At 41.5% G+C, this 72,089-nt stretch overlaps 2 protein-coding genes across 11 annotated transcripts; one reads left to right on the plus strand and one right to left on the minus strand.

Annotated features, from left to right (window-relative positions):
• Positions 1-705: 705 nt before the first annotated feature.
• Positions 706-34,097, minus strand: LOC101953438 (solute carrier organic anion transporter family member 1A2). 10 transcript variants are annotated; one of them, XM_065568090.1, is made up of 16 exons: positions 33,987-34,097; positions 26,648-26,763; positions 25,220-25,361; positions 17,222-17,354; positions 15,606-15,715; positions 13,843-13,989; positions 12,461-12,559; positions 11,773-12,006; positions 9,269-9,433; positions 8,961-9,156; positions 7,760-7,925; positions 6,655-6,839; positions 6,041-6,105; positions 5,302-5,419; positions 4,277-4,329; positions 706-1,182 (listed from the first exon to the last, which is right to left on the minus strand). In XM_065568090.1, exons 2-16 carry the CDS (start codon positions 26,705-26,707, stop codon positions 1,163-1,165), a joined length of 1,893 nt encoding a protein of 630 aa, XP_065424162.1. In that variant the 5' UTR covers positions 26,708-26,763; positions 33,987-34,097; the 3' UTR covers positions 706-1,162. The 10 variants fall into 10 exon arrangements, with proteins under 10 accessions (XP_065424162.1, XP_065424165.1, XP_065424178.1 ...); XM_065568093.1 differs by having other exon boundaries at positions 34,012-34,090; XM_065568106.1 differs by having other exon boundaries at positions 26,648-26,760; positions 33,987-34,062.
• Positions 34,098-53,415: 19,318 nt separating this feature from the next.
• IAPP (islet amyloid polypeptide) lies at positions 53,416-59,650 on the plus strand. Its single transcript, XM_005296592.3, has 4 exons — positions 53,416-53,535; positions 53,939-54,035; positions 54,174-54,308; positions 56,993-59,650. The coding sequence occupies exons 2-4, from the start codon at positions 53,956-53,958 to the stop codon at positions 57,180-57,182; spliced, it is 405 nt and encodes a 134-aa protein (XP_005296649.1). The 5' UTR covers positions 53,416-53,535; positions 53,939-53,955; the 3' UTR covers positions 57,183-59,650.
• Positions 59,651-72,089: the final 12,439 nt, after the last annotated feature.

The following is a 72,089-nucleotide window of genomic DNA, read 5'->3' on the forward strand; positions in this document are numbered from 1 at the left end:
TATATTGCAATTTCACTATATCTATTGCCATTCATTACTTCTTAAATTGTAGTGCTACCTGAAGGGTAGATTCCTAAATAATGTCAAAGGTGCCTGACGTGTGTGGCTAGGCATCCTTTTTTAGCATTTTTATAGATCTAAATCAATAATAATAATAAATCATGATTTAATCGCATTTCTTCCATAATAGCATTTTGCAGACAACGCTCTTCCCACAGTAGCATTTAGGGGCCAGCTGAGAACCACAATAACACCTACACAGGATTTATTAGGGATCCAAGTGTCCTCTTCTTCTCTGCCCATCCTAGGCTGGAAAAGGACTCCTGGCCCTAGGGTGACCAGACAGCAAATGTGAAAAATCGGGACGGGAGTGGGGGGGTAATAGGAGCTTATATAAGAAAAAGACTGAAAAATCAGGACTGTCCCTATAAAATCGGGACATCTGGTCACCCTACCTGGCCCTTCCACCCCGCAGCATCAAAGGAAGAGGCTCCTTGTCCTTTCTGGGTTCATAAAGGGTTCAGGAGCAGCAGCAGCTACTCTTGTCTTTCTGGGAAAGCCCATCAGATGGTGGCAGCCCAGGCATAGAGCCTATACACATGTATACTTCTCAGGCTGTTGCTTCAAAACACTAGCTTGAAAAATACCTGCCAAAATAGGTATTTCAACATGAAATGAAACAATTAAAAGAATACACAGAAACTGTTTATGGGCCAGAGATTGTAAATATATTTTATATTCAAAAAGTACATATAAACTGGTGGTGCCCTTTACATACACTTTCACAGGCTCTAACAAACATGCGCACACACACACACACAAACACATGACTAAGCTGAGCTTTTCCCTCACTTTTAATATTTTGGCTTACATTCATTAAAAATGGATAATTTTTTAATAGGATGTCATGCTGTCCATGCAAGTTCTCTCCATTTTAAGCTCCAGTGATAACACACATGGCAAGTCAAGCGTTAGACATGGGAGGGGGAAAAAAAGATGCCATTTACAAATCACTTTGTCCAAAGGAGATGCCAAATGGAGATGCAAGAAATCTTTAAGTCTCTCTCTCCTTCCTCCCTGCCCCTCCATATTTTAAGACATTGCTGGGGAGCTTGCTCACTAGAGTTCGAACCTCTGACAGCTGGTTAGTGGCAGCTCCAGTTCAGATCGTCACTAGAGCATCTTCCATATGGGAGACATAAAATAATTAATAAAAATTAGTGACTTCTATCATTTACCATGGCAGATACAAATTGGAAAAACATGGGAAAATTTGCTATTTCACAGCCATCAATACAATTGGCAAAGGAAGGCTATTTTGCCCTTTTATTACGTATAATTCAGGCTACCTCTACACTACAGTGCCTGAGTTGGCATATTTATGCAGGCATAGCCCCCTGGCGTAGACACAGCCTATGCTAACAGAAGGAGTTTTTCTGCAGGTGTAGGAACACCACCTCCCCAACAATGTTCTCTATGCCAACAAAAGCACACTTCTGTCACCAGGGCTGCATCAATGCTGGGGTTTTTGTTAGCATTAGCTGTGTTGATCAGGGGTCTGATTTTTCACACACCCCTGACTGACATAGCTATGCCAATATAGGGTAGACCAAGCCTCACAAGTGTCGTTTTTTATTTCCTCCTTAGGTGTGCCCATTTGTCACATCACACACAAATGCTGAGAACTTTTCATCTTCAAGGCTCTGTACAAACAACTTTAACTAATCCTCATGTGATGATTTGGGGTGATGTGTCTATGTCCAATTTATGAATTTTGGTTGATTTTTATGAAATTGCTATATTACTGAATGTGCTTCCCAAAGGGGCTGTTCTGGCCAGAGTGGGGTTGGCAATGACCTCCCAGAATCTATAAAATGCCTAAAAAAAGCTGGTGTCTACAGTAGCCACTGATTTCCCGTCATATGTTTTTACTAAAAGTGAGGGTGTGAAAAGCAAATATCTGGTGCCTTTAAAATAACCAGAGAGTTCAGGGTAGGTGAGGTCCCTTAGATGGGTGGGCAGACTTCCTAGGAGAAGGAAAACCCATCCATGTTTTGAAACCTGCTATTGGGTAAAGGCAACACTAGTACCTCCTGTTAATGGTCCACCAGGTCTAAGGCAACAAGGTGAGAAGAGAATGAGCAAGTACTTAGTCTAAATGGAGAAAGGCCCTCAGCCAACTCACTACAGTCTCTGGCACAAGATGACTAGGTTGGTGCAAGCGGTTTTCTTCTTTTTGTGGCAAGTTATCAAAGGGCTGTAATAGATACTAGTTATAATGAGGAGTGAGGCTGGCCAGTATGCTTCTCCACGAGGGACTACTGCTATTGGTGGGAGTGTGTTTCATGTCTAAACCAGAAGTTTACCCGCCTTAAGTCTGGCAGTCACTGGCCAATAGGATTTCTGGCACCCAGCATCTGAACTGACCTCTAAAGAGTCAGGGGAGTAGCAGTCAGAGCAAAGAGTCAGACAAAAAGCAGTGACCTGCGCAGGCAATGAAGCCCAATATCATAAAAGACAGCAACTTCACTGGTTTGGACACATGCAGAGGATGAATGGAGGGGACCTAGTGAAGATAGCAGGGGAGGAAAGGGAGGTAGGAAAGAGACCCCAAGGAAAGCTGAGCAAGTGTTGGGTGGATTTCATCAAAGAAGATGGTAAACAGCTGGACCTTAGTGCCACTTCAGACAGATGTAGATGGCTGATACTTGCATGATAACTCAACCCTGGTTGATGGGATAAGGGGATGAAGCAGCAGCAGCTATATCATTGAATACTTTAGTGGATGTTAAGTCAGCCATATGCTATCAGGGTTGGTGTCACATCCCTTCCAGACCAGGGACAATGGAGAGTCAATAACATGCATACTTCACATTCAAATGAGAGCACCTTAAAACAATGTGATGGCTGAAGTCTAAGAGATCCAATTGAACATGACTTGTCTACAGGGACTGGGGAGAGGAGCAGTAGAATTTCCCTAGAGGGAGAACAAAGACACTGAGGTGTTGGTACAGCCTTTTAAAAATACAGAGAGACTTGAAGAGAGAAACAAAGGGACAGGCTTTAGGAGGGAGAGGGGACCTGTTGACTGTGGGACCAGCCAAAGCTGAAGAAAACGGACTGCAGAGATCAGAGAGACTCTATGATTTGAAGGGAAAGTCATGAACTGGAGGATTATGGCCCAGCAGAGGAGACCCCCCTGGACCCTGAAGGACACCGACTCACATCCCAAAGAAATCTCAAGAGTGGTGAGGAAATAAGACAGGAATTCATGTGGAAGTGTGTCTTATTTTCCTAAATCTATGTATCTTTTGTGCTGTCTAAAAAAAAAAGTCAGTGTGTTAGAAATGCTTCTGTAATCTCTGTCTATTTGCACTGTGTCTCTGAAGAGGTAAACTGTAAACTGCCTGCAAGGTTGGAGCTCTGGGAAAGGTGTGCTTAAGCTACTCAGGGAGCTGGCACTAGTCTCAAGACCTAAGCAGTTGGCTGCAAAGTCCCAGTTCTCAGAAATAAGTGCTAAATGTAGGATCTGTACTCTGAGTGTCTACCTAGAGACCCAAAGCCAGAGGCATTGCCTGGATTCTGCTTGGACTCAGCAAGCCAGAAGTACACAGGTCCAGTGCTGGCATCCAAAAACAGCAAGCTGTGAGTGTCCAGCAAGGGGAATTTGACCATGGCTGACACACCTCACAACAGGATAAATAAGTATTACCTGCATCTTGGGAAACCGAGGCACGGGGAGTTAAATGACTTGCCTAAGATCACAAAGTGAGGTTATGACAGAACTGGATGTAGAATTCAAGGATGAAATCCTGGCCCTATTGAACTCCATGGCAAAAGTCCCACTGACTTCAATGGAGCCAGGATTTCACCTCAGCTGATTCCCGGTACTATCGTCAGATCACAAGCCTCTGACATTTCCTATGTTATTATAATATTGAGAGTTTCAGTGCTTTTATACCATTCACACACTTTTTTCCTGTCTACTGTGTTCTATATGATATTTTAAAGAAGGGAACTGAGAACTAGCTATGTGTAATTATATTAGTTTCAGTCCAAGTGTTCACTAATTTCAGTCATCAATCATTAGTAAAGATATGTTCAAGTTTACACTATGAGGCTGTCTCATGATGTGCCCTGCAAAAGTCTGAGCTTGAATGCTTCTCTGTTCAGTCATTTTGCTCTTCTATGGCCTCCATTGCCATTGGTGACCTCTTTAAGGTCTTCCCGTCAGAAGATTTAAGTTGTTTCTTTAAAATAAGGAGAATTAACACACATGGGATGTAGGACACTCCACGTAATATCGCTGGCAGTCCCAGGTAGAACCATCTGGAATAAAAGATGTGATTTATTAAAAACACATCTGCTTGCAGCATTAGAGCATAGCTTTTTGTTCTTGTCACTGTAAAATCTCGCTGCTCTGAAAGTATGCTAATGGCTTGAGCTGTGATTCTTTTGTATCTCAATGTACACTGGATCAGTACATGGATGAGGTAACGCTTAGGTTATTTAGGAGGTGGCATTCTTACTTCTGAGCCTATATTTAACCAATATTCTAACAGAGGTCTAGTGGATAGTGGTCTGCTGAAGGGCCATTTTTTCAATGAGACATAAATGAGGAGCTGAATACGTGTGGTCTTTAAAGCTCTCACAGCATTTCTTCTAGGACTACAGAGGGCTATAGCCATAGTATCCTAGACAAATTCCAACTTGGAAAACTACATTCTCTCTACCTCAACTACTCCTGCGATTCCATTTGGAGACCATGTCCTTCACTTCCTAGTCAAAGATGTTATGCAATGCTGTTGTCAGCTGTTAGACAGCTTCCACTTTTCCCAACAGCAGCAGCTGCATTTCAGAGGTAGAAGCCCCGTGGGGTAGGGCCTGTCTTTTTGTTAGATGTTTGTACAGCGTCTAACATAATGGAGTCCTAGTCCATCACTAGGGCCCATTGGCACTATGGTAATACAAATAATTAAATAAATAAACACAATAATAATAATTAATAATAATGCTTGTACCATAATAAAGCATTTTAGGATTCTTTGTGATGAAAGGGGTTATATTCAGGCATGATGCAATAACAAGAAACTTTTGTTCAGAAGCTGTTATGGAAACAGAATACTTGGCAAAGGTAACTTTAACAGGGAAATAGTTTGATAATGAAGAATATGTTTATGGCCAAATCTATAATCCAATTTTGTGGTTTGTCAACTAGAGGAAGATCAATAGAACAGATACTATAGTGATGAACACAGTATAGAGGACTAGATATAGATAGGTGTGCAAAAGAAACTGTACCTGTATGTGACAATGTCATACATCCTACATGCTCCTTCACCACCACAACTCAGAGTTCCCCATTTCAAACATGTTGAGTCTATCAAAGCTCCAAAATAAATGGGAGATGGAATTCCAGCTAGAAGGGAGAGAAAGGTGTGACTGTGAGGATAGGTAAGACATTTTTGTAAGAAGCACACTTTTCTGCTGATTAATGGAATAAATATAGGATCATCACAGTTCCTTTCTTTTCCTGCATCAACCCCCTTCTCTATAGTTCATACAAGCTTCTCTCTTTCCTTAGCCTCCTTCTCTTATTCCCACCTAAGTAGTTTCTTCCTTGATGCCTGTTTAGCACTTTATACACACTGCAGTTTAAAAACATACATACTGTAGTTGCCATTCAAAGTCAACATTTGCCCACACTCATCAAACAGAAATATTTAAGATATCTTGGGAGAGATTTTCTCTTCCCGCTGAACTATACTCAGTGAACATTTGGCAGGAGGAAAATGGCACAAGGTGGCTTTAAGATGGAGGCTGGTCAAGTCCCTGTCATAAATTAGCCCAGACTGAAAGTTGCTCTAATTTGCACCCAGATTCCTCTGGCTCTAAAGCAAAGCTCATGTTTGCCTGGCCATGCCCCCTGTACCAGCAGTTCAGAGATGTTTTTTTCAGATAAGTGGTGATGCATATTGTGAATACAACCTCTGCATTTGTCCTTGTTTGCACTCACAGCATGGTTTAAAACATTTCTTACCAAATACTCTTGAAGCAAGTGTATGGATACCCATACCAAACGACTTTTCTTCAGGCTTTAGAGACCTAAGCGAGAATTGCATTGTATATTAAACAACGTTGGCAATATAAATGTGAAACAAAGTTCCCATTGGTTTGTCAATCTAATTCTGCATCAATCCAACTACCTTGGCCATTAATTACAGGGGTCCATTATCTTGATTAAGTGGCTCTCATGAAAGAGGAGGTCTTTTCGAGATCCTTGACCAAGACTTTTGAATGGCTGCCCTCGCATTACCATCTACTGTTTTGCAATGAGCCCATTGCAAGATGGGACCAGACTCTGGGAGTTAAATCAGGGCTGTGTTTATATGCATGCTGAGCAGATGTAATCAGTAAATTCATAGTTATTATGCACCTTGCTAAGGTGTCTCAGTAAATTGGCTCAATGAGCTCCCATTAATCTGGGCAAAAGCAAAAGCAAAATCACCTTCCAAAGATGAGAAGGCTTATCCTGAAATAGAAGCCCTAACAATCAGCATAAGAAGACAGAGAACCTCCACCAACTCATAGGGACGCATGACCTTAGTATAAAATTTCTAGTAATGTGCTTACCATAAGGGCGTTCTACTGTACCTTATTAAAACCATATATCCAGGCATGGCTCCTAAGGAATAAATTAAGCTGCAGACTATGCATAATATTAAAAAGTAATGAAGCATCATGTCACAGTTTGCTTCTTTGTCACACTGGCCCAGAACCGCAGAGACATTTCCAGATGAAAATCCAGAAGCTGCAACACAGGTACAATTTTCAAATACCTGTCAAAAGATGGTTTTAATCATTTAGGCCCAGACTACAATACCCTTACACTGAGTAGTATCTTACACCATGTGAGGTGCCAATGAAGTCAATTCACAGAGCAAGAGAATAATGAACATGAGTAAGGCATCAAAATCTGTCCCTCTGTGTGATCTCGGAGTTATTTAAAATGTTTTTATTGGTTCTCAGACTTTCTAAACTCTTCTTTGGTCTGTTTTTTATTTTGTTTTATGCAGTTTTCATTCTCAGTCACGTTCCACCTAGCATACAAGAATTTATAACTAAATCCTTATGGAAAATTCTTACCGTATTAAGATGACAACCTCTCCACAGGGTTTTTGTTTGTATTTTAGCCATCCTATTAGAGATCATTATAGCCCGGCTTTAGAATTCTATTATTGTTGTGAGATTTCTAGTGCTTCCCAGTGTTTAAAAAGGTGTAGGGGCGGGGGGGGGGGGGTGCAAGAACCCCACCCTCCCCCCCATTTAAAATTGCACTTGGTTGCTGAGCGGGGCACTTTAAGCACTATCTTACCAAAGCTGCTGCTTCCAGATTATGATAGATCCCCAACTTTTTTAGACCACTTTAAACACTGGCACTTCCAGGTTTTAGGCAAGTGGAAAATACCACAGGCATAACTTCTCTAATGTATTTTGGTATTTCCACTTCTGTCTATTCCATAAAAGGGAAGAGGCTTGTTCAATCTTCTGTTTTCTTTAAACTTAATTGAACTTCTTCAAGCTTCAAATTCTCAGATTCAGTTTGAATTTGGGGCAAAGGGTCAGGTCAGTCCTTGGTGTATTCAAACCTCTTTGCTCATCTCTAATTATCACTCTATAAAATCCTAGCCAAATGTATATGTATAGATCCACTGCACTGGGCTATCTAGATTTCATCATTTGAGCTGGTATGCCTTACTGTATATTTTCTTGTTCCATCTGAAGCTGTACAACCAGCAAGACAAGGTGAAACATATGTTATTCCATTCGCCCCACAGACAGGGTCCCACATTTTAACCGAGCAATCACAATCACTGTTGCAGTCAGCAAGTAAGGTTGTTTCCATGTATGAGACCTGTTCTATTCTGAAATATATTTAAAAGGTGAACAAACAATTCAAGAGTTAAAAAACAACCATCACTACCACCACCTAAAACAACCCCCAGTAGAAGCTTCTTATCATTGACTACATAAACCCTCTCAGTAGGTCAGGAGCTTTTCCAGGACTCATCCCTGCATTTCTTACATAAAACATTCATTGGGTTTAGTCTTTCTTCTGTGTAATGTTTTTGGCTCGAGACATTGTACAGTCCACAGAGTTATACTATGACTGCTGTACAACATGACTTTCATAGCCTGTGGTGCTTATATCGTCCATTCATGTGTGTGTGTGTGTGTGTGTGTATGTAAGTATAGGTTTGTATACACACAGGCACACACCTACAGATTAGTGGTAACCTTCAAATCAAGAAACTGCAGATAAAACATTCCATGTTATCTACATGAAAATAATATTTAAATAACAAGCTCCTGTAAGACCCTCCATGTTATTGCAATTGCACATGTGAATGGTCAGCCAGACACATAACTGGCCACTTACATCAGCAAATATCTGACTTGAATATACAATTGTATTAGTCACACGTGCAAGTGAGACATGCAATTGTATGTGCATTTTTGTTTATATATTGTTGCATGGAAGCTTTAGAAAACTGGAGGCAAGCGGGCTATTTTAAATGTTCAGAACACATGAACACAGTTCACAGCACTACAGCACTTTCACCTCTTCCACTACACTCTCACTTTTGTTTGAGACCTAGGGTAGGTCATCTTCCAAGGACAGTACTCAGTGGACTTAACCCACCGTGTTATCTAACTTCTCAACACTATGGTTTTAGATAAAGGGTGGGAGGATGAGCAGAGGAGGGAAAAGGAAACTCACTGCCTTTGCCTTCTTGGACATTGATGATTTGGATAAATTAGAACCTGAATCTGAAGTGTTCCTGGTTTTGTTTTTGCAAAACCAAACTGTGGACTCCTTGGCCCATTTCTAACTAGAAAATTTGTTTTATTACAAGGGGATGATGGATCATTTCAGTATTGAGATTTAAAGAACATACCCTTCATAGGAGACTGTTAGACCAGCAACTGGAGAATTTTCACAGACCGTGAAATAAGCAGCAAAGTAGATTAGGTATTCAATTAAAGAGATCCAAAAGGCTATGTTGGCAGCTTGAATGGTACTTATCTTAAATTTCTTCATTAGAAAGCCTCCAAGAAAATATCCAATGCATATAACTGGTAAATTGTAAACAGCTATGAAGACACAAGCAAATAAAGCTTTTCTTGTTGTGCAAATATTTATCATATAAAGCCCTCAGCAGAGTCACCAGCTGGTAGGCAAAAACGAGATATAATGGGAGTGTACCTATTAAAAAGATGGCCTGTGATGCAGATTTCCCATACTGTTGTTCCAAATATTTTGGCATGAAGGTTATCATACCAATGTAAGCACTGAACTGCATCACAGTTATGCATATAAACAACATATAAACTGGGTTGTGAAACAGACTCCTGAGGAATGGGATGAAATCTGGAATGAAAGAATGTAACACGTTATTTTGAAGCTTTACAAGATGACATTGGTCATTGTGGCTGAGGAAGGAGGGAAGCAGAGGTGGCCCTAAATTGGATCCAGTTCAATCCTGGGTTTGGTCAGAGGCCACAGACCTATTGTAACTAATACCATCTGGAATGGTCCCCTGGAGGGTCTTTTGTTAGCCCAGGATGTCCCTCTCCTACCCCAACACCACCCCAATCCCAATGCAAGGAACTGCCTGTAAAGCACAACTGAGTGCTTATCTTTTTTTTTTCTTTTCTTTTTTTTCCCATGATGTGTAAGCCCTTCTGGTTGCTAATAAACCATGTGGGTAGCATTAACTCGTTCCGGGTTTGGTTTCCTGCCCTCATCTTTTAAACAAAAACCTTCATTGACTCTCTTCTTGTTTGAGTCTTCCCCTCTCCTCCATTTCCAATACAGGATCTTTTATTGTCCTCGTTCCTTTCATGGAGACATTCTTGGTTCCGTGCATTTTTCTTTCACAGTGGAATTCATATGCATTTCATTTTTAATTATGACTTCTTTAAGCATGCCCCACATATATTAAATACACATGGATATTAATGCTTCTTCCCACCGCACCATGCTAACTAGATCTCATCATTCTTTCAGATTTTGCATTCCTGAAGTGCTGCACTGCTGGTCTCATAATGGTTACCTAGGATCTAACCACTGGCTCCTCCACCACACTTCTAAGGACTTGATCCTGAGTTTTCATTCAGTCAAACCTCCCATTGACGTTAGTGGGACTGGGTTACGTAAAGCCTGCAGAATCACAACCCAAACCATAAAAAATAATAATTCCACTAGCAAGTGTGCTGATCTACTGTCAAGAAACTTTGCAAAACAAACTGAAACTTTTATAACACAATGACCACAATTTATCGAAAATGGGCACCGCTTTTCATTGAAATGTATCCTTCGAGAGAGGGAGGACTAGTATCTCAGTAAATGAGGGTTAATATATCAGTCTCACAATATTGTTTAGTTTATAATAAAAAAAATCAAATGGCTCTAATGGCTGAAATGCTATGAGCAGGCTGCCTTGTTTATAGATGCCACATGGTCTAGGATCAAAACATTCTGGGGAAGGGATGGGAGTGTTAAGTTGAACTACACAAAGTGGATTTTTCACTTGAAACCAAGACACTTTTAAATTAGGGATTTTCAGGGTCAGTGGACTTCCACATAAATATAATAAAAAGTGCTGCTCCTATGAATGATAATAGAAAGAAAAGTGCTCTCAAATAACACTACAGGACTAGAAATTCTGAGCTATGGAATGGGCACCTTTCTTTGTCAAAAGATTACTTCATGGAAGGAAAACTGCCTGTTGATTTTTTGGACTACATAAATGAAAAGAAATGACCTTGTATTTAACAAAGTGAAGATTCAATATAGGTTTTGAAAAGTAACTAATGATTTTGGGTACAATGAATGTGAAGTGGCACCCATCTTGAGACACCTTCAAGGGATAAGATTTTCAAAGGGCATGTGCTCAGCCCTTTCTAAAAATTAGGGCCTGTTAAAATGTCTCTATTGGGACATCCACTACCACTAGCCGCTTCTGACAATCTTCTCCTATATTGAATTTTATTTATTTATGTTCCTAAAGGGCCAATATGAAGAGCTGGAAGACACACAGAAATTAAAAGAAAAAACAAGGTATAGCACATATAGAAAACCTGGAAATTTGCAAATATAAAGCTTGTTACCTATATCCATGCAACAGTAAAAAAAAATTAGTAAATCTTTCTGGATGAAATCCACCTGTTTTCAGAGGCCTATGAACCACTTAAGTGCCTTGTAGGTCCTGTTTTGAGGATTTAATTGGGACTTAAGTGGCGCACAAGCCTTGCGCTGGTTCTCTGCCTGGGGAAGTGGGGAGGGGGGAGGATTTCACCCTCTAAGATTTGCAACTTCCTATGATTTTTTTCAGTTTCATTGTCTAAACTTTGTCAGTGTACAGTAGTCTTGCCCAGCTCTAGTTATAACTAATGGTTGGCTGGAAGCAAAACTCCAGATCCAAATACATCTGAAATTTAGGAGAAGTGTGGATGTGAATCTGGATCTCAATTTCACAGTATGCGTTTATCTCTATAAGGGGCCAATCCAAAATCCCAGATCCAACACCCTTATACTTTGGGGAGTTTAAAATCACGGTATGAATGGTGCAGCTTGCTACCATCTTTAGTTATAAAACACGGAGTCCAGTCATATGGAGAAAAGAAAGACTTACCTAGCATGGTGCTGGTTTTAATGTGTTCTACCATATAACGACAAGGGTACATTCAGGAGATAGCTTAACTTACCTTCAGTGATTTCACGCATTTTCCGTTTGGCTTGAGTTTCACTTCTCTCTTGTAGCAGTGATGCATTTCTCATACTTAATAACTCAGTCTCACTTGCTTGTCCTTCCTTTGGAAGGGACTTGGGCAGAAAACAAAAAGGTATTCCAGCGAGCAGATTTACTGATCCACAAATCAGAATGCCCAGCCACCATGCTCCAACCCAACGGGCATCAGTAAGTGTTATAGTCACCTCCTCTAAAAATAAATGGACACACATCTGATTAGCTCTGAGTTATCTTTCCCTGTTGTCACTGGTTGTGCTGGTTACTTCTCATATTTAAGATAGAATAAAATTGTTTGAAAGATTCAAAGTATCTCTTTGAATGAGGCTTGTGGAGGTCACCAATATCTCTTTTTTATGCAAATAATGTATCTGCCAAATCTGGGTGTTTTATATTGAATATGTTTTTTTTCAGTTATACTATCTCAGATGACAGAATAATTTAGCAAATTATATGTTTGACAGATTCTTTCACCCATGTTTGAATTCAGGTGATTTTGTTGAACTGAACAACATATGATTTCCCATCAGAAAACTATTAATAGCAAACTGGCATAAAACCACAAGGGCAGTTGATGCTCAGATATACACAAATCATCCCTGTTGATTAATACATACAGATTTTATTTATACATATTAGTTCATTACCTATATCTGTGAATCCCAGATCCACATACAGCTGTGCACAATATGATCCCAACATGAAACCAAGAAAAGGACCTATCACAGTTGCTATCTGTAGGCACCCTAAAATTGGGAAAGGGGAAAAATACACAAAATTAGAAACTATAGAGAGTTATTTTCATGGAAAATAGTTTTGTTTTTAGCCCAGTTCAACTGATTGGGCACATAGGAAGGGAGTGTTGTCTAGTGGTTAATGCAGTGGACTTTGAATCAGAACTCCTGCGTTCTCTTCCCAGCTCTGTCGCTGACTTGCTTCTACTCTACTCCACGCTAAGGCCTCAGCTGTAGTATTGTGTCCAGTTCTGGGTGCCACATTTCAGGAAAGATGTGGACAAATTGGAGAAAGTCCAGAGAAGAGCAACAATAATGATGAAAGGTCTAGAAAACATACACGGAAAGATTGAAAAAACTGGGTTTATTTAGTCTGGAGAAAAGATGACTGAGGAGGAACATGACAACAGTTTTTAAATATGTAAAAGGTTGTTACAAGGAGGAAAGTGAGAAATTGTTCTCATTAACCTCTGAGGAAAGGATGAGAAGCAATGGGTTTAAATTGCAGCAAGGGAGGTTTAGATTTGACATTAGGAAAAACTTCCTAACTGTCAGGGTAGTTAAGCACTGGAACAAATTTCCTAGGGAAGTTATGGAGTCTCCGTCATTGGAGGTTATTAAGAACAAGTTAGACAAACACCTGTCAGGAGAGGTCTAGTTATTGCTTAGTCCTGCCTGACATGCAGGGGACTGGACCTAGATGACCTATTGAGATCCCTGACAGTCCTACACTTCTATGATTCTATAGGCGCCTTAGCATATTTTGTTCTCTGGTTGACTCTAAATATCAGGTCTGTTTGCTTATAAATCTGAAATTCACTTGCTGTCCCTGTTCACCAATATTTGCTTCATGGGCCTGAGTCTTTCCATTGATTTTAATGGGCTTTGGATCAAGCCCTGTTTTTTGTTTAGTCAAATATACCAACCAAATAACTTTTTCACTAGAATATTTACAGAAAGCGAATGCTAAGGACACAAGGGTAAATCCCTGAACCCAGGCAGAGCTCCATTGATTTAAGTGGGACTCCACCTATGTTCAAGGGTCTGCCCAGTTGATTCTCAATGCAGGATCTCAGCCTACATGGGTGCAAATACAGTGAACATTTAAATTCATTTAAACATTTGAACAAATAGTTGAATGACATTTTCTGGAGTGTGCACCCACTTCTAACTATAGGTAAATAAAAAAAAATGTTGCACTATTTACCTTGAAGAGCCAAAAAGGGTGGGTGGGGGGATTTTTTTTTTTTTAAGCCAGCACATGACACAACAAGACTGAACACTTGAAGATATACCTATGTAAAAAGGTGAATTTTCTGCTTTGGAAAAATCCTCCACATACGAAATGACTAACGGCATGATGGGAGTTTCACCAATGCCTCGTATTATGTTTCCTACCAACACAAACACCCACATCAAGGACCCAGACTTTTGTTCGCACTCTGTGAATAAAACAAGAAACCTGTATTAGTGGTTTTAATGTTGCCTGGAAATGAAATATTTTCTACAAAGAGAAATGAATATGAAAAGCCATCTAACCACTTAGGGTTTGGTAGGGCCTTATAGGCCCAGCCCAGAGAATGGGGCAATGAGGAGTCATACATAGTAACCCAGTCAGAAAACTGGGAAAGAGTTTGCCTCAGAGGCATTATGCTTGCTGCTACATCACTTTATGGTGTGCAACTTACTCCCTTAACACAGTCAGCAGTGTTGGCCACTGCCTAGGCCAGGTCTTTGCCTCCTCTCCACCCTATTGGGCTACTGTAACTTTGAGGTCAGTAGCAGACAATGGTGCCTGCATTCTTGTGAGCACAAGGTTCTGAAATTCTGCCTGGCCTTTAGGTGAAGGTCCTTGCACCATGTCTTCCTCTTCCAAAAGTGCTGTTTACCTGCATAAAAGCCTGGCAGAATTTGACCTCTAGATAATTCATGGAATAGATGCGTACCCTTAAAATGACAGACAAACACCTTTGTGAACCAAAAGTGAGAGATGATTGAAAAACAGCATTTCTGTCCCATGGAACATAATGATATTTCACCATTTGTTTTCATCCCAAATGAGTACAAAATATCAAAACTTTTCTTAAAATAAAAAAAGTTGTAGAAAATTTCAGTTTGGAAATGGTGCATTATATTTTGACATTTTTGATCAAAATGAAACATTTTGACAGTTCCAAAACAAAACAAAACTGGTTCTGGTTCCCTCTTTCCTGATTCTTTCCTATGGGTACTGCTACCTGGCTACACAACGTCTCCCATGATACACCATGGTCGCTCCCTGTAGCTTGCTGTGCTCACTGTTTTGGGTTCAACTCCCTGAAATGAAGCATTTTGTTTCAATATTCCTGATGGAAAATTTGCTGAAGATTATCTTTTCCTGCAGAAAATTGATTTTAAAAAAAATCTCATTTTCCAATATGAAAATGTTTCACTTGAAATTTTTCTACCAGCCCTCCTAAAAGCTTTTTTGCCTTTCAAGACCTGACTTAAGGTTCCCAAAACTGATGCCACCATTAGAGCTACCATGAAACTACAGGACTGAGCTAGCCCAAATTTCAACAACATTGTCAGGAGATTCAGTTTACAGTTGTATAAAACCAATATTTTGTGCTATCACTTAAACTGAAAACTCAGGCTGAAAGTTCATACAGAGCTATGCAAATCTACCAATGTTCATAGTGAAACCAAAATCATTTGCCCAAAGCAAATGACTGGGAATCAGGACTTCTGGGTTTTATTCCTTACTTGCATACTGATTTGCTGTGTAACCTAAGCAAACTGTTTAACTTCTCTGTGTATCATATTCTACCTTCATAAAATGAGGCGAACAATTCTCTAAATCCTCAGATGAAAAGTGATATGTAACACAAAGTGTGGTTGTTAAATAGCATGTAGTATTAAGTAGCATGCAGTATTTTAATTTTTCTTTAAGTTCCAGAACAGTGATGCACAACCGTGAAGAGCTTGAAGGCCATGTGCTTTATTAAATTGAGCCACAAAGAACGACCTAATAATGACATCCTGACAAAAGGAGCACTAGACATAGAAAGAGACGCACCTGCTGATTGTTTCTCCATATGTTTGAAGGACTGGCTTTGGTTTATGAGACACACGGACATGCTTGATGAAGAATTCTCTAATGGTGAAAGGGCAGTTTCATACTGATACCTGTTTGAGCCAAAATAAAATTAAGAGATAATATATCAGATCCAGCTCATAAAGCTATTCTCTTCTATTGAAGCTGTTTAGAAAAGGAATGAGCAGATATAATAAGAACCAAAACTGCATCAAAAGTTAATTGAATGTTCCATTCATTAACCAAAAGTCATCTCTGGAATAAAGAAACTGTCATACGCGATCAGACGTGTGGTCTATCCAGTCCAGTATTCAGTCTCTGACAGAATCCAGTATCAGAATTTTCAGATGAAGATGAAAGAAACCCCATAATAGAAACCTATATATTCTATATGTGCTGCAGCCAGAGAGCTGGGACTTGGAAAATCCATGTAGGAAAGAGTTGAATCAATCAAGGCCATAGGAGATGAAGCCATGAAAAAGGATTTTGTAGAGGGGGATACAAGTCAGTGATGTACATGTGTGATATTACTTGTGGTCATTTTAGGCATCATTACAAACATAGGAGAAAGAGACTTCAGGGCCAAGGAAATATAATAAGGTACACTCATAATTCTACTATGATATCCTAATACGATAGTAATAAAGGGCAATGCAACTTGGAGCTGCACATGCTGAGCCATTACAGAGCAGGGAGGTAATCATCCATGGTGACAGGTGCCCATTCTGATCAGGAGATGAAACAAAATGGAAGAACATAGGTTGCCCCATAGGCGCTGACTCCATGGGTGCTCCAGTGCTCAGCACCCACCTGCCACAGATGTTTACTGGCGCCGCTGATCAGCTGTTTGGTGGCTGGGGGAGGGCAGGGCCTTGGGGGCCTTGGGGGAGGGGTTGAAGAGGAGGCAGAGTGAGGGTGGAGCCTCAGGAGAGGGCAGGGGCAACTCTATGTATTTTGCTGCCCCAAGCACGGCAGTCAGGCGGCTTTCGGTGGCACGCCTGTGGGACGTCTACTGGTAACGCGGATTCGGCGGCATGCTTGCGGGAGGTCCGCTGGTCCCCGCCACCGAATTGCCGGCGCAGCCGCGGGACCGGTGGACCTCCCGCAGGCGTGCTGCCGAAGGCAGCCTGACTGCCGCCCTCCCGGCGACTGGCAGGCCGCCCCCTGCAGCTTACCGCCCCAGGCACACGCTTGGTGCGCTGGTGCCTGGAGCCGCCCCGGGAGAGGGGCAGAGTGGGGGTGGGAAGAGGCAGGGCAGGGGCAGGGCCTCGGCAGGGAGCAAGGTGGGGGAGGGGCCTTCGGGCAGAGCAGGGGTGGAGTACCCCCGAGAAAAAATAAAAGTCAGCACCTATCGGTTGCCCAGTAGAAATGTGACTCTCCCAACCATTAATCTGTGTTTAGGAAGTAGCTATTAACTTTTGAAGCTCTTGCAAAAAAAAAAAAAAAAAAAGACCTGATTCTGCTACCCTGAGTCATGCTGAGCGTACCTTACTCCACAAGTGGTCCTACTGATTTCAGTGGGACCACTTGTGGACTAACGTATTACTCAAGGTGAGTAAGGATACCACAGTCTGGTCCATCATTAGCTAAATACTCACCGTTCCATGAGAAAATGAGGTAGTGATATCAAAAGACAGCCAAAACACATAACTGTGCACCCCAAAGCAATTATTCTTGGTCTATGAAGTTTTGCACCAAAGTAACTCACAAATGCTATCACCAACAAGTTTCCTGCAGAAAGAAGAGCATAGTTCATTTTCACGTTTACATGCCAAGTTACCCTATTTGGGTGTTACTGTACTAGCAAGGGGATTGGCTAGATGAATTAAATAAGACTTTTCCATCTATGACGTCTGTGTTTTTTGCATAAAGGGTTAGGCCATAGTCTGATAATAGAATGTTAAATAAAGTAGAAATTATGACTAAAGAGGAGAATATCAACTGAGGCTGTCAGAAGAAGAAAACAACCACCAGCATACTAAATTACTGCCGTCAGTGCAGTTTCAGAGAAATGTAAATTACAAGTTAATGGAGAAAACACAGATGAATACAGAATCCATGTGAATTAGAACTGGGTGAAATGTATTCAGCAAATAAAAATTTGCCAAAAAATGCCTTTTTCAGGGCACTGGCACTATTTTCAAATTTGGGTCTAATTGAGCTATTAATTTCAGCTGAAAAACAATTGAAAACAAACATTTTGAAATGTCAAAATGGTTTGTTTTTAAAATGAAACAAAATATTGTTTTGAAACTACATTTTCTAAACAAACCTTTTTTTCCCATTTGGCATGGAAAAACAAATTTTAAATTCTGTTCAAAACTAACCAAATTTCCCCCCACCCCGCCGTATTTTTTTGTTTGGAAACCGAACTCAAAAATCTATTATTCTCTAAGGTCTGATGGGAATGCTACATAGTGTAGTCAGTTTGATATCCCCTTTATTTCTTCCCTGATTTGTGAGGAATAACATGGACAAAGAAAGTTTCCCATTAAATCATTTCTCTTTAGAGAGGGAACATTTCATGTGAGGAAAAGCTTTACGATATATTGTAAAAACTGTTTTCTAGAAACTAGGCCCTGCAGCTCCAAGATAGTACATGTCTTGGTATGTTGTTATTATTCTCTTAGGACACTTTCTATGTATACAAATTTTATTGCACAGATTTTAACACCCAAATGCAATGATGGGGAAAATGCAGAAATGTAAATCTAAGTACTTAAACGAACACATATAGAGAGAAGAATTGATTAATTTACATTAGTTGAAAAATAACTGAATGGGGAGAAAAAAGAGGTTACTGTACTGAATGTCATTATAAAATATAAATAGACTCAAAGAGCTTGATTCTGATCTCACTCACATCCATCTTATATCTGTGTAACTCCTATGACTTCACTGGATTTACTATACTTCGGATTTATACCAGTATAACTGAGAGCAGAACCAGACCCAAAATGATCCAGGGCAGGTATAATTTTTGATACACTTGTTAAGACATCCTCCTTTTTATAGGAAACACAGGAACTGCCATATCGGGATAAATCATATGTCCATCTAGTCTAGTATTAAGTCTCTGCCAATGGCCAGCACCAGCTGTGTCAGAGAAAGGTGCAAGAAATGCTGGCATATCCTTTTTATATATAATTGATAGTCAAACTGCATTGAGCCAGGAATAACACTCAAAAGTCCTACTTATACTTAAGTATGGGTGCAACTTTCTGCATTGGTGTATTACTATTGAGTTCATTACATGTGACATGTTAAGATTATTTTAATCCTGAAATTTTAAATCAGTCAAGATGACAATATCCACAAGTCTTTTCAGTTACATGTTCGTATTAATACCAGGGGCTAATTAGTTTTAAACCATCACCTTTTAAGACCCAGTATCAGTAATTTTGCCAATTTCCTTTTGTTAAAAGGTCAGATCTCACCAAAAGCATGAAACTATCCTGGGTGGGTTTGTATGTCCCTCACAGGTCCCTCCCTCCAAGGGCTCCATTCTCAGCTGCCTTATGGGACTGCATTGCAGGGTATGTCTACACTACAGGATTAATCCGAATTTATATAATTCTAATTTTGGAAACAGATTGTATAAAGTCGAATGTATGCAGCCACACTAAGCACATTAATTCGGTGGTGTGCGTCCATGTACCGGGGCTAGCGTCGATTTCTGGAGCATTGCACTGTGGGTAACTAACCCATGGCTATCCCATAGTTCCTGCAGTCTCCTCCGCCCATTGGAATTCTGAGTTGAGATCCCAATGCCTGATGGGGCCAAAAACATTGTCGCGGGTGGTTCTGGGTACATCCTCCCCCCTCTCCAGGTAAGCAACGGTAGACAACTGTTTCGCGCCTTTTTCCTGGGTGAACAGTGCAGACGCCATTCCACGGCAAGCATGGAGCCCACTCAGCTCAAGACAGCAGTCATGAACATTGTAAACACCTCGCGCGTTATTGTGCAGTTTATGCTGAACCAGAACCTGCAAAACCAGGCGGCAAGGAGGTAGGCTATGGCAGCGCCACGGCGAGAGTGATGAGGACATGGACATGGAATTCTATCAAACCGCTGGTCCCAGTGCTTTGGAGATCATGCTGTTAATGGGGCAGGTTATAGTATAACGCCGATACTGGGCCCAGGAAACAAGCACAGATTGGTGGGACTGCATAGTGTTGCAGGTGTGGGACGATTCCCAGTGGCTGCGAAACTTTCGCATGTGTAAGGGCACTTTCATGGAACTTTGTGACTTGCTTTCCCCTGCTCTGAAGCGCCAGAATACCAAGATGAGAGCAACCCTCACAGTTGAGAAGCAAGTGGTGATAGCCCTGTGGAAGCTTGCAACGCCAGACAGCTACTGGTCAGTCGGGAATCAATTTGGAGTGGGCAAATCTACTGTGGGGGCTGCTGTGATGCAAGTAGCCAAAGCAATCACTGAGCTGCTGCTACGAAAGGTAGTGACTCTGGGAAATGTGCAGGTCATAGTGGATGGCTTTGCTGCAATGGGATTCCCTAACTGTGGTGGGGCAATAGATGGAACCCATATCCCCATCTTGGCACCGGAGCACCAGGGTACTCAGTACATAAACCGCAAGGGGTACTTTTCAACGGTGCTGCAAGCACTTGTGGATCACAAGGGACGTTTCACCAACATCAACGTGGGCTGGCCGGGAAGGGTTCATGACGCTTGCGTCTTCAGGAACACTACTCTGTTTAAACGGCTGCAGCAAGGGACTTACTTCCCGGACCAGAAAATAACCGTTGGGGATGTTGAAATGCCTATAGTTATCCTTGGGGACCCAGCCTACCCCTTAATGCCATGGCTGATGAAGCTGTACACAGGCAGCCTGGTCAGGAGTCAGGAGCTGTTCAACTACAGGCTGAGCAAGTGCAGAATGGTGGTAGAATGTGCATTTGGCCATTTAAAAGGTCGCTGGCGCTTGTTACTGACTCGGTCAGACCTCAGCCAAACCAATATCCCCATTGTTATTGCTACTTGCTGTGTGCTCCACAATCTCTGTGAGAGTAAGGGGGAGACCTTTATGGTGGGGTAGGAGGCTGAGGCAAATCGCCTGGCTGCTTATTATGTGCAGCCAGACACCAGGGCGATTAGAAGATCACACCAGGAAGTGCTGCGCATCAGAGAAGCTTTGAAAACCAGTTTCATGACTGGTCAGGCTACGGTGTGAAAGTTCTGTTTGTTGAAAACCCGCCCCCTTGATTGACTCATTCCCTGTAAGCAAACCACCCTCCCCCCTTAAATCACAGCTTGCTTTTAAAGGAAATAAAGTCACTATCATTTAAAAATCATGTATTCCTTATTAATTTATTATAAACATAGGGAAAGAACCGACAAGGTAACCTGGGTGAGGTTTGGGAGGAGGATAGGAGGGAAGTAAAAGGCCACTGAAAAAATTCAATATAATGACAGCCTTTTGGTGGCTGAGGTGGAGTGGGAGGGTGCACGGAGCCTCCCCCCCCCCCGCGTTCTTACACGTCTGGGTGAGGAGGCTATGGAACATGGTGAGGGGGAGGGAAGTTATACAGCGGCTGCAGTGGCAGTCTCTTATCCTGCTGCCGTTCCTGAAGCTCCACCAGACGCCGGAGCATGTCCGTTTGATCACGCAGCAACCCCAGCGTTGCAGCCTGCCATCTCTCATCTTGAGCGTCCCTCATGACCTCACATTCACTGGCATCTTTCCTGTACTTAGATACCGTGTCCTTCCACTCATTCAAATGAGCTCTTTCATTGCAGGTGCATTCCATTATTTCCGAGAACATGTCGTCTCGTGTCCTCTTTCTCCGCCGCCTTATCTGAGATAGCCTTCGGGATGGAGGACGGAGGCTTGAAAAATTTGCAACTGCTGGAGGGATGAAAAAAAGGAGAGAAGTTTTTAAAAAGATACATTTTACAGAACAATGCTTATCTCTTTCATGGTGAACAACACTATTCACATTACATAGCACATGTGATTTCAGTACATGGTCGCATTTTCCATCTTAATATTGAGTGCCTGTGGCTTTGGTGTTAGAGATCACAGATGCAGGTCCAGGCAACAGAATTCAGCTTGCATGCGGCCATGGTAAGCCATTGTCTTTCGGCTTCTGCACCCTCCTTTCCCACATACCAAGCAAAGCCCGTTGACTGCTGCGGTTTTCCTGTTAACCTTCAGCAGCAGAAAACAAACTAACCCCCCACCCCAATCCAATTCTCTGGGATGATCGCTTTATCCCTCCCCCCACCGCGTGGCTGGTATCAGGGAAGATCCCTGCAGAAACCAAACTAACCCCCCGCCCTCCCCTCCCGCCATGAATTATCTGGGATGATCGCTGTACCCCTCCCCGCACCGCGTGGCTGGTATCAGGGAAGATCCCTGCTAGCCAAAGGCGAAAAGCTCAGCACCAATTCCCCCCCCCCCTCCGTAACCCTCTCTCCCCGCACTTGGCTAACTGCAGGGAAGGATTTCTTTTCGGCCACAGGCAAACAGCCCAGTAGGAATGGCCACCTCTCTCCCCTTAATTAAATTACCGTATTTCAACCAGGTTACCATGAGCAATATCACTCTCCTGAGGATTACACAGCGAGATAAAGAACGGATGTTGCTTGAATGCCAGCAAACACCGGGACCATACACTGCCAGGCTTTGTCATGCAATGATACCAGATTACTTGCTACTAGCATGGCGTGGTCAAGTGTCCTACCATGGAGGACGGAATAAGGCTGCACTGCCCAGAAACCTTCTGCAAAGGCTTTTGGAGTACCTCCAGGAGAGCTTCATGGAGACGTCCCTGGAGGATTTCTGCTCCATCCCCAGATACGTTAACAGACTTTTCCAGTAGCTGTACTGGCCGCGAATGCATCCCAAGTCCTCAGGGCAAATTAATCATTAAAAAACGCTTGCTTTTAAACCATGTTTTATATTTTAAAAGGTAAACTCACCTGAGGTCCCTTCCATGGGGTCATGGTCTTGGGTACTGGCTTGGGAGGATACTTCAGTCAGGCTGAGAAAAAGATCCTGGCTGTTGGGGAGAATGGAGTGCTGTGTGCTCTCTGCAAGCTCGTCCTCCTCCTCCTCCTCTTCCCCGTCCGCAGAATCCTCAGGTGTGGCTGATGAGATTACCCTCGCGTCGGAATCCACGGTCAGAGGTGGGGTAGTGGTGGTAACCCTCCCTAGAATTGCATGGAGCTCAGCGTAGAAGCGGCATGTCTGTGGCTCTGACCCAGAGCAACCGTTTGCCTCCTTTGTTTTATGATAGTCTTGTCTGAGCTCCTTGACTTTCAAGTGGCACTGCTTTGAGTCCCTATTGTGGCCTCTCTCCATCATACCCTTGGAAATTTTTTCAAAAGTTTTGGCATTTCGTCTTTTCAAACGAAGTTCTGCTAGCACTGAATCCTCTCCCCATATAGCGGTCAGATCCAGTACCTCCCATACGGTCCATGCTGGTGCTCTTTTTCGATTATCGGCCTGCATGGTTATCTGTGCTGATGAGCTCTCTGTGGTCACCTATGCTCTCCTGTGCTGGGCAAACAGGAAATGAAATTCAAATGTTCGCGGGGCATTTCCTGTCTACCTGGCCAGTGCATCCGAGTTCAGATTGCTGTCCAGAGCGGTCACAATGGTGCACTGTGGGATAGCTCCCGGAGACCAATACCATCGAATTGCAGCCACACTAACCCTAATTCGAAACGACAATATCGATTTTGGTGCTACTCCGCTCGTCGGGGAGGAGTACAGAAATCGATTTTAAGAGCCCTTTATTTCGAAATAAATGGCTTAGTTGTGTGGACGGGTGCAGGGTTAATTCGATTTAATGCTGCTAAATTCAAATTAAACTCATAGTGTAGACCAGGCCGCAGAGTGGGCAGGTAGGGGAGAGAAGTGGAAGGATCCTTGGCTCCATCCCCCACCATTGCATCGGCCAGCATCAATGAGCCAGCATTCCAGGGGAAATAATCTGTGCCAATTATGGGGCTAATGCAGATTCCTTCCCCCCGAAGCAAGGGGTAATCAGGACCTACACTGTAAAGTAAACCTTTTTAGAGTCAAAGTCTAATTCCTGCGCTGCTCCTGTAGCAGCTCAGTTACCTAGTGCCCTTTGCTCGAGGCTTGTGCCAAAGCCACAAATGAGCCCTATGTTTGTCCTTAACCGACCTCACTGATAGCAGCATTGGGCTGAGTAATAGCAGAGCTGAGAGCTTTTCGTACAATATCACAGGTATGATCCTTTTTTTTTTTTTTTTTTTTTAAAGACTCTTTTTGGATCTCATTTTGTCCCCACGCACCTAGAATCCCAGCTTTTAAAAGATCATATTGAATCTAGGTGCTGCAGAACACAAGCTTCCCTGAGTAATGGGTGGCCCATAGCTGCACTACCCAAGAAACAGACAAGGGAGGAAATTGTGACACTCAGAAGGATTCCTCCTTGCTCTGGGGCAAAATAATCTGCTGTAGATCTATACCTGTTGTGGAGGCAGGGGCCTGTCCGTTCCCTCTCCCTGCTGGTGTGGGAGATGGAGTATTGGCCCCAATAGGGGCTACTCTCCCCTAGCCAGCGCTGTATTATTGCCTAGGCCGACAAGGCCTAGGCCGGCAAATTTGCTGGGGCAGAAGCTCCCCTCCGCGCCCCACCCCCCTGCTCCAGCTCACCTCCGCCTCCTCTGCAAGTGCACCGCTGCATCCTGTTTCTCTCCCCTCCTAGTGCTTGCGCCGCGAAACAGCTGTTTCACGGGGCAGGGAGGGAGGGAGGAGGAAGGGGAATGCCGCGTGCTGGGGGAAGAGGTGGTGCGGGGGTGGGGATTTGGGGAAGGGATCCAATAAGGGAAGGGAGGGGGCGGAGTTGGGGCGGGGACTTTGGGGAGGGGTTGCAATGGGGGCGGGAAAAGGGCAGAGTCGGGGCGGGGCCAGGGTGGCAATTATTTCCCGGCCTAGGGGCGGCAAAATTATTAATCCGCCACTGCCCTTAGCCCTATGATCTATGAGGCAGGTAGCCAGAAACGGGAGTCAGGAGGGTGCCACAATTCCAGGGGACAATCCTGCTCTTAAGCATTGAAGTGTATATAGTTGTTTTCTGAAAAGTGACCAAAGAAATAGCACCTTCTTTCTCAACGGATCTGCTCCCTGTCTGTTCAGAGTCAAATCTCCAAACTTTATTTACAAAAGTATGTTTTTACAGTTTTGAGATCTGCCCACCTGTAAAACGAGGATAAAAGTACTTACCCGTGTAAAGAATTTTGAGATCATCTGATGAACAGTGCCATATAAATGTTAAACAGTATCTTTGGTGTTAAACTGGACATTCTATTGGCAAAATATAACAGTCAGGTGCTCTTTGGCAGCTCCTAAGTAGATCCAGGAGCTAGTTAAATCAGAGTTTGCATCTGCATTCCCTTCGTCACATAAATGGTCCCATTGATTTCAATGGGTCTAAATACACGAGTCACAGTTTATAGGATCTGGTCACAGACACATCTACAGGTCACACAGTGGCTGCGAAACCAGACAAACTTATGAAAAAAGGCAAGAGCCAAAACAGCCCCTCACCCAAGCTGTGGAAAAATACTGTTTTGTCAAAGAATATTAAAATAGATGATTACCAATTTCAAAGCTTCCATTAATAATGCCCACCAGAGAGGCTGGAATATTAAATCTTCTTTCTATCTGTGTGAGCATGCTATTCATGTAAGCCCCAGACATAGTTTTAGCTAGATATGCAAATGATGATGCCAGCAGAAATACCTGGGAGAGGAAGAGAAGAATACATGCACAAATTAACAAAAGTATTAAGTATTAAGGCATATTTCATAGCTACTTTCCCCAACAACGTTGTGTTTCCAGTGAAAGCTAATACATAGTCCTGGAGTTTTGAACTAAATACAAATTCAACTCCATACGCTTTATCTGCTGTACTTGTGCATAGTGTTCTGACTTCAGTGGGACTACGTGTGTGAATAAGGAGAGCAGGATTTTATGTTCCATCTGTTCACATACATCTGTGTTATCATTGCTGTTCATCCTTCAGAACCCTCGGATCCCCATTCTTCACCAGACACTACTTAACATGGAGTTCTACAGCCAAGGATATGTTAGAGGTTCATTTTTAGAAAATGTAGGTGTCAGCAATTTCCCCATTGAGCAAATGTCTGTTGCAAGATCGCCATCTGTGGGACTGAATAACACATGTGCCAAAGGAAAAAGAACCCCAACCAAGTTAGTGACCTGAAAGGCCTTTGGCTTTACTCATATGGGTCATCAGTTACTCACAGGAGCGGTCCCATTGGCTTTGAGAGGACTACTTGTGTGAGTAACTACTCTCCCCTGTGAGCAGGGTTCACAATCTGGCCCAAAGTTAGTAAATTTAAAATATTAATGGTAAATAATGATATGTCCTTTTTTCAAGTAAAGTTTAGTAATTGACAAGAGATGATTTAAATACAAATGCACTCATTTGCTGAGTGATGCCTTTACATCTGGGGGTATTACTTAGTAAACACGAAATAAAAATGATAATATTTTTAAGTAACTTCCAAACTTTTAATGATCATTTTCAAGCGTAGGAAAACTAGTAACAAACAGTGACTGTGAAATATTAATACAAAATGAAGCCTCTAAGCTTTTTAAAAAAAACTGGCACAATTCGGTATATTCAGAGCAAAATATTAGTTCATTTTTGAGTCCACCTCTGACATGTCACCTTTGCCAAGAATCCTTTAGCAGTTTCCAGAAATGAGGTGTCTATAGCAGAAGAAGGGAAATCCCCTCAGTCCCTCTTTCAGTTTGGAGGGGAGTTTTAACAAGGAGCTTTCAGGTGCTCCCTCCAGTGCGTCACAGAGCTTAAAGCGATGGACATTAAACAACATTTTACAATAAACTATGTTTGAACTTTATGGTTAACTGTGAGCTTTAAAAATAATCAGTGCTTGCAACCTTTGTACCTAAAATTCCATTGGTTTATAACTTAACCTAGGGGCAAGCAGCTACAACAACAACTGGGTGTATAAAAAATAAAATAATTAAAAGATCACCTTAAGCTTGGAAATACAGCAAAATTTCTCAGTTGCAGCTGGTTTCTTAGTTTCTTTCATGTTGCTTTTTTAAGGTGGCTCTGGATGTTTGCTTGTGAAAATTTCTAATGATGCTACTATCGTATAAAAGAAAGTAAAGAAACCATAATAAAGGAATATTCTCAAAAATACAACAAAATCCTTTTGAGATTCAATAATGTCACTAAACTGGAGCTGTTTCCATCCAAAATAGTGAGCACAATTAAATAAATACATAAATAAGAAATTAGACCATTATGGAAATTAATTATAAACTTTTCTAATTTAGAAATTTTAAGACATGAAGCTCAAAACTCCAAGGTGTTGGCCACCTCTTATGAGATAATAACCACCAATGGCGATTAAAAGCAAGCAGATGCCTGCATTCTGCCTTAGCAGGATGAGGCCCTTGGCTGATGGTCTCTGGGGCTCACTTGTGAAGTGATCATGTATGCATAATAGAGAAGGAAGATAGACTACGGCTTTGAGCTGGTAGCCAATGGCCATGCATTCTGATATCCTGTCTCCAATAATAGCCAGTACCAGAGGCTTTGGAGGAAGGAGCAAAAACCTATTATGGACAATTATATACTAACCTGCTCATACAGGATGTTTATTCCCAACCACTGTCAATGAATGGTTAAGGTATACCCTGAAGCACAAAGGTTTCTATCTGTCATGATTTTTTTATCCTATCTAATTTAACTATGCATGTTCTTATTATCCATATCAATGTCATCTAGTCCTATTCTGAATGCTACTATGACCCCAATCCAACTTCCACTTAAGTCAATGGAAGTTTTTCTATTCAGTTTAATGGAAGCTAGATTGGGACCTAATCTCTTGGTTTCAAGTTGTATGGGGGGAAGGGGAGAACAAAAACCCCTGGACTGTCCTAAAATATGGAACTGAACTGAACCAGAAACAGTATTCCCATAAAACTTTTGATAAGTATTCCACTCTACTTGATTCGTTTGCTCAAAGAGCCTCCTACCTTTACTGATTCTTCCTGGTATTTTAGTAGATCTAGCAGCTCTGCTAAGCCAGCTGCTGTCTTCAAATCTCATGCCTTCTGGGACTTCTCCAAAATGTGAGAGGAGAAAGGGCAATACTTTCTGGGGCACCACTGACCTGGAAAAGCCCCTGAGTGTTTGAGATTTAACTACAGCAGAAAGCCAGAGCGAAGCAGAGAAAATGCCAGAATTGAAGGAATTTACCTTCAATGACTGTTGTCAAAGATCGCCTTCCTCTGCAGCATGAGGCTGTGCCGAACTGGGACTGTTCTTACTGTGGTCTGTGAATGCTGACAGGGGAGTGTGCCTAGGATAGTCTGCATTGGGGGATGGGAGACTGACAGATGGAGAATACCTGAGCATGTAACATGAGAACCCAGGAAGGGGTTAGAGGCCAGGTGACACCTTTGCCTGGGAAACTGAACAAAGGCTGTGGGAGGGGTCGCTGAAAGCAGAGTCTCAGAAGCGGGCTGGTGAGGTGGCTGGGAGGCAGAGAGGGCTCTGACCTCCCAAGGGGGGCTGGGGTGCCCGAGGACCCCAAGATGGACCTAACTGAGGGGTATCCTGTTGTCTGTGCCTGCAAGACCTGTCTTGGACTGTGTCCCTGTCTTCTAAATAAACCTTCTGCTTTACTGGCTGACTAAGAGTCATGGTGAATCGCAGGAAGCTGGGGGTGCAGGGCCCTGAATTCCCCCACACTCCATGACAGAGGCACGGGTCACTTGTAGGTTTATACTAGTGTAAATGGTGGATTCTCTGTAACTTGAAGTCTTGAAATCATGGACTTCAATAACTCAGTCAGAGGTTAGGGGTCTATTACAGGAGTGGGTGGGTGCGGTTCCATGGCCTGCAATGTGCAGGAGGTCAGACTAGACGATCACAATGATTCCTTCTGGCCTTAAAGTCTATGAGTCTATGAAAGGGCTTCATTAACTCAAGTTATATATACAGTTACCAGCTGACTGTAAGGGAAGGAATGTGTACAAAATAGGAGTGAGCTGGAGCTCAGCCAGGCCCTAACTTATGTAAGGCCGGCGGCAGCGGGCGGGATAGAACCTGGGGCTTCTGGAGCTTAGTAAATGAGCCTCTACTGCATGAGCTAAGAGCCATATAGCTGTAGAGCACACTCATTAATCTCTCTCTAAGTGGTCTCGGTGCCACTAGGTGGAATGGAACAGAACACAACACCCAGGAGATTTATGGGTTTTAGGGCAAACTTGCCCTAGCTGAGGAAGTGTGTCCCAAGCGTCAGAGACTTCCCAGTTGAAATCCCAGACAAGCCCCCACTTGTAACACCAACAGACCCCGATCGTCAGCGGGCGGGATTGAACCTAGGGCCTCTGGAGCTTAGTGCATGAGCCTCTACTGCAAGAGCTAAAAGCCATATGGCTGTTAGCTAAGACTGTAGAGCACACTCATTAACCTCTCTCTAAATCAGGGGTGGGCAAACTACGGCCCGCAAGCCACATCCGGACCATCAGACCATTTAATCTGATCCTCAGCTCCCTCCAGGGAGCGGGATTGGGGGTTAGCCCCGCTCCGGCGCTCCAGCTGGGGAGCGGGGTCGGGTGCTTGCCCCACTCCGCGTGGCTCCCAGGAAGCAGTCATCACGACCCCCCTACGACTCCTACGTAGTACACGGAGATGTGGCCAGGTGGCTCTGCGCACTGCCCTGTCTGCAGTGCCACGCCCGCAGCTCCCATTGGCCGCAGTTCCCTGCAGGGGTGGTGCCAGCCGACGGGGCACTCCTGAGCCCCTTCCCCAGCCCCAATCCCCTGCCACAGTCTTGATCCCCCCTCCCACCCTTGATCCCAGCCCAGCGCCCCCTCTTGTACCCCAAGCTCTTCATTCCCAGCCACACCCCAGAGCCTGCACCCCCAGTCAGAGCCCTCACACACAACCTGTGCCCCAACAGCCTGCCCCATCGCTGATCCCCCTCCCACCCTCTGAACCCATTGGTCCCAGCCTAGAGCACCCTTCTTCACCCCAAACCCCTCATCCCCAGCCCCACCCCAGAGCCCACACCCCCAAACAGAGCCCCTCACATCCCTCCCCCACACTCCAACCCCCTGCCCCAGCCCTGATCCCCCTCCTGCCCTCTGAACCTCTTGGTCCCAGCCTGGAACCCCCTCCTGCATCGCAAACCCCTCATCCTCAGCCCTACCCCAGAGCTGTCACCTCCCCCCGCACCCCAACCCAGAGCCCCCTCCCGCACCCTGAACTCCTCATTTCTGGCCCCACCCCAAAGCCCGCACCCCCAGTTGGAGCCCTCACCCCCTCCTACACCCCTACCTCCAATTTCATGAGCATTCATGGCCCGCCATACAATTTCTATACCCAATGTGGCCCTCAGGCCAAAAAGTTTGCCCACCCCTGCTCTAAGTGGTCTCAGTGCCACTAGATGGGACAAAACACCACACCCAGGAGGTGTGTGAGTTACACTTACACCAGGAATGGATGTGGATTTATCAGTTCATCTCTTTCATCTCTTCTACTCTGCTTTATGATGTATTCTGGCTTTCCGTGCTCCTCGCAACCTACTTCACCTTACTGATCACAACTAAAAAAAAAAAAACATCCTCCAGTAGATCTACCAGTTGCACTCAACTGCTCTTTCACAGTCTCTCTCTTTAATCCTACGGGATCGATCTCGTGGAACTGTAATTTCCACAGCAATGTTAATCCTTTCAAATATATTTCTTCATTAACTTAATTCTTGGCTGATTCGCTAGCATTAACCCATATTACAGTCCAGCTTTCATCTCTTCATTTTCAGCCTTTAATGAAGCTATACAGTATTATAACATTCATTTAACTATTTGCACTAACTAATGTAAGTGCTCCAGCATTTTAGACCATTACTATAGTAGAATAAATGCTGTTTGTTTTTTATTTTGTAAGTGTAAGCGGGGGAATGGTCCCGCTATTGTGGGGAACTTTCCTGGCTTCTGCACTACCCCGGTGAAGTGGGCTAGCGAAAGGATCCGAGTCCTCGCTCCCACTTCCTTTACCCAGAGGCCTCCCTGCCCTTGAGGACTCCCCTTCCACTCTCCTGTCTGGCAGTGTCCTCGTAAACCCCGACAAGGCTGGGCCCAGGATTCCTGGGGGGCTCGACCCCCAACCCTGCTGTGGTCACCCAGGACAGGGGCTAGGGTGTCCCCACTCCAGGCTACTCTCTTTGCACTGGGCACCTCCCTGACCCACTGATTATTTCATACAATTTAAAGCAAATACAAGTTGTTTAATTAACAATTAATTTTAAAAAAGAATAAGGAAAAATGGGAAAGGTTAAAGGAAAACACATCACCCCGCTCTGTGGCAGGGAACATTACAACCAGTGTCTCTGGTACGTCAGGGCAGTTCAGTCTGTTCCTTGTAGGTCCCAGGCCTGCTTCTCAGGCCCTGTCTGTGCTGCAGGGACGCTGTGGGTTGGACACTTGCTCTGGTGGTGGCCACACGCTCTCAGGCTCTAGGTGGCAGGACCCTTCTTCCCAGCGTCGCCCCCGCCCCGTCGGGGTTATGATCCCCCTGCAAGTCTGGCCTGCAAGGCCTCTTGGCTGAGGCGTCTCCCTGTGCTGGGTCCACTGCCCAGGGTCCCCCTCACTCTCCCCAGCTGCTCACCACACTCAGACTGCACACGGCTCCAGCTCCAGCCCCAGCTCCGGCTCCACTCTGCCTCAGAACGGCTGCTGCTGCTGCTCTGCCTCCAGCTCCCTGGGCTGCTTCTCTGGCCTCTCTGGCTCTGGTTGCTGCAGCTCTGCCCCCAGCACAGCTCTGCTCTGCAGGCTGCTTCTGTGACTCTGCTCCCAGCTCTGACCTGCTTCCTGGCTGCTTGTCTGGCCCCTCTGGCTCTGGTTGCTACAGCTCTGTTCCCAGGGCAGCTCTGCTCTCTCTGGGCTGTGCTCTGGCTTTGGGGCTGCAGCTCTGCTCCCAGCAGCTCAGCTCGGGCCCCTGCTCTCTCCTTAGCTCGGCCCCACTCTGTCTGACTCAGGCCATTCCAGTTCACACGGAGGACGGGACCCCCCCGGCCTCCTGACTCCCTGATTAGCCTGCCCGCCCTGTCAATCAGGCTGATCTGGAGCATTGGCCTCTCCCCATTGTTCCTGGGGACTGTCAGTCTCAGGCTCCTGATTTGCCATCGACCCTTCCCCTTTTAGTGCTGGGAGGTAGCCAACCAAAACACCCCCACTGAGTGTTAGTAAGGGGGCAACAGTCCCCTTACATAAGGCAAACCTATCTACTTGCAAATTTTATTCCACTGCCAGGATTAAATTACAGAGAGACAAGGTGGGTAAGGTAAAGAAGAGAACTGTGTAGCTCAAAAGCTTGTCTCTTTCACCAACAGAACTTGGTCAAATAAAAGCGATTACCTCACCCCCCTTGTGTCTCTAATATCCTGGACAAACATGGTTATAACATCAGTGCAAAGAATTAAATTCTGATTATTAGGCTGAACAATTATTTGCTGAGTTTGATCACGAGAAAATGTATGCCTTATCTTATGAAGATTTTGGCACATACAGCATGCCATAGCATGGGTAGCAGTATGTAGGCTACAGCAGTCTCCTGGAGGCCACTATGTCCTTCCTCCCCAGATACTGGGTGGAGAAAAGGTAGTCTGGGGCAGGTAATGGGTGGATCCTTGGTTCTGCCAACATGCCAACCAGTTCAGCTGCACTGGCATATATGAGGACATATGCTGTGTTAGCTATGGGATTGGCCCCTGTGGGAGCAGAAGGAAACCAGGAGACAGATTATGATTCAGAATTGCAATCAACTTTCTGGTCTCCTCTTGGGGCATCACAACGTATTGTCCTACATATGGGGCAGTCTGGAAAATGGCAATTTTGCCCTTAATTAGTATTTATTACCTGCCTTTGAAGCACAACTGTTAATTCTAATCTGTATTTTTTAAAAGTTATTTGTGTAAAGTTACTTTTAATCTGTTTTTGAGTGGGAGGGATGATCACCTAAAAGTCATAATTGTCATCCAACCATATCATTTCCAGCAATATTCCTGAGACAGGGTGGAGGGTACAGTGGATAATAGTCCTAGCTTTCAAATGTTTTTGTGGCTTCGTGTCCCAAATGCTTAGTCATATGCTGCTTAAGCAAACACAGATTTATAGAGATCTCTCTGTAGCTTCCTTACCTAAAGTCCATTGTCAAAAGGCATTCAGTGACTTAAGTAACTAACCTAAAGTCTGAATTACAAATTTAACAATCAATGCACAACGTGAAATTCACTTTTGTGAACATGGATGAATTGAAATTCATTTTTGAAGTCTAATGACTGATTGCCAGTAATTTTTCCTTCTATTTGTTCAGCTCTCATTTCAATCTCCCTGCCGTAACAACTTTGCCCTAAAAATGGCTGGTAGTGTGATAAACAGATTACTGCTTTCAGTCTAAAAGCTGTAATGTTGATGTTAAACATTTAGTTTGAACAAATAGTTAAGCCTTTTTTTAAAATCAGGCGTGTGCTCTTTTTACCTTCTTTATGATGTAAAAAGAAAGTAGGGAGCAGAAGGGAAGGGGCATCTGTCTGATTGTTACCTTCAAGTATCAGGAATACCAACTATGAGTTTTCCTGTGTTTAGAGGAAGATGTGTTTATTGAGTGATCTTACACCTAAATTGAAGGCCTTAGGGTGCTGAATTTTAACAGAGATGTCCTTTATCCAAAATATTAATTGGCCATTGAAGTTAAATAGGTGGTGACAAATAAATAAATAAATTAGATTTTTGTTAACCTGACTAAAGATTTCTTCTTGTTTTGAATGCTCAAATTTCACTTTCCTGACTGTTGAAATGACATAATTTCACTAATTTTCCAGCCATTATAGTCTTCTGGGAAGACAGGACTTGAATTTCTAATGTAAAACTAAACAACAACAGAACCAAGCAGAACACAAAATCTTTCAGGTCACCTTTATAAACCCAGTTTTGTTTTATTTCTTTGTAGGACACCTTTAAGATTTCTCAGCTTTTTAGAGACATATCTTTGCAGTCAACTATCTGAGGTACTGAGCCAATGCCAATACATTACCAGTTGGCATAACTATTTTGCACAGACAATGTGATGACTTTAAGTTAATCTTTTGTGTACAAAGGCAATTTCCTGGCAAAATAGACATAACTAACAAATTTTAAGAAATTCTTAAAAACCACTTAAAACTGCCAATCCTGTTTTAATAAAATCAATTCAAACTCTGCTAACCAAGTAAATTATATTGGGGAAAACAAATTTTATGAGCATTTACGAGCAATTTTATGAGCATTATAACAGAAAATTTGTCATCTACTTACTGAACTTGCCAAGTCATCTACTTACTGAACTTGCAGAGTTGTCTGAAGAAGTGATTGATAATGTCCCTTCAAAAAAGAGACTTTGCTCTTAATCCTAATTTGTTGAAAATTAAGCCCTGTGCAGTAGCCAAAGTCCTGTTTTAGTCAAACATTTACAGTTTAGGATTTTAATTCAGCTTGATTTGATAGGAGCAATTTTCTGCTTAGGTTCACACTCTGGACCTCTATACTGAGCTCAGATATGCCCATGTTGAAAATAATGGATTAATCAATGTATTTGAATGGGCCACAATTTAAGTTATTTATACAATAAATTATAGTTCTGTGGATTCAGGCTTCTTATTATTTTATCATCATTTTTATTACCATAACGTCTAGAGGCCACAACAGAAGTCAGAGCCCCACTGAGCGAGGCATTGTACAAACCTATAGTGAGAGACAATCCCTGCCCCAAAGCAGACATGTAAGCATGTAATGTAAGCAGACAAAACAGACAGAGGGTCGGATGAAAAACAGAGACAGAGAGAGATGAAGAGACTTGCCCAACGTCACATAGCAGATCTGTAGCAGAGTCAATCCTACAAAATGTGTTATAACAGTTACCATACAGCATGACATACTCATCTGTGCTAGCACATACTGAAAGTGGAATGTAGTTTGGCCAGTTTGGGGGGGCTTTAGTCACTGTAACAGGGAGAGGGTATGTGATTTGTCCAGGGGGCACTGTGGTCTAGTAAATCAGGGATTAGATTGAGCATTAGGAGAAATGCATTCTAATTCTAGTTCTGACACAGTCTTCCTATATAACCTTGGGCAAGTCAACCGAGTTTGTTTACCCTTATGTAAGATGAGGACATTGATATTTACCTGCCTCACAGTGTGTGCTACTAATACGTGTAAAGAGCCATGTAAGTGCTAAGTGTTATTAAGGTCAGTGACGAAGGAACTCATGAATTCCTGGCCCCCAGCTGCATGGTCAATCCACTGGAGCACATGGTGAGGTTGTCTCTTTTCTCCCATCTGCCTTCAGGCCAAGAACTCATAAATGTGTATTTTAGAGAGAGTAGCTTTTCAGTTTCACAGATAGAGGGAAACAGTTTGCATGAAAATCTGTAGAAAATTTTCCAATATGTGAAAATTTCACACAAAAGTTGTAATCGAATGAGAGCTACTGTTCTGCTTTCAAATTTACATTCATGGTGGCCTCCTATTTGCTGGCTGTGCTAAGAAAATTTGGTCAGTTTTCTTTTAGATTATTTAATTAAAAATAGAAACACTATTAACCCTTAGTTTTCTTGTGCAAAGTCTTTATGCTTACACATTATTTCCCTATAAGATGTAGAGTAGTATGTATTGGAGATGGTTGCATTTTAAATGCCAACCCAATTTCTCAGTTACTGCTTTGGAGAATAAAATATTAGCAATGACAGAATAATAGAAAAACATAAAGATAATGACCCATATGCTTCCTGCCCACATATTGCATGCTGTGGAGTGAAGACAACACAATTAAAAAGCCATGGGGCACCCGATGCATTTGGAGCATTGCCTCCAGAGATGTCAATCATGTGACTGCAACAGTCCATCCATGCAAATCAGATTGCAGAAGCAAGGCCTAATTAGCCTAATAAAGTTAATTTGGAGACAATAGGGATTGGGGAAAATAATCCAATAAAAGGTGTTTTAATTAATTAATTAATTAGATCCCATGCCTTCAAACCAGTTTTTATTTATTCTTCACTTCATGTTTAGCAGACACTATTTTCATTGTATCTTGGTGCTAATCTCTTCTTCTGTATGCCTCTCTCTCCACACACACATACCCAACTATTGTGCCATTAACCATTAGCTAATTATAGGGTATTTTATTTTTTTAATTCTTGTCTATTTATTCTAAGCAATAGTCAAAGTTTTTGTACAATGGGTCAGAAAAGGCCATATTTTCAAAAGTTTGTATTCCAGTCATACTTATGCAGCTGTCCATTTTAATGCACATGAACTTTTGAAATTATGCCCCACAACATGTTAGGCTTTGGAAAACAAGCAAACAAAACAGTAGCAGAAAAGCCCTGATCTTTGCTAAATAGACATGGATAAAATCTGAAGGAGAGCATCTTATTATGTAATTTTTAAGGGCAACCCTTACTCAAGTGAGGAGTCCTTTCTCACACAAGTAATCCCATAAACTTCCACAGGATTATTTTCATGAAAAATTGCTGCTTAGTGTTAGTAAGACAGCAGACTCAGGCCCTAAATGATAAGGGAATTACAAGCAGTAGTGAGCAAAATAAATACATCTATAAAAACTAGATAGCAGATACTTGACAATTTCCCTTAAAGTACTTATTTTCTTATCACAGAAAAACAATCTAGGCAGCAGTTTAAGTAATTTATGGCATGCGCCTACAGTAGTTATGGTTCCATGGCCCCAGTTTAGAGAGCTCTGCTTTTACACTGAGCATGTCATAAACAATCTGCATTTTAGAATCTTAAAACAAATAATTGCCCTCTTTTCTGTTTACAAAAATACCCACATTTTCTATTTTAAAGACTAATGCATCTTCAGAAAGACGTCAAATTAATGTATATTCTGGTTTATCTGAACTGAGAGTTGACATTCAATTGCCTACGTTTCCAGAGATTCAGATTGCTCATTATACAAGACTTGTTTCCGGTACACTTTGCTTAAACTTAATACTCCCAAACTCATTTTTAATTTGCCCTAATTTGGTCAGCTTGCACAACTGTATTTTCAATGTACCCAAGGGGGTTCTGACTTCATGGAAGATTCATTTAGATTCTTTTGTTCTATTTTTCTTAAGGCATCGTGAAGATAGAAAAACTAAGTGGCAGCAAGGTGGGCCTCAAGAAGGGGGCTGAGTGGGACCGGGGGTGGAGTGTGGGCAGAGTTTCATGGGGAGGAAGCTGAGTGGGGACGGGCCTCGGGGTGGGGCCACAGTCCAGGTGTGCACAGCCTCCCCAAATGGAGGAGTCACACATCACCCATGTTGTGGGCTGCCCTAGGGTGTAGTGAAGTCCATAGGCATGCTGAGTAAGGCAGCTGTAAATTACAGTAGCTTCCATGTCAGCTGCCTGCTGACCTAGAATCCGAGCGACACTCAAGTGGCTTAAAGCCATCCTTCCCTCTGTGCTGCACGTCCTGTGAGGCACAGCACAGAATCCGCCGCTCAGAGTTCTGCTTTCATTTGGCTAAGTACCCAAAGTGTGGATGCATGTCTTTGCCTTTTGGGATGATCTGCAAAAACCGGACTGGGAATCTCACAAAAACAATCTCTGTCAAGTAGTTTCCTATACATATGGCCCCTAATTGGGCTGGAAATAGGTATAGTGAAAACAGTTGTCCTTGTGGTATTGGGGGTCTTTCTCTTCCAGACCCAGTTAGAGCTAGGAAACACAGAGAGAGGATGAAAAATAATGAGATAGTAGGCAAGTTAACTGAAGTTTTTTCATTTAAAGCAGTGTTGGTTCAGGAAGTTGTCACAATAGGTTGAAACAGGAGAGGGAGATCTCACTGCATTGGGGAACTTTCAAGAACACTGCTTTCCCAAGCCAGGCAGAGGAGGCAAAGCTTCCCTCTGCATTTAGCAGAGGGTGAGGAGCTGTGCTCTCCCCTAAACACATGCACACTCTCTTACTTTAACCCCCGAGTTTAGATTTTGAGTGTGAGGTGGCTTAGGGGACAGTCTATTCTTATCTGAAAGACTGCATTGCCTAGTGGTTAGATCATGGCTTCAGGAGTTAGTGCGGCTTTGTTTCCCAGTCTGCCACTGACTGACTGACTGACTGTAGGCAAGCCACTTAAACTCCCCCTGCCTCAATTTCTCCCTCTGTAAAATGGGAATAATAGTAATTCAGCACATTCAGTTCTTCAGATGAAAACTACTCTGACATAAGTACAAACTATTATTAACTATTATTTTATTTTAATTATTATCCCTGGTAATTTAGATAGAAGCCAAAGTCTATCAGAACACTATTTAGCGTAATAATTTCCATTATGTATTGTATTATCATTGTTTTCTAAATAAAACAGGTTGATGTCTTCCAGCCATGTGGTAAATTTACTAAGACATTCTGTTACACAAACTTCTATTTTTAAATGTTAGGAAACATAAAATGTTGCGGCTGTCAAAGCAGCTTTCCAAATTAATTGACTTATAGAAAAAAAATGGTGAATACCCAAAGATGCAGTTTTGGGCAGGAAGATATTCTGCTGAAGATTCAAAGAAATTTGTTGTGTGTTCCGGTTTGTCAGTTTTCTGCTAACGAGGCATATTATATGGTGAAAATCCTTTAACTTTTCATAAAGTAACAAATGTGCTGAAGGTTGACTGGCAGTTCAAAAGCTTCAAAGTCTCTCCTGAGTCTTTCTCTCTGAAAAATGCCATTAAGTATGATTCATCAGTCAATGGTTTATATAACCTGAAAGCATTTCACTTTCGTTATCCATCAGGCCCCAATTTTTTGGCTTGTGATAACATGCTTTGTGTGCACTGATATCATCATACATCTTGTTAGTCTCCTGGTTAACAGAGAATGTTTAAAAGGTAATACCCTCAACATTTCTAAGTATATTTTTAAATACAGATTTCTTCTTGTATTGATGAGTCCTGCCAGGTGTGAAAGACCCTCATCTCCCAATGGGAGCTACTCGGGATTTAGTGCTTTTGAAAATCATGACACCTATTTAAGAGCCTAAATATGGACTTAGTTTCCTAACTTTAGGTTCCAGTTTTTAAAATATTGGGCAATGTTTATAGGATCTCCAAAACCAGACATTTTTGCTGATAAATGTTAAAGTTACACATTTTCTCTTTTAACACTGGAAATGAAAAGATTGAATTCAGGTAGCATAGTGTATCTTAAATCTATCATAATAAAAATATCTGGCCTTTGTAGGTCACACTTTATATCAATGCTCCATTTATAAATAATTTATATAGGTGTTCTAATAACTGGTGAATCAATTGTTATAGATTATTATAGAACCCAACAGGCCAATAAATTGCTTATAATCTTCTGCCACTCCTACTGAGATGCTTATAACCATCTATAACCATCCGGATTATAAAATCTATTAATCTTTTATTAAGCCTGTGTAAACCATTTACAAATGGAACCTTAATATAAAGTGTAATTCATTTGTGCATTACCTTTCACCTCAAAACATCCCAAAGTTCTTGGCTTTCCCAGTCAAAACCACTGAAATGCTTGAACCAAGGAATTTGAATATGGTAGCTGTTTAACATGTTCTTAAAGTTAAGTGCTTTCTCCAATGCTTTCCTGAATTAGGGCCTATGATAGAAAGAATGCTGAGCTGTATCCAGTTGAAATTGTAGGTAGAATGTAGATAGGCAAACTGAAATTTGTCCAGGACATTGTTCTTGTGAAAAATGTTAGGGAATTTTCTGCAGCCCCTGAGGTTTCCCTGAAGATTCACATAGAAATACTGAAATGAGTGTAATGCTGCACAGAGAGTATTTAAAAACACCATAATAGAGACTCAGACTAAATGTATATCCCAAATTAAAAAAAAAAAACAGCAAGAGCATCAAAAAATGCCACTATGGCTATCCAGCAGAGTACAAGAGATGGTTACAGGTAAAAAGGCAACTTTTAAAAATTGGAAGTCAAATCCTACTGAGGAAAATAGAAAGGAGCATAACTTCTGGCAAGTCAAGTGTCAAACTGTAATAAGTCAGGCCAAGAAAGAATCTGAAGAACAACTAGCTAACGACACAAAAACTAATAGCAAAAAAAAAATGTTATGCACATCAGAAGAAGGAAGCCTGCCAAACAGTCAGTGGGGCCACTGTATGATCAAGGTATTAAAGGTGCACTCAAGAAAGACAAGGCAGTAGCGGAGAAGCTAAATAAATTCTTTCCATCATTCTTCACTACAGAGCATATGGGGAGATCACCACACCTAAGCCATTCTTTTAGGTGACAATTCTGAGGAACTGTCCCAGATTGAAGTGTCAACAGGAGGTTGTTTTTGGAACAAATTGATATATTAAACAGTAATAAGTCACCAGGACCAGATGGTATTCACCCAAGAGTTCTGAAGAAATTCAGATTTGAAATTGCACAACTACTAACTGTGGTATGTAACCTATGCTTAAATCAGCCTCCACACCAGATGACTGGAGGGTAGCTAATGTAATGCCAATTTTCTAAAAAGGCTCCAGAGGTGATCCTGACAATTTCAGACCAGTAAGCCTAACTTCAGAACCAGGCAAATTGTTTGAAACTATAGTAAAGAACACAATTATCAGACACATTGATAAACATGATACGATGGGGAAGAGTCAACATGGCTTTTGTAAAGGGAAATCATGCCTCTCCAATCTATTAGAATTCTTAGAGAGAGTCAACAAGCTTGTGGACCAGGTTGATGCAGTGGATATAGTGTAGTTGGACTTTCAGAATGCAGTTGACAAGGTCCCACACTAAAGGCTGTTACGCAAACTAAGCAGTCCTGGGATAAGAGGGAAGGTCTTCTCCTGGATCAGTAACTGATTAATAGATAAGAAACAAAGGGCAGGAATAACTGGTTGGCTTTCACAATGGAGAGAAGTAAATAGCGGGGTTCCCCCAGGGATCTGTACTGAGACCTGTGCAATTCAACATATTCATAAATGATCTGGAAAAGGCAGTGAACAGTGAGATGGCAAAGTTTGCAGACAATACAAAATTAGTCAAGAAAGTTAAGTCCAAAGCTGACTGTGAAGAGTTGCAGTAGAATCTCATAAAACTGGGTGACTGGGCAACAAAATGGCTGATGAAATTCAATGTTAGTAAGTGCAAAGTAATGCACATTCAAAAAATGAATCCCATCTATTCATACAAAATTATGGGTTTTAAATTAGCTATTACCACTCAAGAAAGAGCTCTTGGAGTCATCATGGATAGCTGTCTGAAAATATCCACCTAATGTGGAGCGACAGTCAAAAAAGAGGAACCATTAGGAAAGGGATAGATAATTAGACAGAAACTATTATAATGTCACTATATAAATCCATGGAAGCCGAGACCTTGAATACTGCATATAGTTCTGGCCGCCCCATCTCAAAAAAGAGCTATTAGAATTGGAAAAGGTGCAGAGAAGGGCAACAAAAATGATTAGGGGTATGGAACCAAGTCCACATGAGAAGAGAATAAACAAACTGGGACTGTTCATCTTAAAAAAGAGACAGCTAAGGGGGGGGATATGATAGAGTTTATAAAATCACGAACAGTATGGAGAAAGTGAATAAGGAAGTGTTATTTACCTCTTCACGTAACACAAGGATTAGGTGTCACCCAATGAAACTAATAAGCAGCAATTTTAAAACAAACAAAAGGAAGTACATCTTCACATAATGCACAATCAACCTGTGGAGCTCATTGCCAGGGGATGTTGTGAAGGCCAAAAGTATAACTGTGTTCAAAAAAGAAATAGATGAGTTCATGGAGGATAGGTGCATCAATGGCTATTAGCCAAGGTGATCAGGGATGCAACCCTATGATCCGGGCATCCCTAAACTCCAACTGTCAGAAGCTGAGACTGGATGGGGACAAGGGATGGCTCATTCAAAAGTGACCTGTTCTGTTCGTTCCCTCTGAAGCATCTGGCATTGGCCACTGTCAGAACACATGATACTGCGCTAGGTGGACCATTGGTCTGACCCAGTATGGCCATTCTTATGTTCTTATGACTATTCCACATTGGTTCTGGACTGTGAGATCTGACAAGATTGCGGCCTGAGGTGGTACGGCTGCTAATCATATGCAAAATAATAGCATTTGTTGTAAATTGCACTGCCATAGCTGTTAGCAGAGATCTGCTGAATTTTTCCAGTTAAATATGCCAATCTTCTAATGAATTTTTAATGACTTGTTAAATTAGAAGGACAATTTCCTGTACTGATTCATGTAACTAGTGCTTTTTGAACTCCTTTCTCATCATCAGGTAGAACAAAAAGGTCAGGTTCTCTCCTCTCACATGCAATAACTTAAGTTTTAAATAACTTTTAAGGCAGCACCATTTCACTTCTCTTTAAAACACAATAAGTAACCTACTCTGCACATGCCGACATACAATAGATAAGTTCATTTATGTTTCACGCCATTTGCCAACGTAAATCCACCTACGTAAGCTAGTGCACTGCACTTGCTCCTAGTGGAAAACTATTACCAACATGACTGATTCTAAGTTCAGCACAACTCTCCTTTTTAAACCAAAGGGAAAATGCCACTATTAATAGCAGAGCTGTCAAGACAACATCATCTGTAAGACTAAGAGTGTTTTAAGACAAAGCTAGATTGTCACTCTCTCTGTAACTGGTAGGGAGGGGGAACCTGATTGTTGAAAGTGAAACAGTTTAAAAGAAAACTTAGCTAAAACTTAGTTGTATAAAATAGGAGTTGATATGGGTCAGTGGAGATTTATTTTAAAAAAGCAAGCCTTTTTTGTTATGTTCTGAATGCTGGATTGCTCCCTGTTTGCTCCATTTTTATTTGTGTTTCACTTGCGTTGAAATAGACATAGATAGAACGTGAGAGGTTTTCTGGTTTCACTGTAGCATCCTCAAAACACAGGTATCTCTGCATAAAGCTGGGCGAAATTTTTTAGACAAAAAACTTTTTCTTGCTACAAAATGCAAATTTGGGTTAACTGAAATATTGCCAAATTGCCAAAACTTGCCAAATTGTTTTGGTAGGAATAAAAAACCAAAAAACTAAAAATTCTGAAAAAATTGAAACATTTTGTTTTGATATTTTTTAAATTAAATGTTTTGATTTTTTTTCAGTTCAAAATGCTTTTTTGTTTCAAAATTTACTTCAATTTTATTTTTAAAAAGATTAAAAACTCAAAAATGAAATATTTTGTTTCAGGTCAAACTAAATGATTCGTTTCACCCAAACTGATTTTTTCCCTCCAATTTCAATGATATTGCTACACCTGTCACAGCTGTAGTCACTCCTCTCTCATTACCTTTTCTCCCCTTGCATCACAAAAAGCTACAAGAAGACTCCAAGCCTCTTGATACTAATATATTGCACAGTTAGAAGCCCATCTTGTCACCTCCTCAGTGGATACTGAGAGCTGCTGGTAGTGGAACTGATGTGAAGGCTGAACAGGATTTGGAGGGCTGTAGAAGGGGTGCACTCAAGCTTGGCAGGGAACACTAAACTCATTTCACAGAGGATTTCAAAATTTGGTTCATTACAATTTAGCACAACCCCCCAAAATTTCAAAATGTTCCATGTAACAGAATAACAGTTCTCTGCCCAGCTCCACTGAAGCTCCAGCTCCAGGGCAGTCTACATTGTGGGCTGCCCCACAGCCTGGGGGCCCAGACTACTAAGGAGCTGGGAGCCAGGGCTTCCAGGCTCCTACCTCCCTGCCAGTTGTGCTGCTAAGGACCCAGGCTGACAACCTGGCAGGAGCCCATGCAGGTTTCCGATGGAAACTTCTGTCTAAATTGAACCATCTCAGAGAAACATTTGATTTTGACAAATCAGCAAATTTTTATGAGAAAATGTTTTGTCACAATGTTTCCAAACAGCTCAATTGTGCATGGAGCTCGGCCCTACAGCAGCTCACTGCCTACCAGCATGTTGTGTGCAAGTGAGGATCTAGTTTGGGGTAAGAGGTGTCTACTCCACAGCCTTCTCTCTGCTATCCTGCACATCTGCCCTAGTCCCTGACCAGCTATTCAGGCTGGATGCCAGACTCACAGTTTGGGCTAAAATTTTGAAAAGTTTCTAAGTGATTTAGGAGCCTGCTTTCAAAAGTGACTTAGGAATTTAAATCTTATTGAATGAAAATGGGATTTAGACAACTAAGGGTCAGATTTTCAAAGGTATTTAGGTGCTGAACAATGCAAGTAGGTTTCTAGTGGGATTTTCAAAAGCATCCAACCAGGTTAGACACCTAATTGGTATAGGTACTTTTGTATATTCCACTTAGTACCTATCTGCATCTTTAGCCACCTAAATACCTTTAACAATCTGGCCCTGAGTGCCTAAATCATTTTTGAAAATGGGTCATAGGTTACTAAGCATTTAGGCGCTTTTGGAATTTTTACTTGAAGTCTATAACTTACATCAGATATTTTTGGAGTAAAAGCAATAGTTCTGTCCCTGAGTTCTAAGTGTTATTCTCTCAAATGTTTGGCAAAGTTTTAAACTGCTTGCAAGAGACACTTACGGCAACATTGCTGAAAGCTGAATATCTTGTTATAGATGAATTCTTATAGGCAGTGCTATAGGTGGAAAACATAGTAGTAAGCAATAGGGTAATGTGTGGTAGCAAAGGTGGTAATTAGCATGGCATTGCTGATTTGTTGTATTTCACTATTATTGTCCGCATCTTCACTAGAACTTTTCTCACTGCCAGAGGTTTATCGTTAATGAACACTTCTAAGTGACATTGAAGGCATAACAGTCTTAGACAAAGACACTCTTGTGAGATTTGTTACAAAAGGGATTGGAAAGGTCATCTGTTCCTGATCAAGAAAATGCAACACCTAGATGTGCTTTTCCTTCTGGTATACAATCATTATCAATATGGACCTCAACTTGAGTAGGCACATACTGTAACAAGTATCACTGGCAATATAATGATGTGGGCAGGACTTATGTCACTTCCTACACTTAACTATTTCAAAAAAATCCAGATCCAAGAGAGAGTAGTGTTGGATTTCGTATCCCAATAAACTTGAAGACCACTCAGGTTTAAATGCAAACAAGAACAAACTTTATTCCAGGAGTCTTACTGGCACCCCCTCTAGGTTTCTCTTCCTCTTGACCGCCACTGGGGCCCCTCCTCTTTCTCCTCCTAGCCCCACTTCCTGGTTTCTTAAAGGAGCCATGCCTCATAAGTAGCCATTCCCAAATACCACATTGGATGCTAGCCTTTTGGAGAATAAGCCAAGGAATCATTATTTTATGAACTATAGATAGCAGTTGCATTCAGACCTAAAATTCATCAGTCGTTGTACTGTCAATTTTGATTTTAACAGGTGCAACTGCAGGTTTTATTTCCCTTGTTTGGGCTTTTCTAGATTAAGAAACCCATACAGCACCAATGCTGCTGATCTCATCCTCATAAGAATAATCAGCATCAACACCCTTTTGTACATTATCATGTTTCTTATTTCTAGAATTTCCTTCTGTGGCAGCACCAACCATTCTTCCTTCTACAACATGAGTGAAGAAGCTATCCAGTTCTCTTTTAAACGCTGTTATAGTCCTAGCCTTCACAACCTCCTCAGGCAAGGAGTTCCACAAGTTGACTGTGCTCTGTGTGAAGAAGAACTTCCTTTTATTTGTTTTAAACTTGCTGCCCATTAATTTCATTTGGTGGCCCCTAGTTCTTATATTATGGTAACAAATAAATAACTTTTCCTTATTCACTTTCTCCACATCACTCATGATTTTATATACCTCTATCATATCCCCCCTTAGTCCTAGCCTCTTTAATCTCTCCTCATATGGGACCCGTTCCAAACCCCTAATCATTTTAGTTGTCCTCTGAACCTTTTCTAGTGCCAGTATATCTTTTTTGAGATGAGGAGACCACATCTGTACACAGTATTCAAAATGTGGGCGTACCATGGATTTATATAAGGACAATAGGATATTCTCCGTCTTATTCTCTATCCCCTTTTTAATGATTCCTAACATCCTGTTTGCTTTTTTGACCGCCTCTGCACACTGCATGGACGTCTTCAGAGAACTATCCACCATGACTCCAATATCTCTTTCCTGATTAGTTGTAGCTAAATTAGCCCCCATCATATTGTATGTATAGTTGGGGTTATTTTTTCCAATGTGCATTACTTTACATTTATCCACATTAAATTTCATTTGCCTATAATTTGGGTTTGACTAAAGCATATCTTCCAGAAAGTCATCCAGTCGTGAGCTAAAGACTTCAAGAGATAGAGAATTCACCACTTTCCTTGGTAGTCTGTTCCAATCACCCTCTGTTAAAAATGTGTGCTTTAATTCTAATTTGGCTGGCGTTAACTTATAGCTATTTGTTCTTGTTATGCCTGCCCCTGATAGATTAAATGGTCCTTTGGTACCCAGTATTTTCTTCCCATGAAGATACTTATACACTGTAGTTAAGTCAGCTCTGGATCTTCTCTTTGACAAGCTAAGCAACTGAGCTCTGTTAGTCTCTCACACTAAGGCATTTTTTCCAGCCCTTGAATCATTTGTGATTCATCTCTGCGCCCTCTTCAAATTTTCAGCATCCTTTTTAAAATGTGGGTACCAGTACTAAACACGGTTTTCCAGTATCTGTCTCACCAGTGCCGTCTACAGAGGTAAAATCACCTCCTCGCTCCTACTCACTGTTTCTACATCCAAAAATCTCATTGGTCCTCTTTGCCACAGTATTGCACTGGAAACTCATGTTGCGTTACTTCTCCACTATGACACCAAAATGCTTTTCATTAGGGCTGTCAAATGATTAACAAAATTAATTGTGATTAATCGTGAGATTAAAAAATAATTGCAATTAATTGCAGTTTTAATCTCACTGTTAAACAATAATAGAATCTTGATTGTTTAAATATTTTTGGTGTTTTCTACATTTTCAAATATATTGATTTCAATTACAACACAGAATACATAGTGTACAGTGCTCATTTTATATTATTTTTCCTTACAAATATTTGCACTGTAAAAAGATAAACATAAGAAGTAGTATTTTTCTATTCACCTCATACGAGTACTGTAGTGCTCTTTATCGTGAAAGTGCGACTTACAAATGTAGAATTTTTTAATTTTTCTTTTACATAGCTACACTCAAAAATAAAACAGGGTAAAACTTTACAGCCTACAGATTCACTCAGTCCTACTTCTTGTTCAGCCAGTCGCCAAGACAAATACGTTTGTTTACATTTACAGAAGATAATACTGCCTGCTTCTTATTTACAATGTCACTTGAAAAGGAGAACAGGTGTTCACATGGCTCTGTTGTAGCTGGCATTGCAAGGTATTTATGTGCCAGATATGCTAAATATTTGTACGACCCTTCATGCTTCGACCACCATTCTAGAGGACATGCTTCCATGCTGATGATGGGTTCTATTCAATAATGATCCAAAGCAGTGCAGACTGATGCACATTCATTTCCATCATCTGAGTCAGATGCCACCAATAGAAGGTTGATTTTCTTTTTAGGTGGTTTGGGTTCTGTAGTTTCCAAATTGGAGCATAGCTCTTGTAAGACTTTTGACAGCATGCACCACACCTCATCCCTTTTGGGAGGCATTTCAGATTCTTAAACCTTGGGTCCAGTACTGTAGCTCTCTTTAGAAATCTCATTCTGGTACCTTCTTTGCATTTTGTCAAATATGCAATGAAACCATTCTTAAATCGAACAACATATGATGGGTTGTCATCCGAGACTGCTGTGGAAGTAGAGAAATATATGGCAGAATGTGGGTAAAAGCAGGAGACATAACTGTCCCCCAAGGAGTTCAGTCACAAATTTAATTAACACATTTGTTTAACGAGTATCATCAGCATGGAAGCATGTCCTCTGGAATGGTGGTCGAAGCATGAAACTTCTGCTACCTGCTTCTCATACCACTCTGACAGACCCCATTCTGACAGCTCCATTGTCACCGCCATTTGTGGAAGTCTCCAGTTCTGAGGATACAAACGTTTGGCGTGGCCTACCACTTCTGTTCCAGAAGCATGACTACTGAAGGGTTCCGATGGCACCGTGACAGTTCCCCACTTTGCCTTACCCACAGAGGTAGTACCCAGCTCTTTGAGCACAGGCTCAATAGCAGCAGGATCGACCGGGTTGGTCATATTGGAGCTCATGGCCTCAGTATTCACCTTGAGAGCGGTCCCGTTCAACTTGGGAGGATTCCCCATCTCACTCCTACAACCTTCGTCCAGTTAGACATTCGGACATGGGGTTAGAGGATGCACCGATTAGCCCGATTCTTATGGTACCGGCGGATCTGGAGAGATTCCCTTGGTCGTCTCCAAATGTTGCCATGTCATCGACACCTTCCTCGCCACGAGACGACTGACGGTTTCAAGAGCTGATACAGAGGATAGCCAATGCTCTTGATCCTACTAGAAGAAGTGCAGGACAGTCAGCATCAGCTACTAGACATTCTGCACACATCAGTACTGGCAAGGGTGGCTCTACCAATCAATGAGGCCATTCTTTAAGTGGCATGCACCATGTGGCATACCTTGATCATATGCACACTGACCCCAAATGGGGGCCGAGAAAAGATGGGCCGAGAGAAGATACTATGTCCCCCCCTCAGGAGGCAGAATTTATATTTTCATACCCTCCACCTAACTCCTTGGTGATACAGGCTGAGTCAGTGTAGATGAAACAACACCAGTGCTCCACCTTGGCAGACAGGGAGGGTAAGACATTGGACCTTATGGGTCAGAGGTCTTCTCAGCTGGACTATAGTTCTGGACCTCTAACTACTTGGCACTGATGGCCAATTATGACTTTATAAACTATGGCCAGATGAAAGGCTTTAAGGTCAGGCTTGACAAAGCTCTGGCTGGGATGATTTAATTGGGGATTGGTCCTGCTTTGAGTAGGGGGTTGGACTAGATGACCTCCTGAGGTCCCTTCCAACCCTGATATTCTATGATTCTATACCAGTTTGTACCCAGTTTTTCCTAACCATCCAAACTACCTGATTTTTTCTCCCCCCCTCCCCCTTCAATCAAGTTACAGGCCTTCATAGAGGAAAAATTATTGTCTTTGCTCCCACTCCCATTATTGTGCCTGCTGCTACTATCACCAACAACTAGGGTAACCAGACAGCAAATGTGAAAAATCGGGACGGGGGTGGGAGGTAATCGGAGCCTATATAAGAAAAAGACCCAAAAATTGGGACTGTCCCTATAAAATCGGGACATCTGGTCACCCTACCAACAGCCGCTTATTAAACGGATTTGGCCTCAGTTTGGGGTCAACAGGAGGCACAGCTGAATTTGTATCACCACTGAAGTGATCCATGCTAAGTGAGGACAACATACCGAAGTTCTGATTGCAAAAGCATGTTTGAGAGACGATACCCATAAAATCATTTATGATGCAAATGCAGTTGGTGCCCTTTATAAATTAGCACCTCTATAACTTGACATTAGCTGTGTAACCCACTACAGTTACTATTAACAGAACATAACAGGTGGCCCAGCACATACATTGTTTGTGTTACAGAGGCACAGAAAAAAAATACAGTCACACATACATACACCCCCACAAATAATGGGGGCACAAATTTTGGTGCCCTTTTAATAGAGCAAATATGTAAGATGAGAGCATCAGTGTATAGTACAGAATGCTTAGTCGGTGCAACAGCAGATGCAGGGTTTGTCTTTAGGAACACAGAAGAACTTTACCCAAGGCAATGATGGCCCAAGAGTAACTGAGCAAAAGTGTAATTTGCTGGAAGGAGCAAGATTATGCATCACAGCAGTACCTAGGGTTACCATATGTCCATACTTTCCCGGACATGTTCGGCTTTTTGGTTCTTAAATCGCCGCCCGGGAGGAATTTTTAAATATCTTAAAACCTCCGGGATTTTGCCATTATTATTTTTCCCCATAGAAGAATTGATCCTTTGAGAAAGAGAGTGAATGTTGATCACTCGAGAGAGTGCCCACTTTTTCCCCCTACCTCCCAGCACTTGTGCAGCAAAACAGCTGTTTCACGCAGCGGGGAGGGAGGGGGAAGGAGGGGGAATGTGACACGCTCAGGGGAGGAGGCGGGGCTGGGGCAGAGATCTGGGGAAGGGGTCCAATGGGGCAGGGAGGGGGCAGAGTTGGGATGGGGACTTTGGGGAAGAGCTTGGAATGGGGGTGGGGAAGGGGCAGAGTTGGGGCAGGGCTGGGGGCCCCCTTGGAGTGTCCTCTTTTTTCAATGTTCAAATATGGTAACCCTAGCAGTACCTGAATCACAGACATCTATCACAATCACAGACATCTATGGGAGCCATTCTGTAAGCACCCATTCCTTAATTTTCTGAACATTGCATCTGTACTGCAAATGCTCTGTAAATCTCATTGAGCTGCCCTGGCCTGCCCCGCCAAAACATTGGTTGGCCTAAAAGAATATACACTGGGCTTGGGACACCATGAGATCCAGTTTCACCTCTTTCACTCACTGGTTTTTATATTTTTGTTTATTTCACAATCCTTGACATTGTCCAAAGCCTCATATCCCGGTGCTACAGGCAGGCAAGTATTATTCTTTCTCCCCTCCCTGCAAGGTAACAGAGATTGCACAAGGTCACTTACAAAAGGGCTGGGAACAGAACATAGGGCAAACATTTTTGAAAACCGGTGTGCTAAGTCCACATTATGGCACCTAAATAAGTGTCCTGATTTTTCAAAAGTGCTAAGAACCCAGCAGCTATAGATTTTCAGAATGCCAAATCTATCTTCTTGGCTATGCCACCTGTTATGACCATTCTAAGGACTAGACCACAATCCCCCTGCCCCAAAGCCAGAAATAGAACCCAGGAACACTAATTCCCAATATTCTAGTGCTGTCTCACAAATAACGTAGTTGTGTAACCCACTGGCAAAGTGTATGTCCCACTCTAGTGACTATTCTTCATACAGGATAACAGTCTACTGCTGCTAATAGTTACTCCTTTAGCTCATGTAGTGTTGGTCTGTGCTATAGATCTGACAGTATCAGTTCAAACCTGTGCTGACAACTGATGTAAAAGGGCTTTTTGGTTATACATTTCTAGGTTTTCAGTTTTCTTTTTTAAAAACTTAGTAAATTTTATACAAAGACAAAAAAATTAACTTAAAAGAATGTTAGTTGCAAAGTCAAGCACTCAGAAGTTAGGAAAGGCTGCCAATTAGAAATAAGTGTGCCCAGGCAACCTTAACTCTGCCCCTTGTCCATATGCATTATAATAGTCTTCAATTACATGATCACATGCTACTTTTTCCACAGGATCTCTGGCTCAGTGCTCAGCATAGATGGCAAATAAGCCAAGGTTATATAACCGATGCTGCTGTTGCCTCTAGCTACCTTGCCTTATCCACTAGAGAAACTGGAAAGTGTGTAATAAATGAGGCAGGGGGCTGCAACAAGCAAGCACGGACTTGTGAGTAAGGCACTGGGCTTGGATACAGGGGGAAATGAGAAGTATCTTCGATTCTGCCACAGACTCCCTGTGTTAGGCAAAACACTTAAACCAGAATTTTCAGATGTGGCTAGTAACCGTGTGAGTCTCATTTTCTCTGTGAAAAACTTGAGCTACCTCGGGTCTGATTTTTCACAACTGCTGAGCACTCACAAGTCTATTGAATGCCAGTGGAAGTTGTTGGTACCTGCCACCTCTGAAGGATCAGGTCCTCAGCATCTCAAGTTGGATGCCAATTATTGAGGCACTTCAGTTAGGACACTTACATAAATTTTGGCCTTAACATCTCTGTGCTACAGTTCCCCATCTGAAAAGTGGGCTAATAATCCATTAACATTTGTAAGGCATTCACATGCAACAGTGATGATCACAATAGAAAATTCCATGAGGAAATAAAATAGTTTGGAAGACTTGCATTACATATATTACATAGCCGCATAACGAATGATAAGCATAAAAAGAAATATTAAATTGTTGCTTCATTCACTGAGAACCATCCAGTACCCTGAATGGGCAGAGAACCTGTAGGAAAAATGTGATTAAAGGCTGTGGGTAAAGTCGCCGCCCCCCAAATGTTAGCGCCCTTGGCAACCCCCTAGGTCACCTAATGGGTTGTGCCGGCCCTGAGGATATGTCTACAGCTCAGTTAGACCCTCCCACCTTGCAGGGTCCCAGAGCCCGGGCTGCAGCCTGAGTCCAAATATCTACATCACAGTTAAACAGTTCCCTAGCCCAGTCATTCTCAAAGCCGGTCCGCCGCTTATTCAGGGTAAGCACCCTGGCAGGCCGGGCTGGTTTATTTACCTGCCGCATCCGCATGTTTGGCCAATCATGGCTCCCACTGGCCGTGGTTTGCTGCTCCAGGCCAATGAGGGCTGCGGGAAGGGCGGCCAGCACATCCCTCGGCCCACGCCGCTTCCCGCAGCCCCCATTGGCCTGGAGCAGCGAGCCGCGGCCAGTGGGAGCCGCGATCGGCCGAACCTGTGGACGCGGCAGGTAAACAAACCGGCCCGGCCCGCCAGGGGCTTTCCCTGAACAAGCAGCGGACTGGCTTTGAGAACCACTGCCCTAGCCCACACCCCGTGAGCCCTAGTCAGCTAGCATGAGCCAGTTGTGGGTTTTTAATTGCAGTGTAGATGTATCCACAGTGATTTAGGAGCTAAGTCCCCATTTCAAAACAAACATTCATAAGCTTAAGGGCTCAGATTTACAGTGTCTTTTTTTTGGGAGGGGGGGGAAGGGGGAGGAGTGCCTAAAGATGTACATAGGCACTTAGAAGGATTTTGTAAAGTACCTAAACAGATTAGGCTACTAAATCCAATTGATTTAAATGGAAGTTAGGTGCTTTATCTGTTTAGTCACTTTTGAAAATCCCAATAGGTGCCTATGTGCATTTTTATGCACCTAAATACCTTTGTAAATCTGGCCGCATGTCACTTTTGAAAACAGGACTGTGTCTCCTACCCACTTAGGTGCTTCTGAAAATTTTACTCTGTAGCATAATGCATACTCACAAGGAGGCAGAAAGAAGATTGCACGGGCAACCTCTATTCTGTAATTTCTTAACTTTTATATGCCTGACTTTACATCCTTAACAACATTAATTTATTTTAGTTTTCATGTATGAAATATTCTATATCTAGAGAGAACATACTAGCAACAGGAAAACTTATACTCAACTGAAAGTGTTATCCATTCTCTTATTCTCTGGATGTTCAAGCTATTCCTACTGGTCAGTTTTAATCACATCCTCTTTCTTCTCAGTCCTCATCTAAGTTTCATCCTTTCCTCTCATTTGCTCTGATTTTGGTTTTTATATTTGTGTATTTATTACAAATCTCTATCATTTTTTCTCTTTTCCATGATTTCCAGTACTTCTGTCTATTGTGTTTCATTTACTTTTGATCTGGTGTTTCAATTTGCTTCCTTTATCATTTTTTCTTACCTTATTTAGCCCTTGAAAACGCCCCCAGGAAATATGACCTCAGCATCTTATTAGAACTGTAAAATTGTGGCTTTAGTTCTGTATGCAATATAATATTACAGTAGTTTCATTAGGGCATATTGCATAGACTAGGTTAATATTTACTGATGTGTTAATATAATAATGACCCATCTACTGCTTCTCATCTCTGGGGCACTTTCTATCTATAGGGATGGAAATGAATGACAGAGTCTCTCTGTGCTGCCTGATGTCAGAGCTGAGAAAGGTGTAAAGGGTATATAAGAGCTGTATTACTTGCCAGCAAGGAGGGACAAAAAAAGGGATACTGCAGAGTCAGATGCAAGCGTGGAATTGTTGCATGTACCCTTCCTGCTAATACAGACGTGTTTTGAACTTCTTCAGTTAGTTCCTTGACCACTACAAGGTAAACGATTTATCCTTTCTGTTATTTCAGATATAAAGCTACACACACTTTAAGGGGGTGGGGGCACAATCTGCCTCATTATTAAGAACAGTATTATTCAAAGAAAGGCTAAAAGAAAGATCTCGGTACAATCTGTAGCTGAAACCACAATCTAAAATTTAGAAAATGTTGGGAAAAGAAAGCAAGGGAGATGGGAAGAGGATTTAATCCACTAGATGCCAAAATTTACTAGAGAGCCATCTGAATTTATCTTTGTTGTGTCACTAAAGTTTGATCATGCTTTTGCTCTAATTTAATGGCAGAGATTAACTATTGCCTGTTTAGAACAGCACTGAGGTCGGATCTATTGTATGTTGAACAGTACTTAGGATCTCTTTTAGTTTTGAATTATTATTCTTTTCAGAAACTTAGGAAGGAAAGATGTGCAACCTAAAGCTGCCAGTTGTCTTCATTGTGCTCTCTGTTGCTTTAAGCTACTTGGAGGCTACACCTATGGAAAGGTAAGTAATGAAAAATCTTATTTATTTTTAATGAGAAATCAAATGTTTTAGACTGTTGCATTATTCACTTTTGCCATCAAACAATATGAGCAAAATAGGGCTATTCAATTTCACTGTGTATTTTGTTATTGTTTAAAGACTATTCTCTGTGGCTGATGATCTATCTGATGGGACTTCCAACAGACAAGGATGGCTATTACCAGTCCTGTCAAGGAATATACCCTGGGGACTTAATGGGGCATTGCCACAACCGGCTGCAGCAAAGCCAAAAAGGTATCAATTCTCTTCTGCATTCTTCTATTTAAACCAGATAGAATTAAATTAAGAAGCATAATTTGTGCCAGCGTTTTCCTTTTCTGTTAGATCCCTTCAATTCTATTCAAATTCTCTCAAAGAGCGCTTAAAATATCCTTTTTGGTAGAAATGTAGCCATTCTGTAAAGCAAAGTATTTCAAGTTAAAAAGTGAAATATAGTTGGAAAGACAATCAGTTTTACCAGATCTGTTATGGAAATCTGAAAAGCTTTCAAAATGTGGTCTCTGAATTTTCAGCACACAATTTTTAGGTTATGTTGTGAAAGGAGGTTTACTCTGAAAGGGATCTGCTATTTAAATGTTAATTTTTCATGCCTCAGTGAGAGGGGACATATGACAGTTCTTTCCATGTACAACAGAATTCCTTTTGGAGTGCATTTAATTATTTTAAAATATTACTTTCTTCAGTAGGTGAATGATTGCTCATTTTTGAGATAAACAACAATTTCAGCATAGCAAGAATCAACAGAAACAATTTGTCATGCTAGAGTTTCACTAGTTTGTAGTACATTTACAACTGCATAAATGTAATTTTCAATAGACTCTTGATGTATACAAATAGCAATTTTAAAAGAATTTGGAGTTTATCCTAAGTGATAAACAGTATTGAATAACACTAGGAAAATTAGCTATATTATCTGGTCTGTCTGCTTACTGCATGTTTACATGCTTTTCCTTCACCAGACATTAAATGCATCTCTTTTTATAGTTACCTCTGATCACAGTATCTCTTCCAACCTGAAGAATGATTATTACAAACCAAAATGATTATCCTCCAATATAATATGGGTAGTGAACACACAATCCCAGAACTCTTATAGCTAGTCCTCTTTATTTTAAGAAGAGTTAAAATCAAACATTTCTCTACAAGATATTTTCTTCAAGTGTCGGGTCTGATACCCTACTCATCAATGTCCCTGTCTAACAGCCCTCTTCAAAGTAAGCAAACCCCACTGAAACCAATGGTACTCCCCATTCACAGCCATGATGAGTTTTTGTGTCATTTTGTTCAACTGTGTTATAATGTTAGGTATTGATAAAATATATAACATTATGAAACTGATGCAGCAAGTTAACTATTGTAAAAATATAGGTCCAGAGTTTTAGGACCTGGGCCTATAACATTTAAGAGAATGGGTGCTTTGTCTTCATGAACAGATTAGCAATTTCATGAGAATAAGTGATTGATTTGTCCTTCAAGGTGAAAGTACTTAGCAAGTTTCCCATCCATGATATATTGTTTGCTGGCGGTGTGATAGTATTTTATGTCTTTTCTACTCGGCTTTAAGAGCCTGATCAAGCTCCCCTTGGAGTCAATAGAAAGACTCCCACTGACTTCAAGGAAAGTTGGATCAGACCCTAAATCACCATTTAACTGAAATATGACATGTTTCAAATATGAATCACTTATAAACTATTACCCATTTGCTAACCAGCAGCTGTTATAGCTCAGACATTTAGCACGGTTTCTATTTCACCTGGGCTCTGAGATTCAAAATCACACTGCTGAAACATAATGTGACATTTTAAATACTAGACCGAGTCAATTAATGGGGAAATTATTAATCAGAAATTAGTCAGAGTAACATTGCCAAAATTCATATTATTTGCAATGAATTATTTGACCTATTCATCAACAAAATGTAATTTACTTCATGTCACATCAGCATATAGATTACTTTGAAGAAGTAAAGGGAAATCCTTTGGAACAGATGGTCCTTATTTCAGGAACTATTGTCAACAGCAGAGAGTGTCTGTTTAAGGGCATGGCTTAATGGTCTAAGAAGGAAGTTTGAAATCCCTGAACTTCCCGGAACCACAGATTTGAACTCAACTCTTCCTCTTTCTGAAGTGAGTCCCCTGCAGCTTACTGTGTGGGGGTCAGTTGGATAAGACCTTAAAACTGAGGTTTTCTTTGCACACGGATGTTTCAATGACACATTTTGTAAGAAAGGTAGGGCCCTGTCCAAAAATGGCTCTCCCCCACCACAGCAGTATTGCCATGCTGCTATGCTCCAACAGAAGTGGCTGATTTTCAGTAGTGAAGAATTACTATTTGTACAGAGCCAAAGTTTGAATGGTACAGAAGCCAATGGAAGATGCAGATGCTGAGCACCTCTCAGGATCTGCCCCACAGCCCTAGTCTCAATCCTGCTGCCTTTTAAATTAATTGAAGGTTTGCCATTGACTTTAATGGGACCAGCATGGGGCTCTCTGAGATTAAGGGAACTGAATAAATGTAAGTGATTATTATAATGCTAATCATTCTCATGATATCAGCAAGTTCTCTAAATAGCCATAAAAGTTAATCTTGGAGCTAAATCATTGTTGTCACTTACTGACTTAACTATACTATTATTACAGTTATTCTAGGTGCCAGAAGCTACTGTGCTGAATATCAATAAAAATGACATATGAATCCTGAGGTTTTTGAATTTAACCTACACCTATCATTAAAATAGATAATAGCATACAATGATTTTTTTTCAGGCACAAAGTAGGAGGCAGGAATATTGTACTGTTCACATATTTGTGCTCACATTAAAAGAACTCCTACATTATCAGTTAAAATGCCTTTTAGAGGTGATATTTGATTGCTCATCATTAGACTTCACCATGGCTCTGTTTGTTTTATGTTACCAGTCACCGCTTGGAGAAACGGAAATGCAACACTGCTACATGTGTGACGCAACGTTTGGCTGACTTTTTAGTTCGATCCAGCAACAACATCGGAGCAATTTATTCACCTACTGATGTGGGATCCAATACATATGGCAAGAGGGACCGAGTTGGGCTTTTAAACAGAGAACCCCTAAATTATCTACAGTTTTAGTGTATTGAAATGATTACTGCTGCACTCCTCATTAGGAGTTTCTCCCCAGTTTTTATGTATAAATCTTTTAGTCATTTACTACCTATACATTCTTAACAGTGCCTTGTTTTATTTGTGTGTGTGTCTGTGTATGTGATTTTCATGGTTCTCATTTCACTATGCATGTATGATGACATGGATAGGGTATGGTTTTGAATTCACTAAAAGCTTCAGAAATCTGCTCATTACATTCCTTTGTGGAAAAAAAATAAATCACAAAAATAAACTGAAATGTAATTGCTATAGGGTTTTTTTTAATTAAAAAGATTAAAAAGACAACCATGGTGTGTATGTCTTTATAGTCCCAGCTGGGTGAGGGGGAAAAAAATGAAACCTGTCCTAAACAACCACTAAGGGAGCTAACAAAAATCAGTTGGTTAATGGAGGTTGTGTCCTAATGTAAGTGAAGCAGAATTGTACTCAGTACTTTTGGAGATGATTTAGAGGGGTTATAGTCCCTTACTGCACTCTAAGCTAGAATTATTGGGTGAAATTCTATGGCCTATGTTATGCAACTCAGACTAGATGATCATAATGGTCCCTTCTCACCAAAAAAAATCTTTTAGTCTAATAAGGGTGATCTCATGTACAGGTTTCATTGCATATTGCAACATGGTATTTTAAGGGTTTAAAATTCTTATGTCTAAATTTTAGCTCGTTTAACTCTAACCACTATGAGAAACAGTAAATTATAAAGCGGAGCACAAGCAAACCCAGCTAATAGGGTGACAAGAACTTTGTATTCTTCTTAAAAGCATGTCCTACAAAAGAACTGGCATCTTTCTTTGTGTGTTCCCTTCTCTGAACTGAATTAATAAACTGATTAAAAAGAAAGCAAGCAAAAGCATTAAGCTATCTATAATAGCTTTATTTTAAAAAAAAAATCTGTTCATGACAAAGATTTTTTCCAACTAGTATTTACTAGTAATAAGCAATTCATTAAAATCTAAGAGCAGTTTGACACTATAAGCTTTTCCTTGGTCTTATCCCAGCACAAGATCAGTGTATGTTTATTAAATGTACATGTCATTTTAGTCTGTGTTGTGGGCTTTCAGAAAAACTGCCTCATCCAGTATATTACAATAGGAATTTTTGTTTCCCTTCATCATATTCTCAATTAGAAGTTTAATGACATCAGGAAACCACATACTGGATAGTGGCTTCTTAATTCTGTCAAATTATGAAAACTTTTTAGCAGAAGTTCTGTAGGCCACTCATGCCTTCTCATTGAAAAGCACCATTAGTGGAAAAGTAAATTAAACCTGAATACTTTGCATGGCTTGATTCACTTTGTTGTGTTTTCTTTATAAAGTGTGCCTTAGATTACAAACTCTAAGTTTAAACTTTATTTTAATTTATGTTTTGCCTTCATTTTATGAACTGATTTGAAGTACATTGAAATAAAAACTAAAGCAATGTGCAAGTTATTGCTAATTATAATCATTTGTTCAGAAAAGGCTAACCTTAAAGATATTGCAAAGGATAGTTATTCATAAAGTCTTTAAAAAAGTTGTCCAAATGATATTCCGCTTGATTAATACTTCTGGCAGCTTAAAAACAGATGTACTTTCACTTCATGCTTACTCAAGTTCTACAGCTTCTTTATGTATCCAGCTTAGTTTGATTTTTCTCTTCAATTCAAGTATGACAATCACTCTCCAGAAAGCAAACAACCAGATATTGTTAGAATAGTGGTGAGCTGTCACAGATAGAATGTAATGGTGCATTACAGTAATTGCATAGCATCTTGCAGATGGTTGCTTCAAGGTTTATTGTACTGTGTTTACAAAGAATGTTGGTAATCCCAGAATTAAAAGCTTTATACATATTAATTACCAATGCATCAGCAGTCTCTAGATTATCATTTGAGGACCTTACCACACAGATAAAACTGATCACACTAAAACTCTGCACAGACTGGCAACACCTCCTCAATTTCAGTGGTACCAAGTACGTCTTTTTCTAGACTGTCCAATGCACCCGTCCAGTGATTGTGATGGTATCAATAGTAACATTTCTTTAGTTGGGAGGATATCCCGAAAGGGGACTTTTCTTCAACGTCAACAGATCAACTAATAGTGGGTCACACCTTAATATACTTCGGACCCAGTTCAGCAAAAACACTTAAGCATGTGCTTAAGTCTCACTGAATTCAATGGGACATAAGCATATGCTTTGTTAAATCAAGGCCTTGATGCCACCCACCAAAGCTATGTCACTTTAGACTCAGTTTTGCAAGGTGCAAGTACCCACCATTCCCATTAACTTCAACTGCCTGGAGATAGCCAATCCTTCACAAGATTGGAGCCTGCCATAACATATATAGAACACTATAACCCAAAACTGTACATTTCTAGTGGCCCTAGACAGTGCTCCTTTGATCACTTGGTCAATAGGTGTTTTGCCTGAATAAAGAGTTCGGAACAGAACCATTGGTCTAGTTTGTATATAGTTTCTTCTTGGCAAATTGTTGCATGCCCCCCTCACCAGCTCCCTTTCTACCATGGAGATCTATCAGGGTGTGGAACAGTCTCTCAAGCCCAATCACTTGAGACATCTAAAATGAAGCTGGACAATGCATAAGACTTTTCCAGCTATAGCTTCTGGAACTGTGGTTCCGGTTCTATCTGGACTCAGTTACTGGTGTGATTTGCTCAGCATGACAACAGTCCATTTGGTGCCACGGAAAACAAGCCAGGCTGTTAAACCATGAGAATGATTGGTCCACATTGCTGGAAACATGCAAAAAAGCCATAAAGAATTAGGTGCCTGGAGGGCAAAAAAGATAAATGAATAAAGCTGTCAGCTGAAGTGTCTTTGTCTTGAGAAATGGCCTAAAGTGAGAGTTGTTTCTTTGAATTCCCTATTTGTGGCCCAATTCTGATCCCCTTACTCATTTAGAGTAGTTTCTTACTCTGCAAGTAGTCCTATTGATTGTATTTGAGGCTACTTGCAGAGTTAGGTACTACTTATTTTTAGTATGGCCCTTAGATAGGGAAGGGAGGATCATATGTCAGTGGTCTCTATTTTTTAAATAAAAATAGAAAACAGTAAAGCATTGGTTCTTCAAAACCACAAATGGCATAATATTAAACATTGCAGAATAGGGGCACCGTGGTGTGAAGTGCCATTGAAATCAGGGGGCATTAGGCACCAAACTTGCTTAGGTGCTTTTGAAACTCCCACTAGGTGCCTACCTGCACCTTTAGGCCCATAAAATACCTTCAAAAATCAGGATCCTCAATGCCCTTTGGATTCAACTGGAGTTAAAGATGCTGTGTACCTATGAAGTGGTGCTTAGCAGCTTGCAGCATTGGGGGCCAAGAGGAAAAGTTAAGAGGAAAAAAAGAGGGGGAACAGAGGAAAAAACAAGGACATAAAAATGCAACAAACAATATACAGATAAGAAAGCTCTGCATTTTTTTATTCACAGACATTAAAATACATAATAAAGGGGGAAAATATGGAGAAGACTAAATAGTGTTAAAAGAATGGAGAAAAATATAAATCTAAAAAGTCATCAAAGGAGCAAAAAGGAAGAGTGACAAAGTTCCTCCTCTGCCTTGGTGGGTCCTGCTCTGATTGGCAGATTTGCTCACCTCACAGATTCACCTTGTGGGTCGGGAAACAGTCCAGAGACCTTCCCCTCTGGTAGAAGCTACCATCCAGGTCAACTCCTCCTGTGTTTGATCAGGAGTGGTGAAGTTTAGGGGGAACCCAGGCCCGCCCTCTACTCCAGGTTCCAGTCCAGGGCTCTGTGGACTGCAGCTGTCTATAGTGCCTCCTGGTACAGTTGACAACAGCTACAATTCCCTGGGCTACTTCCCCATAGCACACACACTTACTTTCTCTCCTCTGGCTCCTCCTGGCCTGACTGGAGTGAGCCCTTTTATAGCATCAGAGGGGCCTTAATTAGAGTCAGGTGCTTAACTGCCTCACCTGACTCTTAGCAGGTTAATTGGAGTCAGGTGGTCTATTAGCCTGGAGCAGCCTCTGCTCTGGTCACTCAGGGAACAGAAAACTGCTTATCCAGTGGCCAGTATATCTCCCTTCTACTACTCTGCTGTTCCCAACTTGTCTGGGTCTATCACAGAAGGTAAATAGGGAGTAAGAGTATGCAGAATGCATTAAAACAGTAGCGGGCACTAGGGCCTAATGTTTCCTAGGGACTGCGACATTTTCATAAAAGGTAGAATTTGCATCTTCTTGAATTAATATGGCTTAGCTGAAAAATTGGTTTCATTTTAAAAGGCTTGGACTAAAATTTTGAAAAGCATACCTAGTATTCATGTGACATTAATAAATTTTATTAAAAATATTTTGAATGAATGTTTTCATTTTCCAGGAAGGAAATACAAATATTTCTGCTGCCCAGAAGGATTCTGAATTAGCGCCCAACTTAGGCTGGCAATGCTCCCATTGACGTCCGGGAGACAATGTTTAGCAACAAGTATGGATTTTGGTGAGTGGTTTTCTGAAACCATTTGCAAGTGATCCTATAAATAAAATCAGTTTCCAGAAATGCTTTAGTTCATGTCTTGGGTATCTGCAGTCTTCACTTTTTGAAGGTGTGCTGTTTGAGTCTATTAGTTCATATATGAATATAGCTTGACATTTATGGTAGACTGCTTCTGTTGACAGCAACACAGTTAAGTAATTTTTTTGTCTAACTTAGTTATCATGTCAGAAAGAGACTGTTTTGCATTGCTTCTGTTGTACGCCACTAGCAAAATGCTCTGGTTAGAATGACATCTCATTGCTGTGTACAGAAGCTAAAAATAATGGTTGAAGTACCATAAAATAGAATCTTTCTAACTGAAAGACAACTTCTGCTTCAGTCATCTTATTATTAGCTCTTAATTCCCCCTGCCCACACTCACACTCACACACACACTTAAAAAAAAATCCAGATAAGTATACTGAAAAGTTAAAACATAGATAAACTATATTTGTAGAGCAGGATCTAGCTCAATACCCAGACTCAAAACCTGAGCTGAAACCATAGGCTCAGGTCAACCACTACCTTAGAGAATCAGGGCAGTTTCTATAAGCACCCTAAAGTTTGGATGATTTGCTGAACATTATGACTCTGTAAAACTAATCTGAAAATCCTATGCAGACTGGTCGCCTGTTTCAGAACTGCCATGAAGAAAAAAATATATCCTGAATTATATTCCTCTAAGAAGGCGATGTTTCTTTAAATGCAATCGATTTCCTTACCAGAATGATAATTCTATTCTGATTAACCTGGAAATTCACATTACACTTAACATGCCATCAAAACCTAAAAGTAGTGATCTTCTGATAGTTATCACATGATGTTAGCCTGAAAAACCAATGAAGGCTGAGACAATGGTAACACTAAGACAATAGTTTAAATTCTGTCCATTGTACAACAGTTATTCTTCTTAATACTAAAAATTCCTAACAAAAAGAATACATTTAAATGCATTTTGATCCTAACAATGAGACTGATTTATGTAACAATTTTGCCATAAAGTCACTACTTATTTCTTCAGAGAATGCCATACAAGTTCAGATTGTTTAATTATTCAAATTAGAGATCATTATTCTATATTCTAGTAATATTTTTTCTTCTGTGTTAATGAGACTCTTTTAGGTTCAGTGCTAGAACTATTTCTTATGCATAGTTCAGATCCAAAGATCCTTACAATAATTAGTATCTTACTGTGCAAGTAATCCCGTTATCTTCAATGAATTTATTGCAAAGTACTAATCTGTGAGAGTAAAGGTATCAGAATTTGGGCATATGAATTTAGCCCCATATTTTGCTTAGTGAATCATTCCTGGTTATTGTTTGTTTTGTTTCCAAATGATTTCATTGGGGGCAGATTCTCATAGTACCTTACTGCATGAGTGTATTGAAGTCACTGAGACCTCTTGTGGAATAAGGTGCTACTGGGGTTACCAACCCTCCAGGATTGGCCTGGAGTCTCCCAGAATTGGCATTGATCTCCCAGCGACTATTGAAAGCAATCAAGGAGATTTTAATAGGATCATTTAAGAAAATGACTTTGTCATGTTGGGAAAAAAAATCTCCCAGAATAACTTCAGTCAGAGTTGGCAACCCTAGGTGCTATTCAGCATGAGCAAGAGTATCAGAGTCTACCCAGTGTTTAAAGTATTCAATGAGGGGGGTCACAAATCTGGCCCTGACCAGTTGGGCTAAATAATTTTCAGACTATGGGTTGTTTGTAAACTGTTCTTTGTCCAGTGTTCATTATTTCTGTTGTATAGTTAGGGACCTAAGGGCACATAGCTTACTTCTGGTGTGAATTTTCTTTTCAGGTCAATAATCACCCAGGTGAGAGTTCCTGTAACTTTGGGGCAAAAAAAAATTGGCTAGAATAAGAACTAGAGATGAATCTAAATCAAAAAGTTTAGACTCAACTTTTGAGTGTAGATGTAGCCTTAGAGGAAGGAGTTAATAAATAATACTAATGAAATTACTACTATTTCTGTTTGTTGGCCTTCTGGGTAAAATGGAAGGGATTTAAATGAGAAAGAGGATGGTATGATGGGACAGACATGGTGTTCCACATTTAAGGACAGCATGGAGGAAGGCATGAGTAGAAGAAAAACAGAAAGGGTATTGAAGGTAGCATCAATAACAGAGATATTTGCATCTTTTTACATTGACTAAGGGTGAAATTCATCCCTCCGACCTCACCCCAGCACAAGACCTATTTACCACTTAAGTCCTCAACATAGGGTTTAAATTGAATATAAGTCTTTCATGGGTCCTCTGCACAAGGGTGAATTACATTCTTCAGAACCAAAGCTTGCAGTCCCTACTAAATCCTTACTCTCAGTGGGAATTTTGGCTGAGTAAGGAGTGCAGGATTTGGCCCACTGATACTATACTTCATATTCATAGGGAAGAATGAGAATTTTATATTTTGGATGGAATCCTTTTCTGTAATATATTCATAAACATAAGCAGGAGACTCCAGCTGGGTCAAACAATGCCCATCAGTTTTGATGCTCGCATACTACATTACATTTTTATATATATATATATAATATATATATAGCACCTTCATTACAGTTATTTATATGGCATCAAAGGAACAGGAAGATTGGGTACATCTGACTAATGCTAAGGTTGTAAACTTCACAGAGAAGAAATCAAAAACTAACCGTGAACCTCCCCTCCTCATCCAAATGCATCCATCACTTTCTAATAATTTCAAGTGCAGTTCTAATCAAAAACCTACACCCTTCTCAGTCCACATTTCTGCTCCCTGTATCTATTTATTGACAAGAATAACATTGTAGTATTTTTACACACACACACACACACACACACCTTTGTTAGCTCTGCAGAGCCAACACAGATCAGAGTGAGCAACCTGGACTCCCTTTTGGCTCATGCATCATACACAAAAAAAAAAAAAAAAAAAAAAAAATAACCTATGAGGTTTCCACAATTGCATCTTGTCTACACTTGAAATCAAAATTTGCACAGGCGGGCTGGATAGGATTTTGTCCTGTTACTTTTGTATGCTTAGTTCCAGCTTGAGCTCCAGAATCTCAGCTTTCATTTTATAACTATAATAGTAAATCTCTAATCTTTATGATTGTGAAAAGACCCCACTGAAGAAGTAAGATCTGCCTGAGTCTGGAAATAGACTGAAACCATAGTCCTGAGAGAAGTGTGAACTGCCCTCATTTATCACTAAGGCTGTTAACCCTGACCCCCTAATGATTGCAGCTCAACTGTGAACACTGCTAACTATTTCACTGCTTATACAAGCACGGCAAGAACAAGGAAAAATCAGCTAGTTGAAAACTGATCTGCACAATTTGCAGTTTGGTGTCACAAACAGAAGAAGCTCAGATTGTTGGTAGAGCTTGAAAAAGTGTTACTTTTTATTACAGGCAGCAGTTACGTTCGAAAAAAAATAAGACACCTCACTTGGTCAGGGTTACTGGCAAGGATATGAGTGCCACAAAGAACAGTCTGACTTTTCAGTTCCCGAGGGGAGTTTGTAATGCTGGAAGGCTAAAGGAGAAAAATCCCTAACTTTGTAAATAGAGCATGTTAAGTCACTGAGAGCCAATAAACATGGAACCCCATTATGCCATTTGTCCAGAGTCACTTTTCGGAGCAGAATTGCACTTTCGGGTCCCAAATCGAGGGCTGGGGGTAGGGGAAGCTGAACTTTAAGCATAGGCTTAAATCCCAATGAAGTCAAAGAGATTTAAGCACATGCTTAAAGTTCAGCATGCACTTAAGTGCTTTGCTGATTCATGGCCAGAAAAAGGTGGGGGGATTAAAAGTTAGAGTTCAGTTTTCTGTGTATTAAAAGTTAGTCCATGTAGAACAATGATAAATTTGGTTTTTCTCTTATCTTGTTTTTTAAGAAGCAAACTGTCCTGTGCAAAATAAACAAATTAGGCCTCAACTGCGGAAAGTACTTCAGCACATACTTAAGACTGTTTTTATTTAAAAAATTCACACATATGCACACGCTCAAACATTCTCTTAAATATCACTGACTTCAATGGAATTTAAGGACATGTTTAAGCATGAGGCTTAAGTATATGTTTAAATTAACATGAGAATGATACAGATCTCCTTTGTAAAGTGCTTCATCATTGGGATGATTTAGTTGGTGTTGGTCCTGCTTTGAGCAGGGGGTTGGACTAGATGACCTCCTGAGGTCTCTTTCAACCCTGATATTCTATGATTCTATGATTACCAAGAGCTTTACTGAATTGGGGCCTAAATGAGTAAATAAATCATAGTTCAGAAAAAAGTCACAATGGAATGATTATCAATTAAACAAATAAGAGTATGGGAGTCTTTCCGGAAGACTATACAAAACTATTGTTCATAGGCCACTCTTTTGCTAACATTCGCTGTTTCTCAGAGTACCAAGAAGCCTGTCATTTACATTAATATTGCTTGCAAATAGCCTCTGCCAGGAATGTCTTGAATTCAAACGACTTTTTTCTTCGTATAAATATTATATAAAGGTCAGTCTTTCTGAACATATATATGGTTCCATTTGATAGAACAAGTTCCCATTACTGAACTTACTTTGTTCAGAGACTGAGGGTCACAAACCTGCAGTTCAGTAGAATGAATCTACAGGGCCACATCTACCTATTAAAAAAAAGCACAATGTTACTACACATTACTTCTTCCAATTGTTTAATCCTGACATTAAAAAAAAACCTTCCCCCACAGCGAACTGAAGTTTGAAAAGTGGCTAAACTGCCCCCACCCCAATGCAGACATGCACTTCAGTTTGAATAAAAGTAATACCTTCTTCAGTTAAATCCTTCTTATGATATCAAAATGTAAGCTGAATATGTCCTGTGGGCCAAAGTCTATTGTCTTCAGTGAACTTAGTGAGCATTCAGGATCAATTACATCCACTAATTTCAACTATTTCTATAAAATCTGATTAAAGTCTAAGATGACAATTTATTTAGGAATGAATTTATTTAAACTAAATGGCATAAAAAGTACGTTAACACAGAGTTAAGATTGTTTGGTGGTGTGTTGTCCCCTTGCAGAACAATGAATTGGCAAAACTCAAACTTCTGAAAACCAGGAAATACAGTTACATTTGCTAATGTAACCTTAACTCTGCCCTCTTTCAGCAATGTCCCAATATGCTCTGTTAACCCACATACGTGTACTCTGCCAGCCTCACTTAATACTTCCGAAATATTTAAATGCACAATCTCTTTGTATCCTTTCACAATCCATTTATTCTCACCCATCGGATTCCATGCAACACTAAAGAGGAAAATTAAAAAGTTGCCCATGCCACCTTCCCTCTGTTCCCCTGGAGTTGGCAGTAACCAATGGGAATTATTTGGGTATACTCCCAGTGCAGCCAGTGTTTTAGGTGTACACACAATAAATGAGGGAAGGAGGAGTTGGGCCGACATATCACCAAGCAACCTTAACTGTGTTGTCATTTTTTGCCATTGAATTTCCTAGTTTTTTTGAACAGAAGAAAAAAAAATAGGTTTGTTGTAGGAGTTAGTTGTCATTTAGGTAGTTGTACATATTATGTCCTCATTTTATATACCAAGCCAGACAGTCCTGTCCCACCCACTACACACCAGATAGGACCCACCAGCCCTGCTTCAGCACACCTCCCCAGCCACACCTCTGAGCCATTCACTGTGTTTCCTCTTTCAGCCTGGTCCCCTCCTGTCCTCACTACTGTACCCAGAACCCCCAGACGCAAGCAGGGAACGCTTCTCCACTAAGTCTTCACTCCCTGGCGTACAAAAGTTTCTTTTGCATTTACTACACCCCCACCCCACAACCCAACTCACGTGCAATGCCTGGAGTGAATGACAGCTATGTTGCAATGGAATGGTGTTCCTGGCCATGTTTCGGAGTGGTTTGAGTGTGCAGTATGTGCCAGGGTTGGTGAGAGAAATCAGACAGGGTTTCTGTTCCAAAGTACTGACAACTTTGTGTTGAGAAAGATCTTCTGACCCTGTCCAATGGAGGTACCTCATCTCTAAGAAACAATGAGGTGTTAGAGTGTGTAATGTTTCTATGCTGCACAGAACACATTTTCTGGCCAGCCAGGAACCCTCCAACACTTAATAGCTTGATTATTGTCACTAAACCAATTATTCGGACATTCAGACAAATCAGAGAAAACTATCACAGACACAAATCTGAGGCGGTCCAAATCTGCTTTCATACATCGTACAAGGTATACACCAGGAATAAGGGCCAGATCATTGCCACCCAATTGAATTACCATAATGTCTGGTAGATTGCAACCTCTTCAGTCACAGGTTAGACACTGCAGAGTGGGAAAACTATGATGCCAGTGCAGGCCACCTCCCTCCATCCAAATCACCCTGTAGTTGGCAGCCTCCATGTCATGATGCACTCCTTGCTCTCTCGCCATCAAATTAGGCCTCAATAAAGACTGGGAGTGGATGGGTCATTACAAAACTTAATTTCCCCATACTAATTTCCCCCTACTGTTACTCACACCTTCTTGTCAACTGTTTGAAATGGGCCACCCTCATTACCACTACAAAAGTGATTTTTCCACCCTTGGCATTCTACTGTTCAGAATAGCCTACTTCCACTTTCATTGAATTGTCTCGTTAGCACTAACCCCCCACTTGATAAGGCAACTCCCATCTTTTCATGTACTGTGTATATATACCTGCTACTGTATTTTCCACTCCATGCATCTGATGAAGTGGGTTTTAGCCCACAAAAGCTTATGCCCAAATAAATTTGTTAGTCTCTAAGGTGCCACAAGGATTCCTCATTGTTTTTGCTGATACAGACTAACACAGCTACCACTCTGAAACCTATCACCAGGGAGATTAAAGAGGCTATTAAAATAAAAAACTCAATAATAATGGGGGATTTCAACTATCCCTATACTGACTAGGTACATATCACCTCAGGACAGGATGCAGAAATAAAGTTTCTAGACACCTTAAATGACTGCTTCTTGGAGCAGCTAGTCCTGGAACCCACAAGAGGAGAACAATTCTTGATTTAGTCCTAAGTGCAGCACAGGATCTGATCCAAGAGGTGAATATAGCTGGACCGCTTGGTAATAGTGACCATAATATAATTAAATTTAACATCCCTGTGGCAGGGAAAACACCACAGCAGCCCAACACTGTAGCATTTAATTTCAGAAAGGGGAACTACACAAAAATGAGGAAGTTAATTAAATAGAAATTAAAAGGTACAGCACAAAAAGTGAAATCCCCGCAAGCTGCGTGGAAACTTTTTAAAGACAGCATAATAGAGGATCAACTTAAATGTATACCCAAATGAAAAAAAACATAGTAAGAGAACCAAAAAAGTGCCACCGTGGCTAAACAACAAAGTAAAAGTAGCAGTGAGAGGCAAAAAGGCATCCTTGAAAGAGTGGAAGTTAAATCCTAGTGAGGAAAATAGAAAGGAGCAGAAACTCTGGCAAATGAAGACTAAAAATATAATTAGGAAGACCAAAAAAGAATTTGAAGAACAGCTAGTCAAAGACTCAAAAAGTAATAGCAAAAATTTTTTTAAGAACATCAGAAGCAGGAAGCCTGCTAAACAACTAGTGGGGCCACTGGATGAGTGAGATATATTAAAGGAGCACTCAAGAACGATAAGGCCATTGCAGAGAAACTAAATGAATTCTTTGCATCGGTCTTCAGGGCTGAGGATGTGAGGGATATTCCCAAACCTGAGCCATTTTTTTTAGGTGACAACTCTGAGGAACTGTCCCATATTGAGGTGTCATTAAAGGAGGTTTTGGAACAAATTGATAAAGTAAACAGTAATAAGTCACCAGGACCAGATGGTATTCACCCAAGAGTTGTGAAGGAACTCAGATGTGAAATTGCAGAACTACTAACTGTAGTCTGTAACCTATTATTTTATTTAAATCAGCTTCTGTACGAAATGACTGGAGGATAACTAATGCAACGCCAGTTTTTAAAAAGGACTCCAAAGGTAATCCCAGCAATTACAGGCTGGTAAGCCTGACTTCAGTACCAGGCAAACTGGTTGAAACTATAGTAAAGAACAAAATTGTCAGACACAGATTAACATAATTTGTTGGGGAAGAGTCAACAAGGTTTTTGTAAAGGAAATCATGCCTCACCAATCTACTAGTGGGTCAACAAGCATGTGGACAAGGGGGATTTAGTGGCTATAGTGTACTTAGATTTTAGAAAGCCTTTGACAAGGTCCCTCACCAAAGACTCTTAAGCAAAGTAAGCTGTCATGGGATAAGAGGGAAGGTCCTCTCATGGATTGGTAACTGGTTAAAAGATAGGAAACAAAGGATAGGAATAAATGGTCAGTTTTCAGAATGGAGAGAGGTAAATAGCGGTGTCCTCCAGGGATCTGTACTGGGACCAGTCCTATGCAACATATTCATAAATGATCTGGAAAAAGGGGTAAACAGTGAGGTGGCAAAATTTGCAGATGATATAAAATTACTCAAGATGGTTATGTCCCAGGCAGACTGCGAAGAGCTACAAAAAGATCTCTCAAAACTGGATGACTGGGCAACAAAATGACAGATGAAATTCAATGTTGATAAATGCAAAGTAATGTACATTGGAAAACATAATCCCAACTATACATATAAAATGATGGGGTCTAAATTAACTGTTACCATGTGTAGCGAGGCGGTGGGATACCCCACAGCCCTGCTGAGGGCAGAACCTCCCCTAACACCAACGTGGGCGGAGCCACCGGGTCCGGCGCCCGCCCCTCAGAGGTCACTGCGCCGACCCGGAAATATAAACGCCCGCCTGCAGAGCTCAGTGGAGAACAAGCCGGTGGAGAGAGCAGACGTCTGTGGCCGAGCTCCCGCTTGGGAGACAGCAGCAGGCCACGACCAGCCTGCTGACTCACCAGGCTGGCCGAGCCTACCCCTCGCCCGGTATCCTGAGGAGGACTGGCCAAGCCTGCCCCTTTCCAGCTACCCCGAGGAGGAGCCGAGCCTGCCCCTTTCCTGCTATCCCGAGGAGGAGCCGAACCTACCCTTCGCTACCTACCCGGAGGAACCGATGCTGGTGGAAAGCACCGAGGACACTACTATGGCCCAGGAACCTTACGAGGGGGCGTGTGAAAGTAGCCCAGGGGCAGCTGACCCTAGTCTGGCTGCAGCACTGCCAGAGCCTATGTCAGTGTGTTGCGGCCAGGATCCCCACTGACAGCAGCGAGTTTCCGCTGCTGCTAGGGCCCCGGGCTGGGACGCAGTGGAGTGGGAGGGCCTGCATCCCCCCTGCCACCCACTCCTTGGGTGGCAGACTCCCCCTTTCTCCTGGCCTAGAGAGGCTGGGACCTCTTGCTCCTTGACTCAGCCCCTGCTTGAGGGCCTGAGCTCCAGACTGCGTGATTACTGCCCCGCCCTGATTGAAGGCTCGGGGCTTTTTCTGACCTATTGGCTCAGCCCCTGCTTACGGGCCTGAGCCCCTAACCGTGTGTTTGCTGTCCCAGACTGCCACTGGACCAGGACTGACGGCGGACCAGAGCGAGGCGGTGGGATACCCCACAGCCCCGCTGAGGACCGAACCTCGGCAGAGACTATTACACCACTCAAGAAAGAGATCTTGGAGTCATGTGGATAGTTCTCGGAAAACATCCACTCAATGTGCAGCGCAGTCAAAAAAGCGAACAGAATATTGGGAATCATTAAGAAAGGGATAGATAATAAGACAGAAAATATCGTATTGCTTCTATAAATATCCATGGTATTCCCACATCTTGAATACTGCATGCAGATGTGGTCGCCACATCTCAAAAAAGATATATTGGAATTGGAAAAGGTTCAGAAAAGGGCAACAAAAATTATTAGGGGTATGGAACGGCTTCCGTATGAGGAGAGATTAATAAGACTGGGACTTTTCAGCTTGGAGAAGAGACGACTAAGGGGGGATATGATAGAGGTCTATAAAATCATGACTGGTATGGAGAAAGTAAATAAGGAAGTATTATTTACTCCTCATAACACAAGAACGAGGGGTCACCAAATGAAATTAATAGGCAGCCGATTTAAAACAAACAAAAGGAAGTATTTTTTCACACAACGCACAGTCAACCTGTGGAACTCCTTGCCAGAGGATGTTATGAAGACCAAGACTATAACAGGGTTCAAAAAAGAACTAGATAAATTCCTGGAGAATAGGTCCATGGCTATTCGCCAGGATGGACAGGGATGGTGTCCCTAGCCTCTGTTTACCAGAAGCTGGGAATGGACGACAGGGGATGGATCACTTTTTGATTACCTGTTCTGTTCATTCCCTCGGGGCACCTGGCATTGGCCACTGTCAGAAGACAGCATACTGGGCTAGAGGAACTTTGGTGTGACCCAGTATGGCCGT

The sequence above is a fragment of the Chrysemys picta genome, chromosome 1 (genome assembly GCF_011386835.1).
Source record: "Chrysemys picta bellii isolate R12L10 chromosome 1, ASM1138683v2, whole genome shotgun sequence".
In the NCBI taxonomy this organism is placed as follows: Eukaryota; Metazoa; Chordata; order Testudines; family Emydidae; genus Chrysemys; species Chrysemys picta.

Coding starts and splice junctions, on each gene's coding strand:
- LOC101953438 (XM_024103162.3), bottom strand. CDS start 26,707: ATGAAAGAAACTAAGAAACCAGCTGCAACTGAGAAATTTTGCTGTATT. Junction 6,840..7,759: donor ATGGAACAAGAAAATATACA/GTAAGGCATACC, acceptor ATCTTTTGACAG/GTATTTGAAAATTGTACCTG. Junction 6,106..6,654: donor GGATATATGGTTTTAATAAG/GTACAGTAGAAC, acceptor ATTCTCGCTTAG/GTCTCTAAAGCCTGAAGAAA.
- IAPP (XM_005296592.3), top strand. CDS start 53,956: ATGTGCAACCTAAAGCTGCCAGTTGTCTTCATTGTGCTCTCTGTTGCT. Junction 54,036..54,173: donor GAGGCTACACCTATGGAAAG/GTAAGTAATGAA, acceptor TATTGTTTAAAG/ACTATTCTCTGTGGCTGATG. Junction 54,309..56,992: donor GCTGCAGCAAAGCCAAAAAG/GTATCAATTCTC, acceptor TTATGTTACCAG/TCACCGCTTGGAGAAACGGA.